Raw genomic sequence first — 51,237 nt, 5'->3', positions numbered from 1 at the left:
TCGGTCAGTTGTGCAACCAAAAAGTTGTATAGTGTGCCTTAAGATTGTTTAATTCAAGTTGTTTGTTTTTTTTCAAATTCTTTTTTTTTTTCCCCTACAGTCAACAGCACAATATAGTGCCAGGATAGTGAGAGACAGGAGGGGGGGGGGGGGGGGGGGGGGGGGGGGTGTTTCCATCTGACTGGCATTTGTCAAATCTGAGCCACTTGTCTGATTCTGCCCAAGCTTTTAACCCACTGGTCAGTTTTTTGTTTTCCAAAAAATTCATGGGACATTGCCATCCTCTTGATGTTTTTCATTCCTCTAAAATACATTACCCCCGGTAAACCGCAGGATCCTGAAACGATATCACCAGCATGTCTGCATCCCAGAAAACTCACCCTAAACCCATATCTGCAATATACCCTTAACCCCTCCTCCATCAACCACCAACTCCTCCCCCCCCCCCCCAAAAAAAAAAAAAGTATATATATATATATATATATATATATAAAAAACACATATATAAGATAAAAAAAACAAAGATGGATTAATGCCATTGATAGCCCCTTCTCTCCCCTCCCCCCCCCCCCCCCAAAAAAAAAAAAAAAAAAATAAAATAAAAAAAAATAAATAAATGAATAAATAAAATGAAAACCCTGGTACCACAGTGATCCCTGCTTTGGTTTTCTCTCTTCTCAACAGATAAAAGCAAATGGTGCATCAACAGTAGCAGACCTAATAATCCTAAAGTGCCACCCCCCATACATTTGCCATTACATTTTGTGCAAAACAGATAGAAAATGGCCACAGATAAAATAGGAATAATATCATGTTTTTTACATCTAATTTCTGCAAACACACTAACCTTGTCATTCATCAGTGTAATGATTGACCAACTTATTAAAGAAAATCTGTTTGTGATTCAAACCAATGAGTACAATTTTAAAAACCATCTTTAAAAAAAAAGAAGAAGAAAATATCGAGACATCAGGTAAAAGGTGTGAAAATTTTGCAGTCATAAACACAAATTTTACACAATTCATTTCTCAAAAAATGTCCACATAAAAAAAACTGATCACCAAATACTTCACTCATATCATCGCATTAAAATAAAAACCTTTGCATTCTGAGCATCAATATATATTAATGTTTTTCTGTTTATACACATAGATTCACGTACAAGTAAAAAGAACTTGACACAGCGGGGGACAGCAAAAGAGCGGAAAACAATGTACAGACCCACGCTGTTTACTCGATAATGTGCACCAGCGGAGAAAACACGAGAATTTCGACAAAAAATTTCAAAAACGTTTTCAGAGGAATATATGGTAGGAAAACCACACAGCATTCTCTCTCCAGTTTTTGTGGTATCTTTTTTCAAGCTCTGGACCCAGCAGAAACCCAAATATCTACAATCATGGCAGAATATGACTTTTTTTTTGTTTTAAAAGGTATCATTAGAAACAGACACCAGAGTGAGAAAGACATTTTTCAATGAGAACATACACACACACCGCTGAGAACACAGATATAAAAGAGTCTTGTTGGGAAACTCCTACTGGCACACATAATGATGTGACATGTTTTTACAAAAACCTCACAGATGAGGAAAACATGTTTTGAAAAAATGAAAAAAAAAAAAAAAAAGAGGACAGGCTGGCATTAATGCACTGTGCTTAAATACATGCATAAAAAACCCAACACTTTTCATGTGCAATCTGCTACAGTAATTAGCACTCAAAACACAACATGGCTTTTGGGTTGAACAGTATCTCCAAACTTAGTCATAAAAGCATGTGCAGGGCGGACATTTTTTTACACCAATGCTAGGCAGCTTAGATTTTGCACAAACTAACGAGATCTGCCCGCATAAAAATGCACTGACCATGGCCCAATCCCCACACTACTGCCTGTCCACCTAAAGAATACAAAGATAAAAAACTAAAAAAAAAAAAAAAAAAAAAAAAGCAAGAAAGATGTTTTCATTCTTGCCATTTTCCTGGACTGCAATGTGATGGTGAGGGTGCCATTACATAAATCACATTTAAATCACAATGCAGAAATAACCTAATTCACATTTGCAAGATTGACATGCCTGGTCATTCTCATAGAGACACATGAGCACAAGGTCTCAGAGTCTGTTTTCATGTTATGACAGATCCCACTGGCTGTGCATATCAAAAAGCGTACTGATATGTAAGATGCAAACCCTATGCTTAGGCTGCTCATTAGTAGCTGGTAAATCAGTTTACTTGTTCCTTTTGTTCTAGACTACAGTGCAGTTTGAGTGAGCGCAACTCGGCATCATCCACAGTGGAATCGTACATGTGGGGCTACTCTTTGTGGGTACTCTGTCTTGTTTATACGCTATCCTACTAATAGGATTCACATTGCAGCATGTTATGCATAGAAGACAAAGGGCTCATTTCTTTACATTTCTAGCATAATTAACACGATCTCAAGGACATAGGTGGCAGATGGTGAAAAATACTCCTGTCGCTACTCGTCCCAAGTGAGTGTGGTGACCAATGAGGGAACGTACTGTGAGCAGGGTTTAGTGGTTTTATGCCTTTGAAAACATCACCTCATTATCGAATATCCAGCATAAAAACACACCGGCGCGCAAAGGTTGCCATGGAGCGCAAGAAGAACAATTCACGAGGGTAAAGATAAACTTTCTAAAGTCAATCCTCACACGGAACAGTGAGATTCAATATCCAGAGCAAGGTTCCTCTTTCTGCTACACCAACTCTCAAGTAAGCATTCCCAACTGCTCCATGAACAATACCTTTATTGTATCACGATGATATCATTATTATCATTATTATCATCATTACTATTACTATTATGACAAGGCCCTGCCAGGTATATGATGCATTTAGTGAAAAAAGACTCATCAGCAATTAGGCACGGCGCCTTTTACGACACTGTAAATGGCAAAAGGGGGTGATATTATTTCACATGACCTTGGGGAGTACCAGGTAAGATAGCCGCTTTGACATTATCAAAACCTCAGTGTAATCTTAGTGGCAGATTTATGTCTGGCTGTTTAAATTAGCATAACTGCATCAGCAGGAGGTGGTTAGAATTTAGTACTTTTTAGGTTAAAAATTATCAAAATTATCTTCTTATTGTTTAAAAGTGAACATGACTATGGCAAAGATTACATCACTTTTTTGAAACAAACCAAATACTGGTGACATTCTTCATACATGTAATTGCTCCTGATAAAATCTCAGTGTTGGATTGTCATACACATACGTGCACATTAAAAAAAAATCAAAGAAGAACTGTGTATTGGACAAAGTTTATGAATGCTCAGCATTTTATTCCAGCAAATATATTTCCCATTCAAAATACACACACACACACACAGACACACAGACACACAACATTAGCTAATACACACAACCACATCTTTCAGCAGCCATAAATGAAAAAAGCAGAATAACACTCATCAGTGTGGAAAGCAGCCGAGAATTACGCCAACATTTTTTTTCTTCACCAAATTGCTACTGGCACAAACGAATGGGCAGCTCTTAACACGAAAAGTGGCATACCATTAACAACATTGGTGCTAAATCGATGCATGCCAACTGTGTGATGTGAATCGAACCATTTCTTGCATCACGAAAGCAGCATAGAACATAATAAAAACAGTCTTTATGTCAACAAACATAACTACAACACTCAAATTGATGCACAAAACGGTTTCTCCTTTGTCTTTCCATGGTGTACACTCTACTCACAAGAATCATGTGTGATTTCATACGTAGAACACTGTAGGTGAACATGTTTTAGAACGTGCGTTGGCACACAGTCATACTTTGAAATGTGTGCTCATACAAGCAGCTGCTTTTTTTGGGGGGGGGGGGAGAAGAGAAATCTGCAATAATACTATGATTTCTAAAGAAAACATTCATACTCATGCAGTCTTGAACAAGGTATTGAGATTTACATTGGTAACTCATCTTTATAAATTAGATAAATAACTTCAAAAAAGTTTATTCCACAACATAAATCAATTAAGCCTACAAACTTGATAAAACTGTGCAGATAAACTTAAATTTTGAATCTCATCAAAAACAAGTATCAATGCTGATGTTTAACATATGTGTTGCTATAAGTAAAGCAATGATCTGATAAACACTGAGCACTCATCACTAGTTTTGATCTGATTACGAGTTTAGGTGAGGCCTTTCTCCACCGCATAAATCAAAGTGTTTCCTGACATAGTGTACAGAGAATTCTTTCTGTGTTCACTGGTGTCCTGCTATGTGAATGGGTGGTACAGGATAGTATGTCCACTTACCGGTCAAACCTCGTACCCTTATCTTGTTGACAGTGATAAATCTGTTGGGTCAACCGGTAGGTGGACACTTCTGTGTGGTCAGGTGTGCAATGTCAAGGTTTTCCTGGTCTGACTCTAATCTAAAACCTCCATGTGTGGGTACCATATCACCAGCACTCATCACAACGTGACGGCTACCTATCACAACTGAGCTAACTACGATTCTACACACAGTGTTTAGACCTGGTGAGTGCAGACAGTGCGTCAATGGTGTGTTGAAGCTTGTGGGTGTACATGTACCTCGGCATCTGAGGAAATTGGCATTCATTGAGTAGAGAACTTAATGAACTGATACCATGTTACCGCTGCAGTATAGAGATATGCTGCTGGCATGCACAGTGGCTGGTGGGTTGTTTTTTGTCACATTTTTTGTAATTTCCTGTTAGATCAGGCGACAGCAGTTGCTTTCTACCTTCTTGTTTGGGTCTTTCTTGGTGCGGCCGTCGTGGCCATTGGTGCTGATGATGCGGTTGCGCTTCTTGCGGATGTCGCGCCCCTCCTTGGAGGTGCGCCGCGGCAGGTTGCTGTTGAGGTCAAGGTTGAGTTTCTCACTCAGGTTGGAGCTGTCCCGCTTCAGGCTCGCCTTGGAGGGCGACGCGTGCACGTGCTTGGGCTTCTCCCCGTTCTTTGGAATGATGTAGAGGTTGCTGTCCGACCGCGTCACATTGTCCTTGCGCAGGTTGTTTTTGCGCGACCACGTCTTGGAGTCGGCGTTGGGGTCGTCTGAGTCGCTGGGCGTGTTGTTGGCTGGGTCGATGGCGTACTTGCTGATGCTGTAGGAGCTGGAGGAATTGGAGGAGTTCACACTCAGGTTGCTCATCTTCAAGCTCTCTCGCAGTTCATTGCTCTTCTTGCGCTCCTTCCCTGAGCCTTTTGTCCCGCTCCCCGACTTGCTGTTCCCGTCACTCGTCCCTGACTCACTAGCTTTTCCCGCACTTCCATTCTGCTTCCCTCCACCACTGGCGCCGCCGCCCCCATGGGCGTTCCCCCCGCCTCCTTCACTCCCTGAGCTAGGTGGGCCATCTCTGCTGCCTCGCCGGTGTGACATGTTTGGCAGATCAAACCTGTCCGACCTCCGCCGCGACTCCGAGTCGTCGTCGCTGGCATCCGAGGAACTGTAGCCACCTCGTGGGGGCGGCGTGAACTTCTTACTGCTGGGTTTGATTTGACGGACATTGTCTGTACTAGTGATAGTTTTGTGTTGCCTGGTGTCGCGGGGCGGTAATCTTCGCAGCATCCCTCGGTCTTCATCCGACTCATATTCATCTACACACAGAAAATGAAGAGAACAACAAATCAATACTGCAGAACATGCCCCATTATCCTTAGGATAACATATTATGAGCTGATATAGCAGTTGGCAATGGAAATGTTACATTTTCCCTTCATACTTGAGAAATATGTCAATGGCAGTGACTTTAAATATATCATCAGTATTTAAACAAATTTTCTGTAACAATGGGCTGTATTTCTCTCACTCTCTTCTTTTCTCGCTCTCTCCTCTCTTTTCTGTTTTGAAATGAAAATGAAAAAAAAAAAAAAGACCCAAAGGCTTTGGGAGCATTTGAGGAAACAAGGGCCAGTGCCGTAATACAGAATGGGTCATTTTGAATGTTGTTACATATTCAAATATTTAATTCACCTCAGGACGTGGGAATTCAAGTTGACGGTATTTCTGAGGCAGAAAAACAATGACAAAAATGTGAAACTTTGTTTCCAGAGCTACATACTACTTGGACTCTTTGTTGTATTCCATCAGCTATCTTTATATTCACAGCATCAATTTGTATCAAGTTGTGAATATTACATAAAAGAAGTCAGCTTTGGTTAAGTACAATATTCACACAGAACACTCCTCCTTCCCCTCCCCATCCCCTTTACAAAAAAAAAGTTGTGAAAATGATAGAACATGTCATAGTCTTCATTTCAGGGTAGGGGAGAGAACAGACATGGAAGTTTGACAAGAAGCTACAAGAAATTCTCATTTAATCGAAAACAAATCACACAAAATCAAGCACTAATATGCAAATGTGCATGGCTCCAATCATGGGTACCCAAAGTGTAACATATGGGGTCAAAAATGAAGTTCTTGGAATGAAACTTATTCTCTCCTTACAATCTTCCTTACACCCTGTATTACTCACACACCAATTTTAAGAGCTGCTCCATGGGCAGTGCACATGAAATCAAACATCAAAACATCAAGTGTCTTTTGTTCATAACTCCATGTCCATTTCCTTTTTTTTTTTTGATTCATTTATGGAAGCAGTTTCAGAAAAACTTCAGTGATATATTAGTTGATAAATGCTATGACTTTCATCATATACCAGAAATTCAGGGATTTGCATCTTCACCAAAGCATAGTGATTGAATCCATTTTGGACAATAGTTGTGAACATAAGATTTTGTGACCTGTGCCGAAGAAATTTAGCAAACATCCCTGAATTGATATCATTTCCCCATTAACAACATTTCAATAAACAAAGGCAATGGAGTGGACCAACATACATGTATAACAAAACTAAAGTTGTAATCATTCTTATTCTTTTTCACTGTAAGAATTTGCTGTTGTCAAAAAAGATTATGTTCATAACTGTAGGACACTACTGATGGTTATTTCAAAGAAACAGATTACTCTTATGCATCAAAACTTACAAGAAACTTGTTAAGACTAAAGAAATGATGACTTAAAATCAAATTAATTTGACAAGATTAATTTCAAGATAAATGTTTTAATTTTATGAAGTTGTCATTTTTTTCATAACTGTTGGACGCATAAGAGTCAGTGGTGTCCAGGTTATGAACATACATGTAAGGAAGAGATGAAAGGAAGTACAACAATATGTAGTATACAATACAGTTCACATAAAATCATTAGTAGTTTGTGTTTTTATACTGAAAAAGACATAATAGTTCAGAATTGTTAAGAAATAGCTACATAACTTTGACACTGATATTAAATAAAAACAGAATCTTACGTTCATAACTCTTTTGTTCATAACCATGTCCACCTTCGTAATTGATGAAAAATTCAAAAGAAGATGTGAAATGCTTATGTGAAGTAATATTTTCTTATATTTTTATGAAAGCAATCCCTGGTGATACAAAAGTTTAGAAAATGATTTCCCATTACTTCAGAATAGGGCTGTATTATGTTCATAACTGTGGACACTAAAAATTCAAGTGATGTTGCAAGTGATAGTATATTTTTAATATCAGAGTAATGGGGAATAAAAACCTTTTTAATTGTTGGACCGTTACTCTGATCTCTTTTGAATGCTATATTACAAAACAGCTATTGCAATATCAACTGCAATTGTGTGATTTATTTATATATGTTTGGTGGACACCAAAAGTTATGAACAAAACCCTAAATATTAATTCATCTATATATTTTTATTTGAAGAGCACATGGCATGCTCTCAATATAAACATTTTTGTACTATACTACTTCATACATTTCATTCATCAAATGCCCAACAAAAGCACAATCCTTCCTTTTAATGATGGGCATGAAATTGTGCTGTTTCTAATGTTACATTTAAAAAGCCAAAAAAAACTGCATTTTTTAATCTAAAAATGGCTGTAAATACAAAAATATTATTTTAAATATTACGAAACTAGTCTTACAGCTTCCTTAGCTTTATTTTGTTAAATCTTTATCAGAAAATAGCACCTTGGTGCGGTCAGCAAAATTCTATGGATGTTAAAAATATTGCTGGATGAAGGGTACCCATGATCAGAGCCATGCATAAATAATCATATCTATTTACTTCTATAGCTCAGCACTGCAAAGCTCACAGACAAGGGGTCTGTACCAATGTATGCTGCACAGCTCATAGCTTCATAAGACCTTCCTATGACTCAATATGAGGAGCACTGCTAAACAATCCATGTTGCCAATGCACTCACTGGCTCCTATAAGTGCAGCTGGGGTGTTTGTGTAATGTATGGAAATAATTCATAGCGGCGGGCACTCCTGTAGACGATGTTTCCAAGGCAGCGATATTTGGGCGCTTGCAACCAATATATAACGACAGAAAATCTAGGAAGATTCATTCTCATACCATGTCCACCCCCTCCAACTGCCCCCCCCCCCCCACACACACACAAAGTCCACATGTCATCAGATATTTTTCTCCTTGATTAAAGGCATTATTTACCATTTACAGATGAAAAAAAAAACCCAGCTTAAGTACTTCAAAATAGTTCTAATATGTGAGTTAGGGATAGAAACAACCAATGTAAAAATTTGAACCAGTACAGCCAATGTTAAGTATTGTTAAATATAAAAAATGTGAACAATAGGTACAATGAAAATATTTCTAGACTAAACCATCTACAGTTATGGTCTGTTGAGAAAAAAAGTGATATCTCCTTATATTTTAGGCTTTATTGCGAAAATGTTATATGGTAGGATGTTTTGTGATACAACTGACCTACACATATGCATTAATTGTGATATCTGTAACACTTTTTAAATCACTGCTCCCAAGGATAAACAGGACCTTTAAACAATCAAAATAGTGCAAGCTGCCAAATATCTACAAGTATGTCTCGCAAAACACATCTACATAATGTGAATTCCCAAATTTACAGTCAACAATGTGAAACACCAATGGTGTACACTTGTGTTGATAGTTTGACATCTACATGAGATATGAAAATAATGTGTTAATCTCATTTTGTAGAATGAGGTGGAATAGGGCGGGCATAGAGCAGTTGATTGAGCATGCATTTCAGTATTTTTTTTTTCTTCCTTTTAATCTTGCCATCTATTGTTATATCCAACACTCACTGAGGCAAGAACTCAGTACTGGAATAGAATCAACAATTTGTGAAGCCATAACACAAACAACGGCTGAGGGCAGCTCATAAACTCTGAGCATTCCCACACTGGGATGACCTGAATGGATATAAGATGACAACACACAGTATGCTGTTGACCTACAGCGCGAGGACACAATAGGGCCATGTCAAGATACTACTGCTACGTAGCGATACCAGTTACATACAGGATGTATTGTGATTCAATGAAAATATGCACATGGGTATATGTGTATGTATGTATGTATGTACAAGTATACAGGTTTATATCGTCGGCTGAGAACTAGAAAAGCTTTATCTCAATTTTGGGGGGTATTGAGTTAACGGTATCACATTGTAGAGCTTGATCTCCTCTACATTATTATGGTGTAAATCTTAAATTATTTTCATTTTCAGTAAAATATTAAAAATTAAAACCACAAGGACACTTTTTTTGCCCTGTATTTGGAACAATGCTTATAAATCTACCCACTTTTGATTGAATTAACTTTTTTTCATGAAAATTGATTGTTCCGTTATTATTGATACTCAAATCTTAGAATGCGAAAGCGCCCTTCTGATTCTCAGCTGATGAAAGCAGTGTGTGTATATGCATGTATCTGCATACATACTGTATATATGCATGTTGTATGTACACATGTACATGTACAGTGTGTGTGTATGTTGGCATGCACCTTTATAGTAATATGTGTGTATATCTGAATGAATGAATGATGTGTGACACAATACAACATATGCTGAAATCCAAACAGAGGGAAAGTGGGTATATTGTTGCCCTCAGATGGACCAGGTAAACCATTCTTACCTTCCTCTTCTGTGATTTGGTTCAGTACTGATGTGCAGATCTTGGACTGAAGGGTGGACCGATTGCTATTGTTGGACTGACGGCCCCCTCCACTCCCCCCTCCTCCTCCTCCTGCCCCTCCCGCACTGCTGCAACCACTGCTGGTGGGACCACTGCTGCTGCCCCCACAGCTAGTCCCCTTGCTGTTGTTGGGACCAGGGTCCCCCACCACGACCTCCTGGGGTGAGGGCGAGGGAGGGGTGGGTTCGTGGGGGTCGGAAAGATCGTCAAAGTTCACCATCGGGTCTTGATCCTCATCCTCAGCAACATGTTGGTACTCATCCTCCTGAGCAAACAAAATGTACCAAAAATAAATTACATATGATGACTGAGTATGCTTCTAAGGGCATTTAATTCCTTGGTTTAATATACTGGTGTAAAAGGAGCTGACATCTTGTATGAACTGCTCCCCTCACTGTAGACTTCTTGGTCATGTCGCTGTCAATGTTAGAGCATTACGCACCTAAATTGTTTTGTATGAGAAATTTTCATGTTCCATGTTTCTTTAACAACTCCGCTCAAGGAAATTGGGGGAAACTATAGATGTTTGCTGCAAACATCAGCAGAAATATCTGTAGACGTCTGCATAAATAACTATCAATTTAGTGAGGCCACCTGTTCATGTCATCATTTGAGTGAAAATTCTGATTGACCCATTGAGGATGGACTGATTTTGTTACAACACGCATTTCCCATAAACCCTTGCCAGAGTATACTTGGGACTCGTCCTCAACTGGTTAAGCAGCCACTTACGGGCCTGTCCTCTATGTTATAATCTCTGAGAAGTACACATCTGTTTTTCTGGTTTCTAATTATGGCAAATGGCATCAGGGGGAAATAAAGAGTTTAAAGTTTTCAAAATAAGTGGAGTCATATCTCTTCCACACAAGCAGGAAAAAAACAAACAGTTTAATATATATATCACTGACAGATGTTATATCACATGAAATCGTCAGCACTCGCTAGACAACAGCTGACACATGGAATCTCATGTGTTTTGCCAAAACATGACTGGACCTTGATGAACACTTTTTGGGGATTCTCCCCTACACCATACAATAGAAACATTTCACAAGGAAATTTGTGGAACCAGACTCCAGACTGCAAAAATTTGACACCTTCATACATTCAAGTTGACTGTAATATCTTTTATGCTGAAGTTTTACACTTTTCATGATAATGTGATTTGGGTCAATGTCACATGGTGAAATACGACGAGGTGATGAAAGCTATCACTTCAAGACGGTTGCCTTGTTTTGTATAAAAACTCTTTCAAAATCATTAACTTGGAAGTCTAAATCTAAACTCAATAACTCTCACCTATAGGCCCTACTGAGCATTAATTTAAACTAAATAACTCTCACCTACATAGAGCATTATGATTCCCTCTCAAAACCATTGCAACTACAGAATAATTCTCACTGAAGGATGTAAGATCTCTCTATATTGAATTCTCTTGAGCAAAAAACAGAAAACTTTGAAAACATTTGCGTGCGGGCCAATGGTAGAATTATCAGGTGATGTCATCATTCCCTTGAATTTGTCTCTCTAATATCATATGTCTTCTTCCATATATATTTGTCCTGCATGGTGGTATATTGGATGTTATTGATTTGCAATATATATATATATATATATATATATATATATATATATATATATATATACAATAGATATATATACATGTATATATACAAATAAATAAAATAAATAAATATACGAAAATTCAAATGTTTTGTTTGCTCAACTACCTTTTTTTTAATACCTCAGTCAATTCAATCAGAGAGTGAAGTTTCCTTGAATATCACATGTAACGAAACCACCCCCCCCCAAAAAAAAAAAACTTGTTGTATGCGAACTTAGTATGACATTGTGGGTATCACATGCTGTCAACCTTGTCATGATTAACAGACGGTTGTGTTCCTCTTCCTTGTTCATGTGAACATATGTTGTACATTGTACATGACGATGATGTTCTGCTGCCAAAGTACAAGTTATCTGCTGAAAACATTCATCACTCACTGGTTCAAGGGGTCGACTAGTCTCATCTGCAAACCTTGTTACCTCAAATTATTCTTTTCCATTGCCAGGATTTGGTATTAATGTGAAACATAAAGAATTATTACATGACACATTTTATGCTGTCCTCCTTTTCTGACCCTTATTATTATAACAATTGATGATAAAAATTAAGATGTTGAAGATTATTATAATAATGAAATTACAATCATTATTACAAGTTGTTGTACAAGTACTACTATGAGTAATATCAACAATTAGTATATTATAGCAATTAATCGTAACAATTGATAGTAATAAGCATGTTGATAATTACAGTGATAGAATTAAAATTATCAATGAAATTAGCAGTATTGTAAGCACTTAAATGTGAGTACACAATTGTAGCATTAGTATTAGCATCAGCAGTACTTAGTAGAAGCATCAGTATAACCATCATTATCATTATTATCAATATCATTCCCTTAATCATTATTAGAATTAAAAGTGGTAGTAGTAATTGTTTTGGTTGTGCTTCACATGGATAATCACCATCATTAGCATATTTATCACCAGCACTGCACGGTTTGTCAGAAGAAACACATTTTTTTCGGAATCATTAATCACTGCCATTTCCCCTGCATTGCTGCCAACTTCTCCTGTAGACACAAATGAACGAGACACATTAACCCAGCCAGCTTGGCATCCATCCCAGGCTTGACACATTAAACTGTAACCTGTGATGCCAACGTGGCTCCGCCATCATTACGGGAATATCATTACACCACTATTCCCTCTCTACGCAAGAGAGAGAGGGGGGAGGGGGGAATATGACACTCCAAGTAAAGATAGCTGTCTAGTTGCACGCATGCCAACTAGGGTGACTGTGCAGTATCATGGTGATTGCAGTATTACGAGATTTATCTGACAATTTAGGGTTCATGACCCATCACCATCATTTCTACTTATCAAGATCATTTCCGCCTCTATGAGTTCAGCGTTACTGCCAGGGAATCTGATTCGATGATAGTCTAAATACACATTTATGTCTGCACGTACGTATCCACCCATCCATCACTCCATCTTTTCATCTGTGCATGTATATCAGAATGTTAGTTTGTCTGCCTGTATGTCCGAATGTGTGCATTTATAATAAATAAATAACTTTGACGTATGTCATCCAGCTGTTCGATCTCCTCTTCCGATCAAGAAGTTTGTTCTCAGATGATGCATGGCGGCATTAGCTATTCGTCATCTTCCATGCCACTGGTTACATTAATGCCAACTATTTTCACGTGGAGCAATTCCCCCCCCCCCCCCCCACAATTAGTGTGACACTTCGAATAATTTACGAGCCTCTTTTCAGCGGATCACTGAGGCCGTTTTCAATGGATGAGCATGATTACAGATAGAAATGGCCCATCTCATATTTGATAAGAGGTGATATCCCTACTGCTTCTTGGAAAATATTTACATGGGCAAAGCAAATGTTTACACCTACTATTGGAGGTTTAAAAACAACAACTGATGTATATGCACATGAAAAAAAGCTCATATGACTTAGTATTGTCCCTCCTGTCCTGATCTATTGATTTGAGTTTATGAAACCTCTGCAGTCTCACGTAGAAATTCAAGGGACATCAGGAGAAACTTGCACAAGAGGACTGACACCTTTAAAAAAGGTTGAACTCTTAGTCACAACCTATCTCGACCATGAACCAGATATGCCGACACACCACAGATGACGTTAGTACCGAGGGTGAAAAACACGGCGACACGCTCTCGTGGGGAGCTGTACCATAACAGCCATCAGGCGGTAATGTCAGAGCAGCGAGGCAATTTCGACAGTGGACATAATAAATGACATCTCATGGACGTCCGCCCAAGGTTGCGGTCTGTCCTCAATATCGGGCGAGGGAATTTTGTTGATGGCATTCTATATTGGCAATGCATATTGTAAATGCACATATTTGAGACAACCTCGTTCTATAAATGAGTACAGAGTTTTGAAATGAATGGTAATAGCTTCTCCCTGGGATTTACCTGTCGAGAATGATTTGATTGACATACAATACTACGGCAGCAATGCCATAGGCTTTTCTTTTTTTTAAATAGTTATAAGAGGACATTTCGTGAGAGGCCTTGTCAAGTCTGGTTATTCTGTGTGATATTCACAAGAAGGTGTACTGCTGGCAAAAGCGTCATCATTGATAGGACAGAAAGGTACTGCTGATAAATTCCTATTAAGTCAATCAAACAGAGTCATTGCTGTAAAAAGATCACCCATGACAATATCTCTGTCTAATGTGATCACTATGAATCAACAAAAGTAAGTACTGACACAGTATAAGGAATGTAAGTTTTTATGAATCATGATGAAAGTGGTAGTGATGATGATGATGATAATGATGCAGAGGGGGGAGGGGCACATAAATAGAAGGAATTTTGATGGTGGACATTCAGCACTACCTTCTCACTAACTTTCAAATAATCAAGACACTGGGGAGATGTCATATCAATATTGACACTAGCCATACAAATTTCTAGGACACTGTAAAGGTGAATAAAGACATCATGATACATGTATATATGATACGTCATCACGAAAACCATATAATGTTGGGGAAAATAATTGTATTGGTTTTGGGCAGATATGAATTTGTTTCATGATAAGCTTTACATTAATATAATATTTGCCCTACTTCATTACAATGAAAATATCCCCCACCCCCCCCCCACCCCCACCCCCCCAAAAAAAGTTACAGAACTGTACAAAGGTTATATGGCCAAAGTCAGCTTTACGGGCATTTTTCTTCCTTATATGATCTCCGACTAAATATGGTTAACTTGATGACGCACCAAGCACATGCTATGGTATAGCTTTGATGACAATGTATCTAGATTGTATTCTGGTGAACAAATGAATGAAATATGATTCCTTTGATTTTTTTTTTTTTAATGTAGTACATGCAAACCTCTACTTGGCATATCGTATGTCTAAAATATCACATAATATTATTCTGAACCCAAAATATCAGGCTTACTCTCATGATATCACCTTACACAATCACACTCATGCTAGCCTCGCAGATTATACTTTCTTCAGTAAGCTTTTGAATTCCTATCAATGTACAGCTGGTACATCAAAGCCCATACTGCAACTACGTCATCTGCATGGTCAAAAATGTGAAACTATTTGATAATATTTCTTCCTCTAGTATGATCTATATCATCAAATCTGTGATAGGATGGTCAAAGTATTCTAGGCTGCTGATCTTTTTTTTTTCTTTGTTAGTTGTAGCTTTCTTTAAAGAATTGTAAGTTCAAATCACTTGTAACACTCATTATCCATGCTAAAACACATGCCCTGTATTAAGACTTCAAACAATTTGCAGTGTGTTGCAAAACCTTTCTGATGTTCAAAACATGCAATTTATTTGGCATCTGTCATTTCAATGCTGCAATGGATGAATGAGATGATAATGATGGTCCAGAAGATAATGTCTGTTGGTCTTGGCAATGACACTTTGACATTGGGTAGCATAACTGGCTGTTGCAAATCACTGGCAATTTACATTACAACAAATATGAACAAAAACAAGACGACAGTTTTCATGGGATATTCATCATGGCATTCATACTGTCTCAATGGCAAATTATTGTTAGTTTAATTTCATTTTCGACCATGTAAAACAAAGACTATACGATTCACACAAAACCTATGAAATGTGAGGTTTCACACAAGGATCTATGAACACATTCATACATTATGAGTGAACTCTTTCATGCATTTTGATGATTAGGGTAGCTATATCCACTCCACAATACTTTGGAATGAACTACGCAGTGAGGCACCATGTTACTGTGTTCAGAATACTGCACACCATTCCCTCACCTGTCCAAGCAAAGCGATCTTGCGGCGTGTTTTATTGGTCAGCCTGGCGCTATATCCGGTCACCTCTGAAGGCTGACCAATGAAGCAAGTGAACAGTCACTTCGCACAATCATAACAGAGCAAAGACAACGACTCAAAGTTGGAACCATTTCGGCAAATCCTTCACCTCTCCTACAAATGTGTGCTTCTGCATCTTTACGCAAAGTAAGCACAATATTATAGCTTCTTGAGATAAAAAGGCATACTACTCTTCCTTTTATTCTTTCATCTAACGCAATGGAAAAAACGCCATCTATCAATTTCATAGTCATGCATGCATTTGTGGTGTCATCTCATTTATGTATCTTTATGCCCATATCAATTCTTTCTCCCAGAACTTTTATTTGTATTTTTCTTCATTTCTCTTTCTTTTTTTTCTTTTTTTTCTTTTTTTTTTTTGGGGGGGGGGGGGGGAGGGGGTTATGATTTAAGAAAGTCGTTCAAAGAGTTACAACAATCAGGGTCCCACATTTGTTGTTATCATCATTATTATGGGTTGTTTTAACTGTTTTGTTTTGCTTGGCTTTGCTTTTTCTAAGGGGTAGTTGTTGCTGCAGTTTTGCTTAAATTATTAGATTAGGAACCCCCTAGCCTACAATGAATAGAGAGGTGCCAGTGGGGGAAACCTCTTGCTTATCATACAGTGTCACACCCATCCGAGCCTCATACTCACATCTAGAGAGCCAAGCCCCTCCTTGACGATACTCCTGCCATGCCTGGGGTGGATAGTGAGGTGCTCCCTCTCGATCAGGTGCCTGCGGGGGCTGTTGGACAGGGGCGAGTCCTCCAGCTGGCGGGCGTCGTAGCGACCGCCTCCCGACCCCACGCTGCTGGCCCCACCGCCGCCGCCCATGCTGCCACCGGTGGCGCCAGGAATGGCCACCGGTTTAGAGGAGGTGGGCGTGGTTGAGGGCTGGACCGGAGCTGCCTGCTTGCCGTTATTATTGATACCTGGCTTGGCGCTATCTGGCTGGATCTCCTCTTGAGTTCTCCTGGAAATAAGAAATGAGGAAAAGAGGGTCTTAGCTGTGGTCTCTTGCATTTGCAGATAATCATCGAAAGCAACATGGTTTTTAACTGAAAATTTGCAACTGGGCTAATGTTTACATTGTAACTGAGCTAATGTTTACAATGTAACACTAGCCTCAGGATCGAAAACCCTTTTTGTCTATGCATGAATGGTACAAGTAGGTATAATACAGCCTTGATAAAACAAATGGAAATTTGAGAAAAAATCTTGTATGTTTAACACTGCTCACCCCGTCAACGATTAGGTCTGAATTTGACCCACTTTTATGACTAAACAGCAACTTTGGATCTCAGACAGAGGAAGCTCAAGCAAGATAACGCTTCAACATGTATTCATAGGCGTATTTGCACATTGAAAAAAAAGAAAGAAAGACGTGGGCCATCTTTCATGGTCATCATGAGGGCAGCCAGTGATCACTGTTAATATTTAGCCTCAAAACCAGCTCATATCAACCAAGGAAGATACCTCCTTGCACCACCATGCAGGCTTGTTTACTTCTTTGTTATATCAAGGTACTGTATAAGCTGTTATTTTCGGGAGGATTTAATTTATGCGAATTACTGTTGGACCATGAATTAACACGCGAAAATGTCGGCATGCACTAGTGTAATAGTACACTTACTATACATGTAGCCTCCGTGACAATTCGTGAAAACAACACCTCGCAAAAATGTCCATGACCTCCTCTTTCGCGAAAAATATCTGTATGCAAAAATAACAGCTTATGCAGTATATGTAAGTCATTTCTCATTGGCTTTCATCAGAAATTGTCCATTTCTACTTTTTACCTGTGTTGTTAAAGCAGACATTTTGTTTGTTTTTGTACTGCATAGTAGGAAAAAACAAAACAGGAGGCAAAATGGTTCTGTCTTTGACACAATTTGCGGACACCCCGGGTGATGCCATGAAGACAATTAAATCCTGCAAATCAAGTTCAAAATGCTGGAAACGCATTGTCAAACAATCACGCAACGTTGCTACTTTGATTTTGTCTCGGTCCTCCCTCAATAAAGGCACATGGACTGCAATGACCGACGACCCTCAGAGTAAATGAGGGAGGGGAAAAATATATAACCCAGTTTTCATCTCTCTCGCATTACAGCTGAAATCACAAACACAACCACGGACTGCTACAACACATCTTGAGTGGAAGACATCATTGCTAAGTTGCTTTGTAGTAAAGATGACTCTTCTCTTATCATTTTACAAGAAAAGACTGATAATGAATTATTTTATGTAAGCCAAATATTTTGCTTCAGTGCTGAGAATAATATTTCATGAATCTGTACTTGTTGGACAATTGACTGATGGATAAAGTTATCATCAAGAAAAAGGTGATGGAATGAAAAAAATAATATCATCTCTTTTGGGGAGAAAATCTCTGCCTTTGAAACAACATTATACAGCACATTTCTGTTATGCAGATGTTCGCTTACGGTTAGCACTTACAGGGGCCAAGCCTAACTATAAGTTCGCTGTTAATTGTGTTCACATGGGAGCACTAACTACTAATGTTTCGCAATTAGTGCCCTCATTATCGACCGCGTGTGTGCAAACCACATTATTTCTTGTGGTTAGGAGCCTTGCCTTAACAACAGGGGAACCACAATCATCTAAATTAGCTCACTAAACATTAACTTAGCAGCACCGTCTGAACTAGTAGAAGCTTCTTGATCATGCTCAGAAAACAAAACAAAACACACATAAACACACTATTTACCAGGGTCAAGTAACATGCAACTACATGCAAATATCAATCACCAAATCTTTCTGGACACATCTTCCCCATCCCCCCCCCCCCCACACACACACACACACATTCACACACACCTGTAATGTAATGCTTTAATCACGTTACATCGTTTCTATAGTGACAAACATGTTCATTGTTCTTCGCACTTGCCTCAAATTCCAAGTTGTGGTGTAGCTTTCCCTGACCCATTAACACTTATCACATGCCAAGATTCCAGGATGTATGTATGGAAAACCTAAACAAGCTGTAAATTCCAGTATCCAGGTGACAGGTGAAATTTACAAGCTGTTTACAACAGGTTATGTGTGGGAGGTGGTAGAATGGTTTGGCTGAGGGCAATAAGCCATTAGCAACCATTTAACGCATTAATACACAAATAAATACTAATCTGTGTATTCTTGGTCAGTGTAGGTACACTCTGTAATACCATCTGTATCTCTCTCTCTCTCTCTCTCACTCTCTTTCAGCATGGCGACATACAATTACTTTCTGACTATACTACTTGATCGTGATTATAGATAAACATATATGTACCATGATTTCTAAAGTGGTTTTTGAACATGATATTCAGTTTCCTGAAATTGATACCAGATGTAAGTCTGCACCTCTATTTTCAAACATGAACTCTGAAAGTGCTGACATTGAAATGTTTGGGCAGATAGCTAAAGACACACACTGAAAATAGAAAAAAAAAATGGTGAAAACCATGCAAGCTGATATGCGCACGTATGTATGTATGTGCACTGTATGCATATATTCATGATTATATCATCTGTGTATCTGAGACAGGTTAGTACGTGTGTACAGGAAGGGCAAAAGTAGATTCATACACATTGTTTCTAGTGATCGTAAAACGTCAAGCATATCCTGGTTTCGTCACCTTTAACCTTCCCTGAAAGAACAGTTCTGCCAATTTTGTTTGTTTGTTTGTTTGTTTTTTATGGAAGGTTTACTGGAAACAATACAAGGGCTAGACACATTCCCTTCTTGTTCTGCAAAGGTCTTCTTAATTGTTTCCTACAAGCTGAGGGCAGAACAGCAATTAGTAGAGAGTGACCTCCCCCTGGCTTGACCTTTTGAGGAATACAGCACTTCATGGGGAGAACAGCTGGACAGATAAAGGCGAAAAATTATATTGTATATCATTCTCCAAACAAAATACAGGACCAGATAAAGCAGAACTTGCCTATCTCACAACTATAATGAAAGGGGGGGGGGGTGACGTTATCTCTTCCAACAAAACACAGAATCTGACAGACATTTGAAATGTGAGAGAAGGATATACACGTACATACGTTCTAACAAACATATCTGCACACATAACAGGGCTCAAAATTAGTATTCAATGCCCACTTAAGATAGATGTCTGGCCATCAAATTTAAAATAAGGCCATCTCTTGGTGGCCAAATCAGGCAATTAAGATTCAAAGGGGACTGTTACATTTGCTTTAGCTTCGGGCCACCATAATTTCACATTTCAAGATCTTAGTGATCCAAACGGGGAATCACAGAAAAAAAGAAGTTAATGTCGCATCGTGCATATAACAATCCAGGTCCCCTGATAGCTCTGGTAGAAGAATTAATCCTATACATATTCTCTAGGTGAACACGAGCAGGAACAATGAATTTTTGTGGGGTGCAATTACCAATTGCATGTGACTAAATACATAAATACAGGTTTGGGTTTTCTTTTTCAAAATACACATTATTTTAATGCATGCATGTATGCATCACAGTTAACTTACATGATTTATAACTATCAAAAACAGAATAGATAATCTAACATCATAAAAAATACTTTTCTGTATAGCACTTGCATAAATGAAGCAATTAACAATTGCAGATTTGTATATCCATACATCATCCTCGAATCATGTAAGATGGGTTAAAAAAAAAAAAGGAATCTCATCAATTCCTCCGAGCAGAGCTTGTGATCTGTCGGTTACCTCAGTTCGTGTCTGAATGGTCAAGTATCACACCCCATGGGTCTCACTGTGATGTCACTGACCATGGTCAGTAGAGGGCCTCCTCCTCCTTCTCCTCCTCCCATACCAACTCGTCTGTGACAGCCACTCTCACACAGCTCAATACTTAATTATTCACACACACTTACTCCAGCTTAGTTGTGTGTAGTATGCTCCCAACCAAATGATGCACACATATTCACAAACACACAAATGCAGACAGTCATAGCAATACACATGGACACCCAACACACACTCACATAGACACCATAATTATACTCTTGAGCATGCACACACAGACATTCACACACACACAATTAAGTACCAATCAGGGCCTTTAATCTTGTGCCTGTCCACAGATGAGGTCATTACCCCCTAAACTTTTTAAAACATTTTAACTGGAACAGCAGAATTAATGCATTCATGCACACATTTAAAAAAACAAAAACACACACATGCACATCAACAAAACCACAAGTTTTTTCACGACTATGGAACATGATCTAAACATTGAAGTTCATTTGCCTTTGCAAATTGGTGCTTGGCTGCCTTTGTAAATTGGTGCTTTGCACACACACATCAGTGCTTCATGCACCAATGTGAGTACAAATACTGTTGTACTACCAAAGTGTGCAGAAAATATTACCCAGAAAACAATATCCCTTGAGGTATTGTATGCACCAGGATCTGAATCATGTACTAATGTAATGCACATGGTGTGGGTCTTTGCACAGCAAGTACTGGAGAATTTGTGGTATGATGAGCCATTGCACACTATACAGTGCTCAACCGATAAAGTGCAACAAAATTCAATGTACACTGTAACAAACTTTGTACATGTTCTTTTTACCACTTAATCAGAACCACAATCTACTCTATCAGGGCATATTGTGGCTAAAATACTTCTATTTCCCCTCACTGATGTTTGAATGATAGCGAAATACACAATTATGATCACCGTGATTTAATTTTCTTACAGAAACAATGAATTTCTGACTAATCCTGGATAGCTTCTGCCCATTGTACTTTTATACTCTAAGCCTTTGCCATTGGGTAGTAGGAGTAGTTTGTGGGACTACACAATAGGAAGGCATTGTGTTTTTCTCTCTCTTAAATGGGAGAAAAAACTTGTCTCCCAACCCCTTCCAAGTAAGCAGGAGCCACCATATTTTAAACTAATTATGTGTTTTACTATTTCTGGTACACTACAAGGAAGTCATTCACAAAACTTGGGCGAGATTCATGCTGGTCAAAGGGATGGTATAGTTTTGGTTCAGATGAGGATTCACATTTTAAGTTTTTGCGAGATAATTAGAAACCATTTATATGACATATCAAAAAGCAATGTAATTCAACGAGGAATTAAAAGTTCATTAGATGAAAATCGGTTTTGAAATGGCTGAAATATCCAACCCCCCCAAAAAAAAAAAAAAAAAAACAAACAACAACAAATTAAAGTGGTCCTCATAAAAGGTGAGTCAAATATCAAATAAACTTTTAATTCCTCTTAGAATTGCACGCTCCTTGATATGTCATAAAAGTGGTTCCTTATTATCTCAGAAAAAGTTAATCCCCATCTCAATCAAAACTATACCATCTCTATCATGTAAACACCATTAACCTGTTGAAGACGGGCTCTATAAAACACACATTTCCCATAGACACTTGCCCGAGTATACTCGGGACTCGTCCTCAGTCCCTCAATGGGTTAAAACATGCCTTGCTACTAAAACTCACGGTACAGCAGGTCTCCAAGTTTGCTTCTACAGTGTATCAAATTAATTATGTATGTGCTGTCTGCATACTATTTACTTATCTGTAAAATGGTAATGTAAAGGTTTCCAATACATTAATTTTATCTACTTTTTTAGAGAAACTGTGATATATTGATAAACTGGTAGAATCTGCATAAAGCCACTCTGTGACTTTGCACCAGCCTAACATGGGCACTGTGTATACCAGTGCATTACTGTGCATGTCATGTGAGCTGTAAGTGCATTATCTTGTCTGGATTCTCTGCCCCCGCGACGTGCTCCCTAGCAAATCAGGTATGCCGGTATTCCTAAATCTGTGGAAAGCCATGTTCTGCCAAACCCTTCACAATTATGCAGCGAGCGCTGTATTGACATGGTGTCTTGAAGCGTGGGCATGCAAGCTTGCGTATAGAGACAAGAATTTGGGGGCGGCGGTTGGGGTTGGGGTTGGGGGGATGAAGGGGGATGGAGGGGAAGTGTCTCTGCCTCACCTTTGACCCCCACTTCCTGTGCGGGGCTGGGGACTGCCCATGGTCCTCCTGATGTCACTGGCCGAGAACTTGAGCCTCTCCTCTTTCTGCTTCTTTAGCTTGCGCTCCGCCAGAAGGAAATATGTGGCTGACAGGTGGTCGTAGCGATCCTTTTCTATCGACCTGTTGAGGAGGAGGAATACAACCTAATGCTTCAGAATCCTTTGAAATTGTGAGTGAAAATTAAAATCTAGAGGAGCTATCAAAGAAACTTTATGTTCATGGTTGCTCTTCTTCAGTTTCAAGAATTGCACAAAGCGGAACACAACTGTGCTTATGTATACATACATAACTGATATAATAACCTATAGATAAACAGACAAAATTGTAATTTTTTCCAAAAGTGCAATCACAAGTTCATTTTATATATTAATATTAGCAATGTCAGGTATTGTTATCTCTTGTTTTTATTTGTTGTTTTCTGAATGCCATACTCTCTATTGGCAATCTTGTCACAGCACATTTTGCATTGGATGAGCTTTTATGAAAATGTTGCTCATTGTGCCAGTATCTTGATTTGCAGGTATTACTATTGCAGGTATTGAAAAACTTATTATCATTTAGAAATTCACTTTGACAGTAACTTTTTATCATCTACCTTTCTGCAATTATATCAGTGGTTTCCTGTACTAGTACTTATACCAGTAGACTCATGTGACCAGCCTGGTCAAGTACTTCCACATGGAGAACATGTTTATTTGACAGTTTTGCTTTTTAACAATCACAAAACTCTTGAAAAGAAAGTCATCATTTATTCTGCATTGTCACAGCTCTCGTGTGGCACAGCTTGCTTAAATTGCACAAAAAACTGCCAAAATTAGTGTTTGAAGTCTGGAATTAAAATCTCTGACCTTTTACTTTTAATCTTGGAGCATGCACAGAGATTCAATTTATCTTTATCTGGCCATATTTATACACATATCACCCTTTATACTTCCATGTTGTTTCCAATCTTTTCCTGGATACGTATTTGTAGCACATATAATATATTAACTGAAAGAATTATAAAAAAAAAAACATAGATAAACAATTAAATATGTGAGAGAATATATGTAGGCCATCTATAAATGAACTTGTTCCAACACAAATGTTCATGACAAAATAAATTGTTACTAAAGCATATGAATTACAAATATCTACAACCTAAACATGAAGTTTCAGAATAATAATATCTCTCAAATACCAGGATACTTCTTTTTTTGCTAAAGCACTCAATATCCCCTCACTTTGTCTACACAAGTTATCAAAATGTCGTAACAAAATGGAAATACAGTGTCAGTTTCAATGGATACAACAGAACAAATCAATAAAGTTAAAAGGGAGAAACCCTAACAACAACAACCCCCCCCCCCCCAAAAAAAAAAAAAAAAAAAAAAAAACTGACACTTGAGTAAACTATGTAAATAATGTAAAGGTGCAATAGTCTAAAAACTCAACTGTGCTGTAAACATTGTCAGCATAAAAATAGGGAAAATGTCAGATGCTGAGGCTTTTTATCTATCATTAAAAAGAAAGTCTCCCTATCTTTAGTTTGAGGATATGATGCAAACAACTTGCCAGAGGTGGTTGCTGTGAGGTTCTCAGTTAAAACAACACATTTAGGATATTTGACTGATAAAGTCTACAAGAAACAGAAAATAAAATGGTCAAAAGCACAGATAAGTATGAGAGATGGTCCACACAGGAAAACAAGTGAGACACCATGTAGCAGCTCTCACGATGATGACGCAAGTAATACGGATAATTGCATTGCACAAATGCCTTACAAATGCCTCAACTCCTAATTGCTGGTTTCAGGAGCCCGACATTTGATACGTTATTTGGCATCACTGACAGTGAATCCGGAGTGTGACTTTTGAAGAACCATCGGCTTGCGTGAAAGAATGGTTAAATCACCAGTATAGCAAAGTTGTTGTGAGAAAGTATTAATTACACAGGCTATTGATAAGACAAGTTGAGGGGGTGTATTTACCATATTTGCTTACAGTGGAAATAGATGTTTGGGTGAAAATCTATATTTTTAAATTTAAGGGCAATTTGAAAGCTTTCATTGTAATTTGTTGATGCTACATTTTGTTTGTCATCCCCTCCGATTCAGAAGAATTCTGTGTAATTCAATTGAAATTCATCCGTCATACGTCATTTGCGTTTGAAAAGTTGGGAACACAATGCCGTATAAATAGATACAAGATGGACTGTATCCCGGATGTTTTGTTGCCTATGTCATTCGGTATCTATTCTCTTCTTACCACACTAATGCCAAATGCAAGTCTTCTGATAAGATTAGATTGAACGTGGGAAGGTTTACAAGAGAAGGTACAGAGCTGGAATCTCAAGCAGCATTTCCTTCCACATATCCCACACTTTTTCTGCTGTCAACTGCCGTTGGCAGTGGAACTAAGTTGTAATCGTGAGGGGTTTGCCGTGATGCCGAGAGGACCGTTGTGTTCCGGAGGCTCTCTACTCACTCAAGAATGGACTTCCTGTCGGCCATCTTGCCGTTCAGCATGATGTCCATGATGCTGCCATGAAGCTGCTCTGAGATCTGCTCTCGCGTGATGACGGGGTCCGACGGCCGCCGCGTCCGCCTCCCGATGTGCAGCCAGGGGTCGTTCTCGATCTCCCGCAGGGTCATCCGCCTCTCCGGCTTGCGCACCAGCATCTTTGAGATGAGGCTAGCAGGGGAGAAAATGAAGAAAGAGGGGAAGATTATTTTTGGGTATGAGTCAGAGCATCAAATATCTATCAGGTCACCTCATACAACCACACATGATGTGTACTGTCATAATGATAATCTATTTGTATAAGAATCATTAAAATGCCAGTCATTACTTACCTTCCATTTTACACACACCATTTCTGCAATGCTAAACCAGTGTATTACATCACAATCAAAATTTCAAAGCCTCTTTCATTGCTGTTTGTGTCACAGATCTTGCAATCCTGGAATGTATTCTACAATGTACATCCTCATTTTTGACGGGCTCTCACATGTTTATCTTGTACCTACATAGATGTTAAATCTTTTTCAGTCAAGTCTTGATCGAGTTTAATAAGGGTGGGTGCATTGAACAATTGTAAGCGAACACAGACAAGTACAAACACACACCACTTGGACTTTGCGTCACAGGCTAGGGCCTTCAGGAACATTCCATTTGCCAAAGGGCATCATATCTGATGTGACTCCTACAATACTAGTAGCTTACACATCAGCAAATATCATTATGACACTTTTCTACATGAATCTCGACAAATTAGTTATTTCTATGTTATTCTGTAGCTCTGCATCACTAATTATGACATAAATTTGTAGTGTGGTGTGGCATTTTTTTAAACAAGATGGGAAGGTATCAAATCTTTTTGAATTCTCTAGAATAGTGATTATCTACAAACTCGTACATAAAGGGAACAGAAATCTACCTCACCTTCAGAGATTATAAAATTATCTAAAATGATCTCAGAAACACACAAAGCAAACTAAGGCAGATTAATAGACTAAATTACTTCTGATGTCATCCTTCCACCATACACCTCAGGTTCTTCCTAACTTCAAAACCCAAGGCAGTCAAAGCAATACAGCGACTTGTATCATCATTTTCTTTTGAACAGGCCACCAAGACCAATACACTACATGTATACTGTTTTAACATCAAATATCACATAAACAATTCACCCACAGCACTGTTTACGCACGGATGAACATAAACCCCCCTTGAAGGTGGGGTGTAGTCACCCACTGATGGAAGGATTGCATTTTGTGCATGGAACAGAGAAAGTACAGATCACTTTACTTTCAGAGTAGGAAGATACCAGCGGGGGAAAAACAGGTGATCTATATTAGATATGAAAGTATTCTACAGGCCTCTTTGTACAACTGATGGCAATGTGTTAGGCAAAATGAAATTTCTTCGTGATGGTAGATCATAACACACACACACACACACACACACACACACACACACACCATCTTTTTATCCCTTGCAAAATGCTACATCTGGATGAAAATCATTAAAGGAAGCCTGAGGTCCAAATCATACAAAATAGAGGTGAAACAGATGTCAAACTAATGCCTTAGTTAGATCTACAATGAGAATATTATGATATTAACGAACAGGCACTCAACACTCCGAATATATTGGAAAAAACTCCATATGCTTTCCCTGTGTTTCTTTTTTTTTCCTCTCTCTCTCTCTCTCACTAGCATGGATTCACAAAACATTTGTAATCCATGTCATTATATGCCCAATGAGTGACACTTGACATATACATGTATTTTTAGAGATTGTGACGTCATCAAACGTGCGAGACCACCACATACAAAAAAAAAAAAAGAAAAGTGCATTTCCTTATTTATCACCGCTCTGTCTCCCACACACTTCAGACTCATTTGAGGCTTGAAGGGGATGGGGGTGGGGGGAGGGAGGGATAAGAAGGGAAGAAAAAGAGGGAGGGTTGTTGGAAACCATTCTGTCAAACTTTAGAAGCGGACGCAAATGTCTGATCTTCTCCCAGGCAGTCTGAAGTCCCCGTTGGCTTCTACGGTGATCAAATCATCACATATACACGAAGCATAGTTCAGTAGGCTCAAGCATCCCTCCTCCCACAGTCTCTCAAAGTTTATCATGCATCGCCCTTTTACATTTTCTCTGCCACAAATCCCCTTAAGTGGCAGGGCAGGGAAGAGAAAAGAAAGCCACAAGCCCACTTCAGGGTAGGCATAAAATAGAAAAACAAGAATGAATAATATTTAATAAAAGAGAGAGAGAGAGAGAGATATGCTTGCCCAATGTCAACTCCAAAATGCCAAGACTTCCCTGTGTACATACAAAACACTGCAGAGTCATACCATGTTTAAGGATAGAAGTCATGACTGGGGAAACACAATAATGCATGGGGGGGATTTTTTTTTTTTAATTTTTTTTTTGGATGCACGAAAAGTTTTTCAGAGACAATACACTTCTCTCTATACATGCATGTATATGACAAAAGCAGAAGTAGCTCTCATTTTCAAAGTACCATGAGGATGTTGAAAAGAAATGAACCCACAATGTGAACACTGTCATTGCTCAGTCGCAACATATCCAGTTACTAGGATTCCTGTGCTTTCAGGTGAAATAGAGAAGGTGATTTAAGTGCTCACACAGAATCCATGAAATGCCAGAAAATACTTCTCTTACTGCCAGTATGGATTTGGACTCTTAGCTGAACTCAAACACCATTTTTTTTTTTCCTGAAACATACACCATCTGTAAGCAACATTTGACAAAGAAAAACCTTTGAGATCTAACTCAGTGCACCAAAACCTTGAAATCTCTGTCTAAACCAGTCGTGCACAATCCAAACATGTTACGGTTTTGTTAGGAAATCAAAATAAGATTGCATTTGAGAGTGAAAATGATTTTCCTTTATCTGCTTTGTATTAGATGTCATTAGTTGGGAATGACATGGATAGTATACAGATGTATGAAGTCTACAAAATTGGCACACCAACTGGCTCACAACTAAATTCCTTCAAGAAATATCTCGAAAGCTGGTTGTGGAATGGTATCCACTGGAGAAAAAACAAAACAAAACAAAACAAACTTCAAGGCACTCATACAAATGACAAAAAAAAAACCAACCCTCTCTGCAGAAAGCTGATATGAAAAAGAAAGCCAGTACATCATCCACAAAGTGTTGTTGCAATTTTAAAAACAAGCTGGACGCCAGCAAAAGCTACTTAGGAGAGAAGACAATACCACTGCTATTGCCGCAAATTAACCTGCATCACAACAGCTCACGAGAAGGGTGCGTGGACATAAAGAACAACAAACGGACTCGCACGTAAGCAAGCGGCTCGGGCTTATGGAGGATTTTCCTGTTCGATTCTTTGCCAAGTGGACACCAGAGACGGATCTAATTTGTATCACAGCCATCCGATACTCTCTCGAGTCTGGCAGCAACAGCCCATAAATATATCTTAATCGTCTGGGGGTCCAACGGCACGCATCTGCCCAGCCCGTGGTGTCGGACATCGTTTATTTAAAAGGGTGCAACGCCCTCAGCCCCGTGTAAGATCTCACCTTTCCATGCCCTCCAGAAGTCATCAGTGAACCTCTGAATGATGTGGGCATCTAAAGCGACAATTGTCCCACTGCAGTTCATCGATTTATGCAATGATATCAAGCTGGACAGACATGATCTACATTATGTGATCAGTCTTTGCCTTGACACACTAAATGTGAGGTGCTTGAGGCCATGTACAGTAGAGGTGAATGGGGTGGGTATATGTGAGGGTCACTAAAGGTCGTAATGTTTCATCCAACGGACAAAATAAGAATATCAATGCTATGCGAGTATCAATTAATATGCACCCTGGGTTGTACTGTCAGTTCATGGAAATGGATGTAGTAAAGTGAGGATGTAGGGTTGATGGGAGGCTACAAGGAGCTGAGCAAAGCTAAGAGAGATGCAATACTTCATAAGCTCAGGACATTTTATTGGCCTGTAATTCAATCAAGAAGATTTTGTTTTGGTGACCAAACTAACAGAATTGTAATCAATACTTCCTTCATCTAGAAAACAAGATTAACATGTTCTAGATACACCATACACCAACAAGGAGAAAGATATAGATGACTAGAGGCACTTGTCAGATTACCTCCTTGATATCATAACCTTTAAGAATTCTTCATGATTGAACTGAGGATTATTAACTGAATACATTTGACTATAATAATTCTTGTCTCACAAATGCACATCATATATATACACATAACTGTAAAGTGTGAATCACTTTTTAAAGAAAAAGAATATCCTAAGACGACTGAACAGTCAGACAGACATACAACCACACACACACACACACACACACATAGACACACACACACATAGACACACACACACAATGTGAAAAGTAATGCACACAACATCAAAACCAATTATACATTCTTTTTTTATTTTAAAAAAAATGGGACTATGACGGGGAGGGGGAGCCCTAAGATTGCAAAATACAAGCACAGAAAAACCACACACAGATTAAATAGACACACACTTACCCAAATTAAAATGAAAAAAAAAACCAACAACAACAAATCTGAATACCTCAGAAAATGGAAGTGGTATAAGATGAGAACATCTTGTATGCTAGGATAAAATCCCAGGCCGTTCAAGTGTAGCAAGTTCTAATACGAGCTTGTCGAGTCTGCATGTTTTTCTTCCTTTTCAGCAAATCTTGAGGAGGCTTAGACAATTTTGAGTGTATTCCAGGGAAATGAAGAACAATGTAACTGCCATCATCGTTTCAAGTGGAGTGCTAAAAACTGGAAATAATCTGCCACTGAAGCTCGCATTCCACGGAGGGAAACAGTACAATCTCCTCGTCTGAAAAAAAGATGGAGACAGTGGCTACATACTAGCCAAAGACACTATGGGTGCATTTGTACTTAATAACTTTTGGGGGGCCGTAAGCAGCATTTTGAAATGTAATTAGTGCAAAACTCGGTTACGCCCCACCTCAAACGCTATTCCAGAACGCCAATTCAAAATGTACAAAAAGTTGTGTTTAAATACGATTGGTGATTCTCCCTAATCACATCTACTGGGGAGACATAAATGCCAAATTGTATACACCGAACAGCTCGCTACAATAAGGGTTTATAGGTTTTCAACCATGCGCAGTGCATGTTTGTGAAATTGACTCTTTCTAGTGCTCGAACATTTTTAGCGTAAACAGTACCCCCATGAACGGTGATTTGGATCAGGGCTTCAAATCGCTGATTCTGCCTTCAGAAATTGAGCAAAAACGCCCCCTTAGCCTAATCTGAAACATTTGAAGCACGTTCACTACTACTTCACCTGATTGTGATGAATGCAGAGGATGAAGCTTCAATGGTCCTATGGTGGGGGGTGGGGGGATAACCTGCAAATTTAAACTGATGTCTTTCAGAGATCCAAAGACCTACTCTACAATGGTAATGTGCCATGAATGCTTATCAGTCTCTGAGCTAGCTTTCTTGATCACCCAGTTTAGTCTTCATGAAACAGAAGTCAATTTGACAGGATTTCAGATGCCCTATTTTTTTTTTGTTATTCTGTCTCTGATATGAAAAAAAAACCCCACAACACTACACGAGGAGCAATAATTCTTCATATCAAAATTGACTTCGTGCAACCCATTTTTTAGTGTGGTGCCTGACATAGTAATACATCACACTGCAAGCAGTAATAGCTAAACATTATACATCAGACAGGCCTCAAACTGTATATTTTTCTTTCTCTAATACTGCCCTCTTTTTACTGCATCAAATTAGTATCTATTTCTCACAATTTGAAGAAGATGCGAGTCACACTTCTGCAAAAATTACATAACAACAACAACAACAAAAAACCTCTTCTACGAACAAACACATCCATTCATGATCACTTCAAGCCCTCTGGGCGAACTTGGCCTCAATTTTTTGAACCAGGCCGAGGTTGTTTTGCCAATGAGGTAGTGTTAGCCAGCACTTTCAGTCAATTTTCACAATGATCTGTTTTGTGTGTGTGTGTGTGTGTGTGTGTGTGTGTCACTAAAGTTTGTTCACCCCTCAGATCTAGGGGGAATTTTTCTGCAGAAGTTCTAATTTTGCCATCACTAAATTGGCAACTTTGAATTTCATTGCATATCTTGAACTGAAGAAAGATTAGATGGCACTAGCTAAACATGTCAGATCTGCTCAAAATCAGAGCTTGGAAATTTACAATCATTTGCCAATTTGAGAGAGAAACAATAATCTACTTTGATTGTATAAAAAAAAAAATGTTGTCAAATTCAGAATCAGTTGATACATACAGCATTTAACAGGCTCTTGAAAATTCTGCAACCAAAACAACCAATTACAAATATCAACAAAGGGCTGAAATGATTTTTTTTTTAAATCCTGCCTGATGAAATACTTAACAACATATACAAAAATCTGTAATAAGTGGTTTAACAGATTTTGATGGGTTAAAGAACAATAACATCAATACAGTGCATTTTGTTCACTATCAGGCAGAGGGCAGTCAATCGATTAGGTAGCAGTGTATGCATCTTCGACACACACTCTGTAGTGCATGAAATATTGTTTTTATAGACCTTCTTCAACAACAACAAAAAAGCTGCAAGATTGCCTCGAGTAAGTAATCATTCAATGTAGTAACTAACATGACACCATTGATTATGTAGCCATCAACTGCTTTAAATCAATTACCCCAATATTTGCCTACTCACACGAGGCCCACCAGCTCCCAGAGTATTCACAGGTCAAATTCAAAATCTTGGCCAAAAATCAATGCAGTATTTTCACATCTTTGAAAGATACAATGTAACTGTGTGACTGACATTTTGCACAGAGATCAATGTACTGCATACGCCAAATATTTCGTGAGGTTTTTATTTTCGCAAATTTCGCGAGTCAGGAGCTATTTGTGAAATTAAAGACATGCGAAAATATTGACTCTTATGATCCCAATGTGAATGTGACGTACCAGTACGCGTATACTCTTCTCTGTTCAGTACAGGACTCCACGATCGCGAATTTAACAGCTCGCGAAATCATCGGGAATTCCCGATTCGCGAAAATTTAGACTCGCGAAATATATGGCGTATACAGTATTCCATAAATTCAGCCACAATCAATATAATACAGGTAAATATCTGTTTGTTTTTTTTTCTCTCTTTCTCTCTCTCATTCCAAACAACAAGTATGTTCTTATAACTTTACAGCACACTGATTAAATTCTTCAACCTTACGGGGGGGGGGGGGGGGGGATCTGATTTTACATATTATATGACACAGCAGTGTCAGAATTGTCTTAACAATGAATTATACTGCTAATTTTGTGTTAATTGTGCATTACATCGAAATTACGTTGGTTTGCACAAATTGTACAATTTGTTATGCACTGTGACTATACGTTACAGCAACCTTCAAAATCACATGCTACATCTACACATTATATATTATATTAGGAAAGTTACATAGTAAAGTGCAAATACTTGCTCTCCACAATATAATTCTGCTGGTTTTTATTGTTTTTCAAACTGTAGATCATTTCTATTATCATTTGTAGAATATCTACAAAAGATAACAGCTTATCATACAGTACATTATTTTACTAGTTTTATGGTTTGAATTCTGCACTATGTACAACAAGCCCTCTCCATGCTTTAAATTCACTAATTCTACTCGTTTTCTTAGCTAGAACCATTTTCTTTATTCAACCACATTTGGCAAGAATAAAATGAATTAACAAACACTCATTATGGAAAAGGATGCTATATAAATCAATTTATCAAGCTGTAAAAAACAAAAAAAAATTACTTAAACCCATAACAACAATCACTTCTTCATTCTGACCATTATATCTACATAGTTATATAGATATTATTCTTTATCTTTTCTATACTATCTCTTTAGATCTACTTTTATTTTCTCTCTGACTTTTTGGGTCTTTGCAATGAAGCTCCTTGGTTTGTTTGTTGTTGTTTTTTTTGTCATATGTTTTCCTTTCTATGTATCTATAGCTGTATTGTGGTTGAGCTACTTTCTTGTTTTGCTGATGCAGAACATGTGAATGCTACTATATTTCATCTAAACTTGGTTTAGACCTCAAAGAACATATAGCACTTTTGCAGACAAAACAGCTTTCAAGCCAATGAAAGATAAACATAGAATGGCAATCATGGGATAGTCTGCTTCTAAAGATCTTTGTGAGCATTTATTGCTGAAATGCAATACAGCAAAATTGTAGCAAAAACATTGTAAGCTTTTGCTGTGATGTCAATCTTATGACAAAGTTATGGCTATCTATCTTGAAAATAACCAGGAATCAAAACACATTGGTTTGTGCGTGGCTGTGCATTTGAGCAAACCTATGTGAAGTTGGCACACCATTGACTGAGTTGGGTGTGCAAACCTGGCACACGAAGAGTTAAAAACATAATGTTACTGAGACTATAGGCCAGACATGCTTTTCTTGCATCTCTTAGGGTCTGTGGGCGTGTTTTCACATCCGCACCTAGGGGTATAACAACTAAGATGGCACGATCTTCTCTCCCCCACATCTCTCTCTCTATGACACTCTAATCTCTCACTCTCTTGGTATCTACTCATCTATCCATCTCTGCTGTCTACCAGCTTCATCCCATGCACCCATCATCTTCAATCACAGTTTCATGTAGTATGCATGATGGATAGATTACCCGTCGCTGCGAGAGGAGATACCCCTGTTGCTGTGGTTCCAGCGCATCACGCCACCCCCATCACACCCAAACCATCCCTTTCCCCGGCGGCCAGCGACAAATTATGGGTTAAGAAGTATCCGAGGGAAGGCCGGGTCGGAAGCTCACACCAGCTCTACATGCCCCCGGGGCGCATCATAGTCGGTCCCGTCAGATGGCGTACATTTCATCCCCAATTTGTGTCCACGCCTCCCTCCGTTGATGCCTCCTCCGGTGGCGGGCAAATCAAGATGAGGTGACGGACGACCAGACATATTGCAGAACAGACCTGAGTGATACCTCCTCTCAGTTTTGTTCTACTCTTCCATCCCACCCTTCTCCCCCTCCTCCCCCACACCCCCCCCCCCCCACCTTAATTCCTCTGGCTAAATCCTACCCCAAGACCATCTTCCATCCTCATCCCTAAAGACTCCACTGGGTAGTAAACAACATTTCTTTTACAGCCAGAGACAAATATACGTTGCTCGTCGACAACATTTCAGAGCTCTACCAGGCTTTCTGGAAGTCATGCTTCATACGTATCTAACACTGCTGGTAATGTCAAGGTGAACTGAAACAGCAAAATGTCACTCTGCATACAAGTCCATGCTGTCCTAATTCAATTCTTCCCATGAGCATGACTTTAAATAGGGATTTCAGTACATGTGCACTAAAATTTGACTGGATGACAATGCAATATACTTGCCCCTTCAAGACCTTGTAATTTGCGAAGATTAAATTACTTTAAAATTTTGTGCCCAAAATCAAATGAAAGTTGACAGTGAATGATATATAGTGCAAAAGCAAGCCCTGCACAAAAACACCAGAAGAAAATGGAGACCTGATCAACTATGATCAAATAAAAACATCTTGGAGTTTGTTGAAAATGAATCATATTCATATCCCTACATGCTGGTTCCACAGATGTACTATTTCAATTTGCAGCATAATTTTGTCGACTTTGTCCTATTGATCAGAAAAGCACAGAATGTTATGAAAATTTGCCTACTTAACCTAAGAAACATGATCCATAGCTGTACTGTACGAGCTGAAATTTTCGCGTACAGATATTTTCGCGAATTACTACTTGGAGGACATTTTCACGTGTTGTTAATTTCGCGGTTGCAAGGGTCTAACTCGGCGTTGTTATTTGTGCGTTTAATATTTTCGTGTGTTGTTATTTTCGTGGTTCAAAGGAAATTCGCGAAATTCGCGAAAGTAAAACCACTGCGAAAATTTCAGCTCGTACAGTATTTCTTTTCTTCTCTGGGAACAAGCAGCAGAGGGTATAGCAGACCTACATGAATAGAGTGCAGCTTTATTTGCTCTCCACATAAACCACTGCACTGGCTTTAGGTCTCAGGAAAAGAGAGAGTGACAAATACCACAATCTAACAAATTGTCCTTCTGAGTGAGCAAGGCCCCTTGTGGAAATGTTCATTTGATATGTAAAATTACTGTCATATGACTTTTAACATAAAGGGGGAACACAGCCTTAATTGTAATGGGGATGGGGACCTTCTAATGGGAATCCCCTACAAAACTTTGCTATGGCTTGAAGTACATTGTACACCTGTAAAAATTTGATTCGCAATAATGATGGATCTAAACAGACAGATTGGACTAATTCTTACCACAGAGAATATTTCACAAAGTCAAAACTTAACCCTTATACAGTATTTGAAGGATCATCAGCGTGATCAACATCAAAGATTCATTCACCTTGCAATGGCTAGAGAAGACTTCTCCTTGTATTATAAGGAAATAGGACATTAAAGTCTACTTTCTGTCCTAATTGTCTCAATCTATCAGCTGTTTGAAATAGAATCATCTTGAGATGATTGATGGTGGTAGAAACTAGAGCGGCTTGCAAATTAGAGAGTCCTTACCTATCAAGTTACATTCATAAGTTGTATTAATGAAGCCCACTTTGTCATTTCCAGTATCTGGTTAGGCCCAGGCCAAGTATAATATTGTTGTCATAGATGAAAGAGAGAGGGGGGGGGGGGGGGGGGAATGGGGCTGTAAGCTTTAGCACAGGTAGGAACTGCATACACATTACACACTTTTTGTCTTTTCTAATTTTCTCAAATTCATATATTGCACATTTTCTTACACTAAAACTAGAAAGACGAATTATATTATCAACCACATTACGAGTACATATTTTTATTCGCTGAATAAGAGGCAATGGCATAGAAAGAGACATTGACTGTGGTTTGCAGGAAAGGACGGGGCACTTCCATGTCGAAAGTAAGCCATCAGAGAGGCTGTAAGAGAATCACCTAGATGACCTACAGTAAGACAACAGATCAACTAATCGACCATCAAAACCTGCACTGACCTGGGAGAGGAAAAGTACATTGGAATTGCTGGTACAAAGCGTACACGCTGTATAACTACAGTTTTGTTGTTGTTGGATTTGTGTGTGTGTGTGTGTGTGTGTGTGTGTGTGTGTGTGTGTGTGTGTGCGTGTGCGCAGAATGATGTATCACTTCATACCTATCTGCAGTTGAAACCTTGACGGATCACAACACATCAATCAAATGATACAGTAAATTAAGAAGTAGCTAACTGAATCATTTCAATGGCACCCACTCAACACATGTTGGAACACATGACTTTCCAAAGAGGGAAACTTGATGCCAAGATATGTTACTTAAAATCAGACTTGTATCGTAAACTAATATAACAGTACAGACTAAGCTTATCTCGAGAGACATGACTTAAAATCATCTGTAAAAATTCAAGGAAAGTTTATTGATACAAACTTTAAGATCAATAGAAAGTCAGTTACTCAATAGTTATATCAAATCACACTAAATTCATTACCTGTTTCTCATTTTTCTCAAAGAATAGAGAAATTATTCTTTATAATGTAATACACATGCATCTATGATAAAACCTGAAAAGAATAAGAAATGCTATGCAACATTACTATAAAATTATGATAAATTGATATCATGTTGTACAGTAGAAAACAAAAGTAGGAGTAACATGATGGAACTCACATTAGAGCAAATATGTATGGCTGAGGGACAACTAGGAATAGCATGGTGTACTCTATACGGCAAATACTTCGTGAGGTTTTTGTTTTCACAAATTTTGCAAGCAGGTGCTCCTCATGAATTTAAAGACTCTCGAAAATATTGACTCTCATCCTGACATGAACGTAACATGCACACATACAATGTACATTTTTCCATTCAGTATCGTACTCCACGATCACAAATTTAACCATTCCCAAAATTGTTGGGAAGTCTCGATTTGCAAAAAATTAGGCTCGCTAAAGATATGGCGTATACAGTATACTCTGTGATCACTTCTAAACAACCTACCATTGTACGGTGATTGAGATTTCTCTAGCCTACCACTCCACATTTCTTTTTTTCAACTAGTCCTTGATTTCTCTATTTCTTGGGGTAAAACAACAATTTCCAAGACCCTGCCTGCGATATATTTGGCACATAATGCTTTTATACATTTCCCAAGACACAGTAAATCAAGGTTCTTGTGCAAATTGAAAGGAAGCTACGTGTAAACTGCAAACAGGTTCTACTGGTACTTGGCAGACATTGTAGTCATGTTACCTATCGATACAGTTCTAGAATACTCTTTTGACATTGGGCCCATGATACAGCATGTTACAAGAACTTGCTCAGTAACTAGCTGTGATTCCTCAGCATTTGGCTCATACTTTGTCCAATTTCTCTTTGATTTCAACTAATTTGCTGCTAATGTGAACAAAATTTTTCATCAAACCAACATCCAGTTTTAGGTTATCTGCATTTGCATCCCATCCCAACATCGACCAAATTTTGCCTTCACTTTGTCAACTCTGCGTCTGTTGAAGCTAAGCCCAAACCACCATCTCAGCTCAGCAACTAATGATTTTAAGAAATCCTTAACTCTGTTATCTTTTTTTTTTCTTAATCCTTGAGGCATCTTATTGTCATTTAACATGTACTATGTTGGAGTTACCTTCTGTTGGGCTCCCTTCCCACGCCCATAAAAATTTGTCTGCAAATGGCACTTGGCATTTATAACTGAATTTTTAGCAGAAGATGGCATTTCCCAGCATCATGTAATTCAATCTGAGAATGGTATTTTGCATCAACGAGCATTATGTGAAAATCGTATTGAATATATCATTTTATTTTATCTGAAGATGCAATTTCATATCAGCATTTTATTTGAAAATGACATTTTTTGTGATAGACTTGAAGATAATCTGAAGACAGCACACACAATAATGATAGCATGCTCCAAATTTTAGCTATGATAGTCCACGGGTAAGTGGTAAGAATTAAAAGTCTTCTTCATAGATCAAGCCATTTTTTATTCAGTCTTATAGAGTCTTTCCATTCACATGAGATAAGCGAAAAAAGTCTGGATTCTTCAAGCAAACGATACGTTGCGAGAAGCAGTTTAGAAAATCAATTCATTTTATGACATGTATGGGTTGCCATTTCACGCAAAAGTGAGCACAGTTCTGTACGACACCCAAGGGACAGTCTGCGGATGTGGAAAAGTAGTTAATCAGGGTAACTGATACATAATGAACTATCAACTGGATATTGTGATGTTACCCCATGGGTCATTCTCATATAAACTAGGCCAACTTGCATTTTGATGATTGAATATTAGTGTGTGTGTGTGTGTGTGTGTGTGTGTGTGTTTATGCGTGTGTGTGTGTTTATGCGTGTGTGTGTGTGTGTTTATGTGTGTGTGTGTGTGTATACATAATAGAGTGCGAGGAGTCTTGACAGTGTACAGAACCAGTGTAGCTCCTTCATTATTTGCTTGGATCTTCTTGCACTGTACACATCTGTATATCAATGGTCCAAAATCAAGACTTCACCACAAACCTAGCTACGAGTGGCATACATGTACACTCACACACGACGCAAATTGCTGCTTGCCGTTCTGACATAAAGACAATAACAAAGCCCACCGCAAGTGAAGGCCATGCCTGAATCTCTGTGAAAAGTAGGAAATAGCGCCTTAAATGTATATTGGGCATTTTTTTCGACACTTCACTTCCACCTGTACAATGTTTATAAGAGTGCCAAGCAAATAAATTCATAATGTATTTTGGAGTAAATTCCTCATTAAGATCAAGAGAGTGCAATTCATTTCTTGGTATTCATGCGCTTTGTTCAAATACCCAAAGAAACGAATATCTCGTTGGTGACATTTTATCTGAGCACACTATCATAGCACATTTAGGAGTGTGCCAGTATCAGGTATCAAACAAAAACAACAAAAATCACTTACCTTTGGCATTCTTCGGACAGGTGCTCCGGCATGTGATACTCGCAATCCATAATCTTGGTAAGTGTTTCGCTATCGTTCGTTTCGTTGAATGGGGGTTCCCCGCATACCAGCATGTACAGTAACACACCCAAACTCCATATATCTGCAGTAAAAGAGAGAGTGCAGATAGGAAAAATGCATGAACACCATAATAAGTATTACCATCTCCTTCAATAATTATGTCTCAATGGATGACATGAACACATATCAGTTACTGTCCAGAAAAGATGATTATGGCTGAAGAAGAAAGCACTTGCAGCAAAATAATAGTTTCTACGTAAGCATCTCCATAATGGCCATTAGAAAGTGACTGATTGCTTTATTAAAGTTCTCATATCCACAAAACAAAAGTGTTGAGGGACCATACTTCTTACAAACTTATCTAACTGGAGCACTCTACGAATCCCATCAAAACACACCTGTGTTTGTTTGTTTCTTTACTTTACTTTGAACAAAAGAAAGAAAAACACATCAAAGCCAAATAAACACATTCAATACTTCTGTGCACTTTCTAAAAGAATGAATCTTTAACTTGACGTTCACTCTAGTGTATCACAGATCAGTTTGATTCGAATCCATATACTAAAACATCATACTTGAGTATTTGAATTTCATAGAAGCTGACCACAAGTGAACAGACTTACACTTATTGTAGATTAAATGGCCTTTTTAAAGTAAGAAATTGATGCAAAAATCTGAAGAACAACACTTTTTTGTTTAGTATTGTCACGACATGTAACTTTGCTTGCTCTTATGCAGATTTTTATTAGAATACTGATTGCACAAACTGTTATTTAATTATATCTAATCATAATTCTTGCCCATTTGTCCCACTCCCCTATGGTTATTTTTGGTATGTCTGGGTCCCTTTCTTTTGGATGTTCTTTTCTTGTCTTTATTCATTGCAAATCTGGGTGTTTTTTTTTTTTTTATGTGACTCGTGTTTTATGACACAGTGTATAATGACATACAGCTTCAACATTGTAAATTTGGTTATGGGATCAGCCTCGAAAGGCCAATGGCCTACTGCTGATTTCCTCCACCATTTTATTTTAATTGTTATGTCAATCTTCAACACACACTTTTTAACTATGATTATGTATTTACCCAAAATAATTTTTGGATTGTATATGTATATAATATGTTTGATTTGATTGATTGTCTATCTGTATATTTTTTAACTGAACTTGTGGAAATAAACTAATTTGAAATCTTTGTTTACTACTTTACTCCAGTCATTTTATAAAGTACATCCCGCTTAGGTATTCTTGACATACTGAATAACAGCATCAGATTTTCATGATTCATCCACCAACTCTGCTCGTTCTATGTTAAGCTTTCATCACATATCAAAGGGAAATATCAAAAGAGCTGAAGAAGACATTCAAACTTCTAGGTAAGGCAATGGTGTCTTTGTACACTGTACACGACCAAGTTTTTTTTTTTTTTTTTCCCTCTGGACCCTTCTGATTACGTGACTTATTTGGAACTTTCCATCCTGTGTCACTGGGCATAATGAAAAAAGAAGAAGGAATAAATACGAGAGAGAGAAGGACAAAAATTTAATAAGAATATGCCCTCATGACATATCAGAGTAGGAACCAAGTACAGAACTTCACCAACCCAACACTAGCTAGCAATGACTGTAGCCAGATATCAAACAGGCGTATGAATGGTAACCCCCCGGGGATCGGGAGTGCATCCTAATTGAAATTTGCCCCTGGTACACACAGAGAGTGCTCGCTGTAATATTGGCGCAGGTTTCAGCGGCTGGTCCATAGTTGACTGGAGGGAGTCGGGGGGGGGGGGGGGGGGAGGGCAAAGAGATTGCAAGTCCGCACAAACGACTCTGCTGGAGAAAAGGAGCCTGAAAAGGGGATATATTCGTCGGAGACTTACCGCCACAAATTCTTCGCCGACATCAATAAGGTCAAGAGAATAGTAATTCAATTGTTCCGCATTACTGAGGAAGCCCGGCACTTCACGCGTGAACAGATATGAACATAGCTTGAACGTCCTTTGCATTCTTCATTGGGGAAAATTATTTCAGCGCATGATGCTTTATTACACCACAAATTGCATCATAAAAGATAGCTTCTGAACATTACGTAGATAAAGGTTACCAGGTACTCATAAATACAGAGTGTCATTTCAAATCATGCCAGTACTATACTAGAGACTGATTGCTAATTCTTACCTCCAACAATCTTGAAATGAACAAGAAAGTTAGGAGAATTGGATGTAAGTAGATATATACCTGTGGTATATTCACAGATGCCTTGATATTTTACACGCCTAAAATAGAAAGGCAAATAAACTAAGATGGACTATTAGTACATCGCTGTGCAGATGGTTCCAAAAAAGATCTTGAGAAACAATAAGAGCAGCTTACATACAATGTAATACACACAGAAAATATGTAGCATGTCTGAAAGGCTCATGAGCATCCAACATTACATGAGAATGGCTTTAATAATCATCAAGACTTAGTAATTTGATCACAGTCATTTCAGACATTTCAAGTACAGTTGAACCTCTCGTATCCGGACAAGTCGGGACCGGGGCTCATCCGGATAAGGGATTTGGCCGGATACGGGAGACTCAATGCTTTATACATGTACATATACATACACATGTACTGATGTAGCCCATTGTAGTACCACATGTAGTAATGTGTATACTGCAACCTTTTCATTGTTACATTTGGGGATGTTTGGGGATGTTAAAATGTCTGAAGGTAAGCAATTTGGAAGGAAATTTGATGTAATGTATGTTAATCATGTTGGAAGTAATATGTAATTCATGTGTGTTTGTGTAGGAGTTCTCAAGGAGTTGGGGAATCCCCCTTTCCTCCCGTAATTATTTAAAAAAAATCACGGCGAGATTGCGTCCGTATAATAGAGAGATCCGGATAATGGGAGGCCGGATAAGAGAGGTTCAACTGTACCTAACCTAAGCTTGCTTGCACTGTATCAAAGTTGAGCATCATCAATTATCACTGCTGCAATGATGGCAGCACAGCATAAATCATGAGCAGGGAACGTCAACAATTGCGGCAAATTGCAGCAAAGCGCCATCAGTCTTGGAAATGATTTTTAACATAAATGAAAAGCCGAGAATGAACGAGAACAGGTAATGACACCCAACAGTAATGACAGCTAACTAAAGAGCTCCCGCAGCATGTGACGCATGGAGGGACAAAAGCTGCAGCACTTGTTGGAACACAAATGAGAAAAATCAGAGAGTCCATTAATGAGCTAATTGCATGTTGCACGAGGTCCTTTTGCGTCATGCAGACGCATGCACGAGGCAGGGTTTTCACATGAATGAAGGTAGTTCTGGCGTGGCTACACATCAAGGGTAGTGTCTACTCTTGAGCAAAAACCATTCAAAATGGTTTGTCAGTGACAAAATTTTATTCACTGGCATCATTTCTTCCATTTATCTATCATTAACAATTCTCTTATGACAGAAAACTAGAGCTCACCATATGTACATGGTGCTACCTCTACAAAGTAGGTGCAAGGTTCACACTGACGTAGACAGTCTTTTGATTACTACATACCAACTAAAATCACCACTCCCATTATTGTGATAATGATGATCATAGTTATCATTATCCTCATTACCATTAATAATTGACATCATAATTATGATTACCAGGATTATCATCACTTCTTTAAAAGCAATCATGTGATAAACAGAAATATTTTGTCAAGTACAAATATATACATATATATATCCATGTGTATGAATGTGTATGTGTTGTACTATATAAACATTAATTAAACAAGAAAATAAATTGTACACAGTGCAGAGAAGAAAGGACCCCACTGCATTCAGAGTAGAGAGTCACAGCTGGGAGAAGAAAAGAAGGCTAGGAGAAATTGAATATCATTAGGTAGGAGAGAGGGGGAATGGAATGAACTCCCCCATTATAAAAAAAAAGATGGAAGAGAGAAAATGATAATACAAAACACAAAACAATTTGGTACTCTTCAATAGCTCTTATCATTTCATAGCATTTGGCAGAGTAACCCAGAAGGGCAGAGCAGACAATGGAGAGGAGGAGAGGGGAGGGGAGAGGTAGGTAAAGCAACAAAGGTAGCACATCTCATTGACGTCACAGAGCTCTGCATCCAGACATCACACGGATGCCTGGACATCAAACTGCAGCCGTTATGTCAGAGGAGAGAGTCTCATTCACCAGAATCTCCCATCGAGGACAAAAATCTCCCAGCTAATGATGTACAAATTCTCTTCTTATTTGCAGTTGTATGCTGCCTGGGAAGATTTTTTTAAATCTTTTTATTTTTTTTTTTTTTGAGGGGGAAGTTAAGTCTGATGGAACTACAAATTGTATGCCTCTGGATCTGATGCTACAGGTGCTAACACAGGAAAATTGTGTACTGTGTACGCCAAATATTTCGTGAGGTTTTAATTTTTGGGAATTCGAGTGAGGTGCTATTCGCGAAATTAAAGACATGCGAAAATATTGACTCTGATCCCGATGTGAATGTGACGTACGCGTGTACACTACTCTGTTCCGTACAGGACTCCTGGATCGCGAATTTAACCACTTGCGAAATTGTTGGGAATTCCCGATTCGTGAAAATTTAGACTCGCGAAATATATGGCGTATACAGTATATGCTATGTTTGGCATACAAATGATGTACAGGACAGAGTGGATAGGTGAGAATTGGATGCGCAAGTTTAACTTTAGAACTGTTTAAAACCCAGCAGCGCAGCGAGTGGGTTTTATCCAAAGTTAAACAAGACATCCAGTTCTCACTGATCCATGCAATAAACCTGTGCATCATTCATATTATAAAATGGGCCCATAAATTCATGAAATTCAACCTTTTTCCCCATCATGCATCCAGTACACTCTCAATACCGTACAAGACTTTTCAAATTCTATCGGACACATGGCTCAGTGTGGATCAGTAAAAATCAAGGCATGATAACTGACCAATCAGATTAATGAGATTCTAATGCCCATTTTATAATAACTGTTTATAGAGGTGCTGTCTCACACAGCAGTAAGAAGTGAACTTTGACCCTCTGTAGCACCATCACAAAGTGCGGTGACATTGTACACAAATGGGTTGCCAACGGTAACAAGAGAATGATACCCTCAGTTCTTCTTACATAGCACATCATGCACCTCACACATTGGCAGTCATCTGTGTTAACAGGTGTGGAATTCCACAGTTGTAGTTGAAGAAGAAAAGGTAATGTATATCCTTCCAATGACATTCCTTTCAAGCAAATGAGTTTATCATAACTCACAAGCTTAGATGATACATGTATGTGTGTGTGTGTGTGTGTGTGAGTGTGTGTGTTTATGCATGTTGTGTCAGAATTACTTTCAAATGTTGACGCAGGACAGAACCGTCTCTGCGTCAGAGACAGTTCCGAACAGTTTCTTGGTAACTCGAGGCACCATGAAGAATATAATGCATTCACATCACACACAATAGACAACAGACATTGCTGTTTTTCCAAATTCTCTCTGATTGCAATGTATCACGTAAACAGGTTGACAACAGGCGGCATAAAAGAGTAAAAATATTTCTTAGAAAAAAGGATTTGTTAATCTCATAAACGTTATTCACACTATTGCATCATACAGACATTAAAAAAATAACTCCATGGATTTCAGCTGTAATCAATCCATTACAAGTTGTTTAAATGCGCTGTTTTTCCTGATGCCGAGTACTTTGGAACAACATCATGCACAATGCATGGTGTAATTGTTCAGTTGAGCTACACACGCACTCTCCCAGCAAGCGAGGATAACCCTGCCACTATCTGACATTTAGAAAGCATTGTAGCATCTGCAGAAATGTGAAAGCACTTCTAGCATCTTAATGAAATTACTCATCATGAGCGACAAGTAACATGCACATGGATATCATGAAGTATGATTTCTCCATCATTTTCTATACTTTAGCTGCAGAGCAACACTATCTCACCCCTCCCTCCCCTCCCACCCCCCCCCCAAAAAAAAATACAGTAAATTTCACATAAAGTCTGTGATATAAAGAAGAAAATCTGTTCTAAAATTGGTGACAGCTCAAAGTAATCCCAGCATGCTTTGCCTCAAACAAAGGATGGAGAGAGTTCAATGAACTCTATCAAGAAAGGTCACTGTTCCTCCGTCAAGTGACATTTCACTCAGTCTGTTCATGTGGCTAGCCGCACTGCACATGGAATGTTCCGTAATTGCGGGGCAAAGCAATCATACAAATTGTACAGCCCCTCAGAGGGTTTAGTTTTCAAAATGAAATACAATCTACTCTATAAGAATCAAATTTGAAGGCAATATCTCTTTCTTCTTTGGTGCATTTCATAAACCCACATCTCTGGTTTATGGATGGTCATTAATATCCATGGGAGGCATGTAATTAAATCAATGAAAGATTGATTTTGAAATTATCCCACAGCAGACATACATGGATTAGAAAGAAGCAGTAACTTCTCTCTATTTTTACGATTCAGCTCTTCACGTTTCAGAAATGTCAAAGGTACAAAAAGAACAAGAAGGCGGCTATTGGACAGAGAATGACAATAAAGCAGGTCCTTTATGTTTCTGTAGAGTGAGAATTTAATTGTCTGTAGCATTTTTTGTGTGTTTGTTTGTTTGTTTGTACGTTTGCTTGTTTATCTTTGCCATACAGCCCTGTCATAAGGTCAGATAAGAAGTGTTGATGTAAGCTATTGACTGAAATAGTCATCCTATCAGGTTATTGAGAAGACTTCATTTCAATCTTTGAAAAGAAAAAAATACAAACCAACAGCAATTCAAGTGAGAGGGACTACCTTGGAGCACCTCTCATGAATACATCAACATTCTGCTCCAGTGGGTTGACCACTAATATTCGGTCTCCCTCTTCCTACAGATGGTCGATGTGAAATGTACCGACCCCAGTCGCACTTTTAATCACTCTATCAGCGTGACCCAATAAGCACAGAATTCCCCGACTATCTCCTTATCGCAGCAGCCTATAGTGTGTTTGCGATTAACCAACCAAATGGTGCATGACTATATGAAATGTTTTCCCCACCCAGCCTCCCATCATTGGGCAGTGAGTTCTAGGTCAGTTCCGGGTCCCACTGTTAATGGTTGTTATCGCAAGCAGGGTTGTCACATTCACATTGATTCTATTGTACTAAAGAATCTGGCATATATTACCATGACAAACACCGATGTCACACATGGAAAAACATAGAAATGTACGTAAATGTATATTCCATGGATCATTTAACCAATGGCTTCTACAAACAAATTTCTGTGCTTTGGCGATGGATTTTTACTTTTACAATTTGGATTATTCATTGTTATAGTGTTTAATTTTTATGAGGGAGAATACATAATTCCGTTTCATTTGAGTCTTTTGTTCATCATATTAATATGATCGTTTGCTTCAGTACTGAATTTTCAAAAGGATCTCAATTACTAGATTTATAACTGATCCTCAACTTAAGAATTTATGAATTCAGTTATTATTTCTGTGTAATATTGGCAATTACTGACAAATTAAGTTGAAAAATTGCTCTTACAGTACATCTATCTTTATCTCCCCCCCCCCAAAAAAAAAAAAATCTGATATAGCCACAAAGCACACACTATTGACATTCATAACACAAACTTACAGTATCCCTCGTCCTTGAGCAGACAAGAGTTCCCTGCCAGGATGTCTTCCAGAAAGGAACACACAACACCAAGAAAGAAGACGAAGAAGAAGAGGAAATAACCTACGCACGCAGACTTCTTGGCTTAAACGTTTGAGTTAACATCTACTCACACTACAGCCAGCAAGGTCAGCAGACATGGGTAATGATGATAACGCAGCTATCTTGTAAATGACACATAACTCTTGTATGAAAGATCAAAAGACTATTGTATGCACCCATTATATGAGTGCTCTGTTTGGATGACAAAGCAATTGCTTGGAGAGCTCCTTCACTCGCCTCTTTTGCAAAGCAACAGGGCAACAATCCCTGTAGGGTCTACTTATACATGGTATTATTCAAAAACCTCTCTTCCTCAGCTTTTCTGGCTTTTGTTTGTTTTTGTTTTGATTTTTCATCCTGCCTGGTGAGACAAAAATTTCTACAACATATGGAATGTTACATGCGACTTGTCTACCGGCTCACTTCATACACACCCCCACAAACACACAGACTGACACACCTCACACACACATCACTACCTGGGTGACCTGGCCTAAAGATCCAATTACATGGGACGGATCTTCGCGAGTTGATGGCATTAGGCCTCGTAAGCGGATTGACGAACTGGGATGCGGGGGATCGAAACTTGGAGTGTGAGCTCAAAAGCTGTCCCGAGCATTACCTTTTCCACAAATCATCCCCCCCCCCCCCTCCGAACATGGAAGTCTAGTGCTAAATCCAAAGGTCTCATGTGTGCAGATAAACAGATCTGTCAGTCCATGTTCACCCCCAGACATTGATCCTCTTTCTTCTGATGTTCTGCCCCACAATTAGGAAGCAAACACAGCAAAGCAATGCATCCATAAACGGTGCATACCTATGTTTGAAGCCATCATATGGTAATCTAATAAGTCACATAAACGTACATGTTCTCAACATCTCAGTTACTTAGAAAAAAAAATAAAGCCTGAAAAACAATTGTCTATGAAAAATTATTATTAAATGCCAAATGTAAGAATCAGTGGGTGACATGATTTATTGCATGTAAGCTTTTATGTAGACAGTAGATACCAAATAAATCATTTTAAAATGTTTTACTAGCGTGGCAATATATCTCAATATGGACAGAATGATTTGCAAGAACTATATCATGTTTGACAGTCTGTTTATCTATTTGTACATCAATATAATGGCTAAGTATATGAGGACCTACACATTTTTCTTTTTGCAAATATGAATGACATGTCAAAAGGTGTCATTCTTCCCTTCCAAGGTTTATTAAAAAAAATTCCCTTTCTCTCCTTAGAAAAAAAATGAATAAAAAGGGTGTTCATATGAGCGTATCTAAATGTTACATTATCATTATTATGAGTGCTACTCAAGGAAAATACCAGTTTGTAGCTTCAAGATTTCCAGCTACAACCACCACAAGCTGAAACAAAAAAGAAAGAAAGTAAAAACCACTTGCAAGCTGTATATTCTGCAAATGCCATTACATTCAGGGAAACATAGTACGTAAACACATTTATGGTTAAAAACAAAGAACTTAATGAAGACATGACATTTAAATGCAGTCAACAGATGCATGCAAGCTGATGAAAGAAAGTGTGATGTCACACATGTCCTTCAGGAAATGAACAATTACCACGTGAGGCACATAAAAGCAGAAGGCGGAATATACAACTCAGCACTTAAGTGAGAATGTGAAAGTATCATTGAGCGGTGCGCTTATGTATGAGAGGTTAATCCATTGAGGTAACCTTTTGCCTGCCTCAAGAGAGATAAGAGTCCATTTTCTTTCTGACAAAGTCCGGAAAAAGGCACGAGTGTGCTTGACACGAGCAAGCCATTACTGGACCAACTTGAAGAAGGCTTGCTAAAAATGCTTGCCGCAAAGCTGACAAACATACTTTTGGGGGAAACTGTTCTGCTCGATGGGATTCCGCGGTTATTTATCTATCAACCTATCTGCAGAGAATTCAGGCTGAGAATGGGTGGGAAGTTTGCGGCTAGCACATGGAAACTTGATTCATCCCAAGTTCAATACCCAAGACCTATCACAGAGGAATAATGTTACAAAGTGAGTATGACTCAGGGAAGAGAGAAAAAAAGGAAGAGAGAAAAAAGAGGGAAGAAAGACAGAGAGTGAGAGAGAGAGATATATATACTTCTCCTGCTTCAGAGAGGACACTGAACCTACGGTCTCTGATTGGTGTGGGACACTCATGACCAATTCTAAATCCAATCTCACCCATCTCCAGAGGCAGATTGAAAACCAAGGAGAGTGGTCAGTCAAAGGACCGCAATGAAGCAACACTGATAAGTCTGTTGGGACATTGACCTTCTCATTAGTTCCTCCTTAGCTACTGACCATCGGTCAGTTGATACTCAGCATGATCCACGCACCCCTCTATGAGGGAGAGGGACACTCAGCTACCTTCATCCACTCCGAAAATATCTAAACAGGGTGTCATGTCTATCTCTAATGCTTAGACACCTGTTTAGACACACATCATCTTCATCAATTGGGACACAGAGCACACTAACATGGTGAAGCTCTAGCTTGAAATGCTTGCAGCTTCCTGTACTTAATATTTTGATTTAATTTGTTTTGTACTCATTATCCTATCATTAGCACATGGTCGATTTTCTAAGTTCTAACACTGATTTCTTTATGTATGAAAGTAGTATTGTTTTGTACTTCACTTGTTCAAGTAAGTTATTGTATTTAATTTTCCTATGGTTGCACAATGTATAGTTCATGTTGGTTTTGGACCAATATTATAAGCATCATTTTTGACAGACTTCAGCATTTTGTTAGAGGCCACTATTGTTATTATTATCATTACTTCAGTGAAACAAAGAAAACAACCATTGGGCATTATCAACTAATAACAAGGGTAACAACGTGAGATGAACAAACAAAAGAAAATAAAAACAAAGCAAGAGAGAGAGAGACAGTGAGAAAGAGAAAGAAGAGGAGGAGGAGAAGAAAAAAACCAAAAAAAAAGAGGAAAAGTAGAAGAAGAAGAAAAGAAGAAGGAGAAGAAGAAGAAGAAGAAGAAGAAGAAGAAGAAGAAGAAGAAGAAGAAGAAGAAGAAGAAGAAGAAGAAGGAGAAGTAGTCAAAGTTGTATGGTCATGACGATGATGATCTCACCATGCCAGAGATGGAAGGGGTGTCATCCGGTTTCAGCATCATCCCCTCGGTGGTGATATGGTACTGAGAGCCTCTTTCAGCTGCTCCGCCGTGCAGTTAACGTGCTTGTCGTCCTCAAGGTCCTCGTACCAGTTGTCTGGGTACCAGCCAATCAGGAACCAGACGATCTTGTGGCCGTACAGCTTCTGCTTGTAGGCCTGTGGTTTCAAAGACAAAAACAAAACAAAACCAGAGAGTCACGCAAAATGGTAGAATTACATGCAGGGGATTTAATAATGATGTTGATGTCTGGGCTGGACACCTGTTACTTACGCAGATGCTGTCTAATTGCACGGAGATACTACCTCGGACTTCACTTAGAACAATACCTATAGCTGTGAATTATGTATCATGCAATGATTACAAAGAACACCTTTACAAATGGGTAAATACACATTGACCCTGGGGTGACAAGATCACAAATTTCCTCATACTATTTAAAACCTCCTGACTCAATTTTGAATATCCAAAGTACTGATTTGAGTTTTAAAAATGGTGCGATTGTTTGTTTAATCTAAAACGATACAAAACAAGGAATAGAACCAGCACTTGCTGTCGGGCAAAAGCTCGGTGATCTAGTGGAGATGACGCCTGTCCGGAGATCAGGAGGTTGCAGGTTTCGAATCCTGCTTGAGTACTTACACCTATGATTTCTTTTATCATGGCTACTACTGAAACACTGATCAATTCAGTGCTTATTTACATTGATACATGGGAAAATATTAATCAATCAATTGCAATACTTTTCCACATTATCTGACATCATCATTGATGCTTTTTGACAAAAGTGTGAAATTGTTGTTGCTCTCCTGAAAATTCATGATGTTGAGACAGGAAGTCTTCTTACGCAT

General features: G+C 38.6%; 1 protein-coding gene across 1 annotated transcript; it reads right to left on the bottom strand.

Annotated features, from left to right (window-relative positions):
- Positions 1 to 3,850: 3,850 nt before the first annotated feature.
- LOC139709405 (uncharacterized) lies at positions 3,851 to 39,652 on the bottom strand. The gene is made up of 7 exons (XM_071621372.1): positions 39,469 to 39,652; positions 25,436 to 25,642; positions 22,929 to 23,090; positions 16,610 to 16,928; positions 10,196 to 10,290; positions 9,966 to 10,093; positions 3,851 to 5,599 (listed from the first exon to the last, which is right to left on the bottom strand). Exons 1-7 carry the CDS (start codon positions 39,579 to 39,581, stop codon positions 4,716 to 4,718), a joined length of 1,908 nt encoding a protein of 635 aa, XP_071477473.1. The 5' UTR covers positions 39,582 to 39,652; the 3' UTR covers positions 3,851 to 4,715.
- Between the last annotated feature and the right edge of the window lie 11,585 nt (positions 39,653 to 51,237).

Source organism: Diadema antillarum, unplaced genomic scaffold (genome assembly GCF_040938485.1).
Source record: "Diadema antillarum isolate AM-2024a unplaced genomic scaffold, OU_Dant_1.0 seq00001432_RagTag, whole genome shotgun sequence".
NCBI classification, from domain to species: Eukaryota; Metazoa; Echinodermata; class Echinoidea; order Diadematoida; family Diadematidae; genus Diadema; species Diadema antillarum.
The sequence above is the reverse complement of the archived record's forward strand: the minus strand, read 5'-3'. Positions and strand labels throughout refer to the sequence as shown.

What these genes read in the sequence shown, in the direction of transcription:
- LOC139709405 (XM_071621372.1), bottom strand. Translation starts at nt 39,581, where the DNA reads ATGCTGGTATGCGGGGAACCCCCATTCAACGAAACGAACGATAGCGAA. An exon ending in ACAGGAAGTGGGGGTCAAAG is followed by an intron (nt 16,929 to 22,928) that starts GTGAGGCAGAGA and finishes TCTTATTTCCAG; the next exon opens with GAGAACTCAAGAGGAGATCC. An exon ending in CACGAACCCACCCCTCCCTC is followed by an intron (nt 10,094 to 10,195) that starts GCCCTCACCCCA and finishes CAGTGGTTGCAG; the next exon opens with CAGTGCGGGAGGGGCAGGAG.